Here is a 58,369-nt window from a genome sequence, read left to right on the forward strand (position 1 = left end):
GCAAACGTGCTTTTAATCGATGGAATCTTGAATATAATATCTCCCTTTTAAGTTACGTTTCTTTCGCAAATTATATTTTTACTCTGAACGTTTTAGCGTTGTTTTATATGAGCACAAGGAAAGTTTTTATCCAGATATTATCTCACTAAAAGCAAGTATAGTGGAAGAGGAGTGTATATTTGATTGGCTATTATGCGATAAACCTGAGATGGTTCCTACAATAAAAAACTGACATCAAAATAAAAGTACTAGTTTTTGTAGTTTGAATTTTTCGAAAAGTATATTTGTGAAGTGTACATTGTTATGATTATTTAAATTTTAAACAATAATTTTTAAGCAACGTTTTAATATTTCTTTTGTTGCATTCGAATTAATGAGGAAGTACAAGAAAATAAATATCGTATTTGAATTTAACAGTAAAAGATCTACATGAAACATCCAAAATATTACCGAAAATACAAACTATTTTTCTATCCACAACATTGCTAACAATTAAACTTATTAAATGTCACAGGAATTAGAAGTGTTATATATTTTACATTACTTAGAGCCATAAAAAAGTAAAATATAATGCAAATTATTAAAAAGTGCACAAATAGCTTTTTTAAAAGCTCAGTTATTCAAGCAATGTACAACTTTAATTCCAAAGACTAATTAAAGATCTTAGGCAGTGTCGAATGTCAGTAAAACCTGTAAAAGCTGATTGACTTACTTGCATGGATGATAAATGCAACGGTAGCAAAATGTAATTTAACGTAACGAATGAGACATACCTGGAAAGCTTGAAAGAGAAAATCATGGATTACAAGCTAAACTACAAAAAGATTAAACATGCTAACAAATAAAGTGCTTAATATTCCCAGGAGAGCATCCGAAAAGGAATGCTAAGGAAGAAGACATACGCCACAATTTACTGTGGCAATCAAGTGATACTAGTGGATGTCATGAGTAAAGTTTCAGTTATTGTGCAGAACTGCAAAGCAGTGCGGTATGCAACGTAAAACTGATCATTTATAATGTGCAAGAATGAAACATAATTGCTAATTTTTTCCACTGTTTGCATTTAAATTAATGTTTGCAATTTAGCATACTGAAATATAAATATCCAGTACATGTAAATACGCATCCGTTTGCCCATTGGTAGTATGAGATACATGGCAGTAAACTAACTTGGCAGTAAACATGGCAGTAACTAGTCAGTAAAACTTATCGTCAGTTTGTCCAACGGATAAGACGAAAAGTATTAGTTATGTCTTAGTATTGTTAGTAATATACCTAAACTATAAGAGAGACCAGTGTTTTAAGTTCGGGGAAAATCAGGAGACAAATGATTATATGGGATGGAGTATGCGAAGAATCGCTTTAATAGATGGAATGACTATGCAAATGCAAATTACAGTCATTTATAATACAAAAAGGAGAAGTAGAACCTTCTAACATCGTCCCTTGCAAACAGGGTTGAGATTACGTTTGTCACGAGCGAGACTGTTATTGTAAATATACACTCTTTTGCAAAAACATCGAAGTACCAAGAAGGACTTTTGCGATAGTGACGAAATTTGGTATGCAAAAACATCTTGATCGAACATGCAGATGATCAAAATTTCAAGGCAAATGAACAGGAATCGCGATCATAGCGTGCATTTCTAGAGCGCAATTTGCAAAGTATAAAACCGATGATCTACTCTACGATGATAATTTAAATTTTATTTACTTGGCTTTATATGCTTAAGATTCAATGGCTTTTCATCGCAAATGCTTTGTTCTTATATCAGTGCGAACCCCGAGCAGTAAAATCGCTAAAACTGGTATTTCGGACCTGGGTTCGATTATAGACAAACGGGTTGGCTGCATGGACGTTCCCCATGTATAACGTGTGTACGACTCGGTTTCCCTTAGAAATTCCTCCCCGTCATCCCTCCCCTTATTCAGATAGCCCTAGTGTGCTTTGCTGTTGTTGCTAAAGCTCACTTGTCTGATTTATAGTTAGCCCAAGCCCACGAAAATTCTAAATTTAGACTTCCAAGGAGAAATGGAACAGCACTTTTTAGCACTGGAGGTGCTATTGAACTCAATCCTTATTTTTCTGTTCGCATTACTTTTCAAGTAAAAGGATGTCGTCACCGAATGTTATCGTTATGTATTTATTATTTTTAAAGAAATAATATAATAAATATAACAATTAATGTCCACACTTAATACTTTATCGGGAATTCTAAAGATATGCTGTTTTTAAATATGTTGTTGTTGTTACATATGGCTTTATTGAAAAGATCAATCAAAACATATAAAACAGCTCAAGTATCACACAAGTACAATGCTAAATAATTAAAAAAGGACAAATATACGTAAAGTAAGAATCAGAATAAATGAACATGGGAACAAAACTAAAAAAGTAAAAATTTAAACAACAAGGAAAAGAACATAAGAGATGTAGTCTTTATATGGAGTTCATGAAAGCTCTGGCATTCCAATATAGTGTACTTATCTTGCAAGGATCTTAAGTTTTACTAACGTTTATTTTATTTTAAATCTTTACTATCACTTCTTATTTTCTACTTCCGGCCAGAATTAAAAGCTTTAACTTATTTATGCAAATTTGTCTTGCGAACGCCAAGTACTTAAGTTGTGGCTTTTTGCCAAGCAAGAGAGAGGAAGGAGTGATTAGAAGCAGGCCGCTTGCCATAGCAGTTTTACTCAGTTGCTGGTTGCCTTCAAGGCCAGAGGTTTAATCCTCTTGATAATTTTAAACGTATTGTAGTGTTAGTAGTTCTCTGTACTACATACGGCTTTTTGTTAATATACGGCCAATCTTCAAGTAGGCACTTGTTTATTAATCCAAAGTTAGTTTAGTTAGAGTTTAGTTAATATTTTTATATTCTTACGTTCAGACCACAAGTGGTTGGTCTCTGTATTCCGAAGTCCGGAAATCATTGTAAAGAGAGAAAAATAAAGGGTTTTGTATACCCTTCTTGTGTGTATTGTCTACTTCCCACATTTATTGAACATAGCTTTAGTAAGCTCCCTGTTCCGAGTCAGGTCATTTAATGTTCCCAAAGCAAGTAAGGAGGAACACTGAACCTGATAATCTTACCACGTTTCTGAGACTCTTTATCTAGTTCTGGGGATATAAGAAAATGCTCTGCATTCATGATGCCCTAATTGCAAATTTGCCGTATACTAGATGGAAGAATGCCAATTTTATTAAGATGATGTGCCATGGAATCGTGACCTGTTTGCAAATTAAGTTTGACACAGTCTTTTTACGGGGTTTGTGACAAAACCTTTTACATGTGTCTTGAATGTTAGCCTAAGATTTTCCTGCCGATTTCGATGCCTGGTCAGATTTAAAAATATCCATTAATTTCTCAAAAATATGCTTTTTCTGGAGAAAGTGGTTTCTGTCTTGTGGCGCAGGTCTCTTGGCTAGCGAGTCTGCCTTTTCGTTACCGCCGGTACCTACATGTGAAGGGATCCATTGAAAAACGATTGTTTTGTTGTATTTATAAAGAAAGTTCAAGGTTTGTCTTATTTCTGAGATAATCTGTGTATCTGTGTCGTGATTTATAACTACAGCCTGGATGGCTGCTTCGGAATCGACTAGAATAATTGCTTAGAGAAACAATTGATCTTTGTCTTATGTTTGGCAGAGCCAGTGAGATTGCAAGGATTTCTGCATCAAAATTCGACATGATGTCTTCCAGAAGAGTACATGAAGAGTGCCAGACGAGTAAAACGTTTACTGTATACACCAGCCCCAGTGTTGTCTTGTATTTTAGAGCCACACTACTCCACTATAGTCTCGCGGTTTTCAGCCTTTTGACTAATGCGTACCATCTAAACAAAAACTGAAAACCTTTAGTACCAACAAAGTACTACTACCACTACCACTCTTGAACAAAGCTCAGATCACATAAATTTAAGAAAGAAACTCGATCAGGATGTTTTGGTTTTAATCTTTAAATTTAATAGTTAAAACTATTTTGCTTCTTTGTGTACCACATTTTTCTCTTTAGTACCACCGGTTGAGAACCCCTGCTCGAGTCCATTCAGTTTCAGGGTATAGTTTATATAAGATACATAATGTGTTTGATTTTAATATTGTATCAGGAATGTTTCTCTTTCCAAATTCATATATATCTAGCTGGTGTGTAATATCAGCATATTCCAGGGGATTAACCATGATATTGTTACAATTCATTAATTTGTTCTCATCTATTTCTTTTAATAATTTCTCATACGCCTCCTAGGGGAGACATTTGGGTCTTCATAGTATTCGGTGTGCATTCTTCCTCCAATGCGCTCTGTGCGATACTTTAATTTTAACGAATGCTTATTCATTTTAACTGCTTATTTCTTGATTTCAGTAGCAATTGATAATTTAAAAGTACAGCTTTGCTTACCTGTAATCGGGGTAGTTTTCACCTCTCCTGTCGTAATTTGAAGAGCTTTGTTTTGGGCTCTTTCCAAAGAGTCATTATTTTGTTGTTAAATTTTATATGGTGGAAGTCGAAGAATATGGTGTTAGATAATTTAGAAGAACAAGACGTTAATGTCAAAAAGGAAAATAACTTGCTTAGAATAGTCTGACAATTGTTGAAAAATTGTCTCTGAAAATTCGTCTTACTAATAAAATTGAACATTGATATGATAAACTGAGAAAGGACTTGAAAAAATAGAAAAATATATAACACTTAATACTATATCGCGAATTCTAAAAATACGTTGCTTTTAAAAAATTTTTATTTTAATTCTGATTCTATATAGTATAATTGCAAAGAAAACAATGTTTAATAATAAAGATAAAAAGCTGGAAAAAGTTGTGTTAACAACAGCGACTCCAAGAGTGTTAAAAACTGCGAGCTTAGCGAGAGCATAAAAAACGGTAACAAGCCCTCTTATGCAACGTTAAAACCTGAATTTTCACACAGAGACAACAGTTGTTGCTGTTGTCTCTGTGTGTGTATGTGAAATAACTGCGCTGATACGCGCTATTTTAGAACTTCAATAAATTTTTTCTCCTCGTCACAACAAGCAAAACAAAACGAAACGGAAAGGAATTAAGATACTGAGCTTATTTAAAATGCGGCCCTATGTAAAATGAGAATCAAGCATGAAATTTTAAAAAATAGCATTGAGGGCTACCATCTTTGGATAAAAAATAAAAGCATGATTTCTGATGAAATTGTCGTAAACATCTTGTGTGTGATAGATAATTTTGTATGGGTTATAAATGCACACTTGCTCAGATTTACACTAACTGCCAAATGATGTTTCCTTAACAAACATCATCAAACTTTGTTAATCCGTAGCAAGACATTTTCCATACATAATACTTGTGATTAATAAAATTAAGTAATGTTCTCGTAAGATTTATAACTGTTAAATAAATCTAATTAAAGTTGACTATAAAACATTTTTGAAACATATAACTTAAAATTCTACTTGGCGTTAATTCAATGATTTGTAATAGTCTAATATTTTGGAATTAAATTAATTCGTACATATTCTACTTGTGCTATAAATCACATACACACCAAATTCGATGGCGTTTTGCCCATTGGTTATTTCTATACAAAATGCTGCTTTTAGTGACATTAATTCAAATCTAACGGCATAAACCTTTTCACACATATTCGTATAATATCATGTGATTATTATAAACAAAATATAGTTATATTACCTTTCTTAATTTAAATTCTAACTTTTTAAACTAAACTGTTGAGACCTATAACTTTGTTTCATTGAGTAAGGAATTTTTAAAGAAACTGATTTTTATTTTTTATGCCGAATTTCAGCAATTTCGCCCTCTGTACGTAAATTGATTTTATCGTTAGGGAAATTTTCAGAATTGTAGTACTGTCATTTAATATTAGTGTTCGTAACTTGAGAGCTCTTTAATAAATCTTGTTATTTGCTTTCAAAAATATCCATGTTCTAAAAGACCAGTAAAATACATTCAGAGTGATTAGTTCAGATTATATCTCGAGATGGAACTAAAAGAAAATAGCTTAAGAAATTCTTTTCTTCTGTATAGACATCTTCAAATAGTATTGAATACATAGTCCCATAGTACCTGAAAAAAGCTCCCATTAGAAAAAAATGATTACTCCAGACAAAATTCTCTCAAATTAATAATTATCAAATACACTGATAGCAAAAAATTGAAATTGTTTTCATACTAGCGGGCTGCGGCTAAAACAAAATTTATAAAAATTAAAAAGTTCTATGTACATCTGAAAAGAAAATGCATTAAAACATTTTAATCTGAATGAAATCAGTTCATTCTTTCCAAGAAATAACGAATTCGTAAGTAATTTTTTGTTGTCAAACCAGAAAACAAAAACTTAGTTCAGGTTAATGCGTATGACATCATGATTTCAATTTAATGTAACATAATAACTTTTTCTCAATATCATTAAAAGAATTAACGTGGCAATAACATATCGAACCAATTATGCTAATCTGGAACAAAAATGTTTCTAACAGCAGCTATTTATTTAAAATGCTGACATTAACGAAACCTTTTCGGCATACAGTGACGTCACATGAAATCGTCTGTTATTTTCAGCGGCAGAACATGCCTTTATGTAATAATTGTAATGTATTTAATGTTTTGTAACGCTACTGTATTTTATATAAGTTACAAATTTTTGATTAACAATCTCTACGATTTGAAATTGTGTCCAGTGGCAACACTTTTCGAAATAACGCAGATTTTTATCTCCAGCGTGCGAGACTGTTGCCACTCGAAAAAATGAGAGAGAAAATTAGCGTTGTCAGAGCTTTAAATTAATATCTCGCCTAATTTTGTACAAAGATGAGAATGGTTTTGAAATAAATTCTCTCGAATTTTTGGAATCCGTTGGTAGCTATCACGAAACTCAACTCCCTGCCGTTCCGTAGGAGATGATGCCACAAACAAAGATTTTAATAATAAATATTTAACATTAAATATGTAAATTAATTTATCTAAGAAGATCAAACTTTATTTCCTCGTAACATGTTTCGAAATGAAATAGCCAAGAAAGATATATGTAATAATAATACATTTTAAGTAGTCTTCAGATAAATAAATGCATCCTTTCTACTTTAATTCCATTATTTCTGCAAAAATTAATTTCATTAAGAAAGATTATCCTAAAAATAAATGGACTTTTTTTTACTCTTGCTGCATTGTCTGAAAATACAGAATTTAATATTTAAAGCTGCCCTTAATTAAGAAGAATTTGTTGAGACCTATAACTCTGGGTCGTAAATCCTGAGTTAAGAGCTGTTTGGTGACGTTCTCACAATGCTTTCAACAATTCGTCTTTCACGTCACGTTTTACATCCAGCACCCCACTCGGGCCCACGGTGACAAAAAAGCAGTTACTCTGCATTAAACTACGTTTACAAATCCTATTATGCCGCAAAATGCTATTCAATAAAGTTATTTATGGCTTACCTTGGTTTCCCTCATTAAAGTGTAGGTTTATTAAATTATTAATTACGGATAAGAATATTCATTTGAATTTTGCACAGCAACCATAAGATTCTTAATTTCAAGGTTAGAAAATAATTGGTAATGGCTACTTTCACTTCAATGTGCCGGTTTTAAATGCTCATTAAGAGATATGCATGTATGTTGAGATATATGCATGCATGTGATTTAAATTTAAAAAATACGCTATTTTGCTATCTCATTTCATAAATATGCTTGCTATGTTTTCCTTTCCTAGATTTGTTTTATGATAAATGCTGCTCTCAAAATGCCTCATAAAATCTTCTCCCATCTGGCTAAAATTTTTCTGAGGTGTTCTCTGGTATCTGTTTTTAGTTTCAAAAGTCAAGTCTGTACAAATTTTTCTTTATGCATTTAAGTAGTGTCAGTTATGTTTTTATGTGGTAATCGAGTCCCCCCCCCCAGAAAAAAGTCCGATGTGCGAAGTCCAATGTAGAGAAACGCCATTTAGAATAGAATACAAAGCTAGATCCAGATGTGGAAACAAAAGTATTTTCAAACATCAAAGTCTTTCTACATCAAATACATCATTTCTACATCAAAGTCTTTTATAAAATCTTAATCTGAATTTTTTTTTTTTTTTTTTTTTTTTTTTGTTATTGTTTTATAAAATAACAAAAACATAAACATGTACAAAAAGCATTATTCGTAGAAAATATAATGTCATTAATTGAAAACTTAACAAAAACTGGACCAATATCCAACATTATAAGGTATTTTCTCCCTTCTTTCAGCATGCTTTCGTGGTGTAGTGGTAGCACACTCGGCGCGCGTTCGAGCGGCTTATGTTCGAGTCTCGGTGAGGGCACTGCACAATTTTCTCATCTCCTGTTTTATAATAACTTAATGACTGTACAGTGGCTCCCGAACTAAAAGGTGGTGGACGATGATGCTTCACCATCAGGATTTGGCGGTCGGGATCCCCAATCGCCCTTTAAAAGGGGGAGTATATGAGATATTTTCTCCCTCCTTTTGCATGCCTTTGTAGTGTAATGGTAGTACATTCGGGACGTATTTGAGAGGTCCATGCTCGAATCCCCGCTAGGACATTGCTCATTTTGCATGCCTCCTGCTTCAAAAACTCCTAATAACTCTACAACATGAATGTATACTTATTTATTTTGTTTCATTCGTTTCCTTTTTCTGACTGATTGCTATCACTTTGTTCCAAATAAGATAAGTTTTGTAACATCTTTTAAACACTGCAAAGAGATATTCATTATTTTGAACAAGCACGTTTCCTGGTTTAATTCAAGTCAGTAAGTCCAAATTTGGTCTTACAGAATACGAATTGCTGCGTGCAGGAGATATTTGTTGTATGCTGCTATGCTGTTTGAAGAAAATGCTTGCTGCAAACCTCACCACAAGCAAGTCACACGCTCAGCCACATCTTTTCAAAGCCTTTACGCACTGCTCAAATTTGCAATCGGTGTTAATTTAAGATAAAATAATATCTAGCATTTTTTTGTTCGAAAAACGTCGCCAAAACAGTTGTCAGTTTGGCGATATCTCGCCAAATTACTGAGATACCCATTTACTCGATGTTAAATGCACTTCCCTTGTATTCTTAATTTTCCGGCAGAGCTTTCTCCTAAAATTTGTCTCGTGCTATATTACACAGAAAAATACAACAATTTTACTTATAATTACCTATCTAATTACGAAACTCGTAATAATATTAGCAATGATGCAATAAGAAACGAGAAAGGAGTATCTCTTGTTTTTGCTTAATAAAAATGTGCGGCTCTACGCTACTTTAAAATGGCAAACTTCAAGAACCATAAAGACAATGACGCAACTTATCATCTAATTATAGTAATCATGAACTCAAAAGGAAGGTTCTTAGTTAAATTTATTTATTCGTATGTCAACTTGACTTGCACAAAATCTAAAACCGTAACAAAAATCACCTTCTCAGCTGACGAGAGACGTTGAAATTAAATTGAACACAAAATAAAAAATGGAAAAAATCTGAAAGGTTTCAGATTTTAAATTACGTCCAACGGGGCGTTTTTTTAACGTTTTGTGTTTTACCATTATATATTAAATATCATGTTCTTCGCACTTAAACCATAAATTTCAGTTCAATTCCCACTTACGCCCCCATCTGAACACAAAGACAACATCCGACGACAATTTTTCATTACACCTACAGACGTATACAGTGTGTTCACGACACTGTCATTCGATTACAGCTATTATTGATGAATGACAGCCGACATATTGAACATTTGTTATAAAGAGTATAGTCTTTGCTAAAAATCAATTGTTATGCTAATTATTACTTTTATTATCATATGAAGCACCATCTGTTGGCCGTTTTAAGCACTTTTTTTTTTTACTTTCAATAAAACCCCGTGACGTTTCAAGCATGTACGTCAGTTTTTACCTGTATACCTATATTATTCAACAAATTATTGAATTTTCAAATGTTAAAGGATCATTATAATATATACATAATATACATTTATCGCCCAAAAAATAATAATAATTCTTTTTTTTTTTTTTTTTTTTGAAATTCTCCTAAGCCTCAAACTAACTTCTTTCCACACAATGAATCTCTTATACAAAATCGGTATGTAGGCTCGTGATTAAGAAGTGCCCTTGGACACTGTGATAGATAAGATTACTCTTTGCCTGAGCAGCACTTTCAGACGCGACAAGAATATTTGAATGAGAAGAAACTTCTAATAGCATTTCTCTTGCAATAAAGTTCTTATGATAATTTAAAACTCTCGTTCACTATCTAAAATCTTTTGTTATTAAAAAAATTCTTTTTTTAGAGCTGTACGTTGTTTTATTACGCTCAAGTGAATTTTATACATTTTGCTAGAATAAAGCAAAACTGGAGAAAACAAAGGAAGAACTGCTTATTACGCAATATACATTTCAAACTTGAAATCATTTCTTAAACCTTGGAGTATACTACTGAAAACAATAATCCGCTTAATGCCTGAGAAATAAGCTTGAACATTCAATCATTCGTTTAGTTCTAGATAATCATATGCATGGAAAAAGAATAGAATTTAGGATTGGCAATTTATAGTTTCTGCAATAAAGATGGTTACTTAGAATAAAATTCCTCTTTACAAGCATTTCCTTTATTGAAAAGAATCTTTTTAGTCCCAAGGGGCAATTTTCCCGGAAGGACTATTAATTTTATTTTGGCATTTTGCGTTGAAAACTTTAAATGTCGGTTCACTTTTCAAATTGCTGCCGCCAAATATTACAGCCATGTATTATATTTAAAGAAATTAAATAATGAAGAATCTGCATGTATGTTTCTCATATTGTGATACAACAATGGTACCTAGAGCCATCAAATTTTGCAAAACGTCCGTCTCCACCCGAATATGGGATTCTGGATGTCCAATTTGCAATTTGGGATTTGTTTTATTACCTATTTCATATTTTGTAAAGCATTTATGAGTTTTTGATTAAGAAATTCAACGATTTCAGAGCGAGCAATGGCAATACTGTACGGAAAAAAAAAAGAAAAAAAAAACTTTTTTTATCTCCAGCACGCGAGACTCTGTATCGGAAATTCTAAAGATATGCTCATTTTAAAATTATTTTGCGATATTGCTGTTGAACTGAATTTCGTGGTTTAAGTGCGAAGAACTTGATATTTAATAAACAAAGGTAAAAAATGTTAAGGGCGTTTTCTTAACGTAATAAACCTTAACAAAACGCAAGGTCTTAACGTAATAAACCTTTGAGCGTAATGTAAAATCTGAAAGTTTTCAGATTTTTAAAAACATCCTTTTTAAATCTGTTTTTTTCCTCCAAATGGAGGGCAATTATTTCCTGTAACGGCATTGGCCACTCCTAACGCCAGAATTGGTGGCCATTTTTTTGTGGAGTCCCCTAATAGGCGCTCCTATGGAGAGACAGACAATTTTACATCCAATTTTACATCTATGCCTTCTCCGGGATTCGTACCTGGACTATTTGGCATCGCAGTCAGGCTTCCCTAATCACTGCTCCGTCTGGGCGGGTGAAAAGAAACTTTTTTAACGCCAAAAGAGGTAAAGCGAATGCGCGTTTGTAAACCGTTAGAGTAATCTACCACACTTTGAAATTACTGTTATTACGTAGTTTTGTTAAGTCAGAAGTGTTCGGCTTATTTATTGCAACCCCAATTGGGTCGTTTGTTAATTTGTGTTTGAATAAAAGGATTTTATACTCCCTTTTTCTGATTTCTGTTTTGTTTCACAAAGCTAGAAGATAATTCTTCAATAAAAATCTAATTTGTATGTTTCCAAACAGACATAAAATTTACAAGAAAACAGACATAAACTTTACGGAAGAAATGCCTTAATTCCTTAGAAATACCCATGCGATAATGTTTAGAAATGTGACATATAAATTATTTTCGAGGCATGCGTTAAGCGCCTAGGCCAGCTTTGGCATTCAATGAATTATAATTTTATTTTTTCTATTATTTTTTAGAAGAAGGCATTGAAGCATTTTCGGAAATGAAAACGAATTAATTTTTAATAGTAACAAGTATTTTACTATTTTTAACGGTTAATTTAAATTTAGTCTGAACCTAGTGGAATGCACAATTTCTTAATTCGTTTTAGTACGAGAAATTGGCTTATCTATTTCGAAAGTAACTTCAGAATATTGTTTCAAAATTTTAAAAGGGCATGAAAACAAAGGGTAAAGTTTTCTGATGTTAGAATTTTTAAAATCCTCATATATTACTAAATCACCAGGCTTAAAATTACTTGCTTTAAAAGTGGGTGTCATATCTCCCTTTGTTTTCTTTTCAGCAAGAAGCAAACCTCTGAACAAATTTTCTAGCTTCTTCAGCTGGAACATACATAGCTTAATTTTTGATTAATGGGTAATATGGTAATTTTCCATGCACTAAAAAAGATGGTGCCAGTTTTATTACAAAATTTAATGTATTGTTACAAGTATTCTATTTAGATAGGTAGTTTTACTAGAATTATAATTAAAATTGATGTTTTTCACCGTGGAATACAGCGCGATCAAATTTTAACAAAAAACCTGTGCCGGAAAAGTAAGGATACAGAGTCACGCGCATTTAACATTGGATAAATGGATAGCTCGGTAATTTGTATTGAAACTGAATAAATGTAATTTGCAATTCTGTTAGCTATAACCGTATGTCCACCCTCGTATTACTTTCCAATAATTTCGAGAAGCAGAAATTATTAGAAATATTTCGTGGTCGGTAGAAGACTATTTAGGCCGAAGACAGAGCGCCTGCATTCAGTTGCTTAGTTACTGTTGTTGCGAGTTATTTAGTTTCGAGTGAACTGAGAAATCCGAGTTAGCTTTCTCTTAAGATGCTCTTTACATTGCGTAGTATTTAATGTTTTTTTGTAGTTTGAAGTGTAACGACTGATTGTACTGTGTAATACTGTACGAATATTTGCGAGAAATTCCAGAGTTTTGAAATATTTCTTTCGATAAAAATAAATTTTTATTAACCTATTATCGGACTTGTGCATTCAATCTATTACAAACTCGTAGGCACGCAATAATTTTTGGTATCACAGGTGGGGTTGAATGCCGGTGATAAGAGCTATCTGGCCAGTTGGTTGCAGTCTTTGTTGCTTTTAAAGGAGAAACGAAAGCTGGCCCAGAATTCGTTAAAGCGGAGATGAAAGTTTGTCAATAATCCATTAAAAGAGAGATAAAGGCTGTTAAAGCTGAAATGAAAGCTTGCCAAGATTCTGCTAAAAAAGAGATGAAAGCTGATAAAAGAGAAACGAAAGCAGGTTAAGAAGAAATGAAAAGAGCAATTACCTGCATACTAGGAAAAAATGAGTCTATGGAAGGCAGAATAGACGCTGTTGAAAATAGAGTTGGATACAACAAAGAAAGAGTTTCTTATGTGAAAGAACTAATTGAAGGAAGAGTTTCTTCCGTTCAACAACAAATCGAACAACGAATTGATGCCAGGGTTTCCGCAGTCACCAAAGAAGTTGATATCGTAAAGAAATTAGTAGCGACGGCAGGGAACAGTTCTGATGGTATTAAATTTTTACCCATGCATGCTCGTTCCTCTCTGAAATTATTCACATATGATGGGAAGATCTCTTGGCAAGTATATACGACACAATGTTTTATAGGGTCGGAAGCGAATGGATGGAATTCCCAAGCCATGGCTTGTCATCTCGCCGCTTCTGTCAGAGCAGACGCAAAGGATATCCTTCAGATTCTTTCCGAAAACCAAAGGCTAGATTTTCTAAGCTGTATCCAGCGCGTTGGAGCTGCGCTTTGGGGAGAAATGTTTAAAAGATTACAACAGGCTTCAATTAAAATTCCATCAACAGAAGCACACGGAAACACTCCAGGAACTTGCTACGAATGTTGAAAGGCTATCTCATCTCGCCTTTTCGAAATCCTGCGTTTGCAGTCATCTAAGGCATCCTGGATCCTGAAATGCAGAAAGCTCTGCGAATGGGGGATGTCAAGGATTTAAAACGCGCTGTGGTGTACACCAAGAAATGCGAGGCAGCCCAGCAAGCAACTCGTAGAGACCGCCACCAAAATCAGAACTGCTTAGGTCCACTAGCCAATGGATCAAGTGGTGTCTCAATTAGATAATTTATCCAGACAAGTCAATGCCTTTAGATATAATACTATTAGTGACAAGAAACCAACCGTAAAGTTCTGAACTGCGGTGCTGACGGCCACCTACGAAGGAACTGCAGAACACCCGAGGACATGGAAAATAAGACAGACAATTTAAACAAACAAGTCAGTGCCTTGAGACGGAATATGAGTGAGAAGAAACCATCCTTAAAATGCTGGAACTGCAGTGCTGAAGACCACGACTAAGGAACAGCAGAATACGTCAGGGCACGAAAAACGACCATTTCTCAGCAACGACGCAGGAGACAAATTAGTCTCCATCTCGTGGAGTGGAGTTTGAAAGATAATGAGAAGCTCCATTTTAAAGCGCTTTAGATTTCTGCAGTGAGTGGCAGCAGTAATGGATTATTCATCAATGGGCATATCAATAGAGTTTCTTGTAATATGAACCATCCACACAGGAATCAATGTTAAGATCATTCGGAAAGATTTATCTCAACAATTTAAACTCATTTGGACTCCATCCTGTGTTACCCATCAGACTGTGTTTAGTAATAAAATCAAAAATGATGGGACGTTAAATGTAAACATCACATTTGGAAATGCCGCCTACCATCACACGGCATATGTGGCAAATATTAGAGATCCTTCCATACTCATATTGGATTTTCTAAGGAAATATAATTTTTCCTTAGACTTTAAAAATAACGAACTGCATTCAGCCTCTGAAGACATGACTATCCATTATGAAAAGGGATCTTCAAATGGAAACTTCAGCCGACGCCTCGTGTAGAAGACCCTGTTCTGAAAGCTTATAATATCGTAGCAGGGTCGAAAAGAAACATAAGCTACTGAATCCGGTCGCACGACAAATTACCATTTCAACATCGGCTGATCGAGAGCGATGGAGGGACGAAGTCAGGAAAGATCAGTTGGAAGACGGCGACATTTAACCATAACTGAATGTAGTCTTCATACAGAAAAACCTACCTGGCAGGACATTTCGATCTATCATTCTACGACAGATAATATTGGTCTCTCTGAAACTCACTCCGCATTCGAAACTGCATTTCGTACCAGAAATTCGAATAGGATTATTGAAAGACTAAGCTCTCAGCTGGTACTTCCAAGATCTCGGATTACGAAAATCCTTAAAGAACTACCTAGCAGCCCTGCAGATGGTCATTTCGGAATAATGAAGACTTTGCAGAGAATTCGAGAGCGCTTCTATTGTAGTAATGCAGAAGATTACGTGCAAAAGTGGTGCCGATCTTGCGATGCCTGTGCAGGTCGCAAAGGACAGAAGAAACGCAGCCGAGGGAAGCTACAGCGTTACAGTATTAGGAGCGTCTTTTAAACGTATCGCCTTTGACATCCTGGGACTTCTGCCACGAACTGCCGATGGCAACAAATACATCCTCTTTGTCATTGATTATTTCACCAAGTGGCTTGAAGAGTATCCTATTCCTGATCAAGAGGCTGTCACAGTAGCAGAGGTAATGATACAGCATTGGATTTCCAGGTTCGTAGTGCCTCTTCAATTACATTCCGATCAAGGAAGAAATTTTAATTAAAAAACTGTGAAGCTACTCGGCATTGACAAAACGGAAACGACACCTTTACATCCCCAGTCAGACGTCATGGTAGAGAGGTTTACTCGAACCATCCTTAATAACCTCTCGTTGGTGGTTTCCAGAAACCAACAGAACTGGGACAAAAAGTAACCTCTGCTTTACTGGCCTATCGCAGTGCTGTCCACGAGACTACCGGCTATGTCCCAGCCCAGATGCTCTTCGATCGTGACCTTCGTCTGCCTTGTGATCTATTGTTTGATCGCCCTCCGGATGCGCCTTCATCACCTGAGGAGTACATCCAAGGTCTCCAAGCCCGGTTTGAAACGATGCACAGTTTTGCACTAGAACGATTCAACTTGACAACGGAGAAGATGAATACCCGATATGATACGAGAGCTAAAGGACATCGATTCAACGAAGGAGACAAGGTAAATTGTGGTTGTAAAATCCAGTTCAACGAAAAGGACTCTCTCCTAACTTACAGTCACCTTGGGTGATCCTTATACAGTCCTTAAAAGGCTGAACGACGTCGTAATTCGGATCCGTAAGTTGTCAAAATCTAAGCCTAAAGTCTAGTCAATGTACTATGGTCAAAGAAAGGCTAGCTCCTTACTATGACCATAGTACATAGTGTATATAATGTAAATAGTATAAGAACATGGTCCTATTTGTTTCTAAATTTGTAAATTTGGGAACTCATTTATTGATTTAGTATTTGATTTGTTTTAAGCCACTTATTGCAGTTATTGTTTATCCTGTTTGTTATTATAATGTTTAATATTGCATTGATGCTTTAGTTGTAAGTATGGCTTCCTGTACAAGGATTGCACTATCCGGAACGCGCTTTCCTTCGGAAGGAGGCAATGTTACGAACTTTGTGTTTAGATACATAATTTTAGTAGAAATATGATTAAAATTGTTGCATTTCCCCGTGCGAAACAAATTTTAAGAGAAAGCTATGCCGGAAAATTAAGAACACAATGCATTTAACATTGAGTAAATAGATAGCTCGTTAATTTGTATTGAAAGTGAATAAATGTAATTGACAGTTCTGTTAGGCTATAAGCGTATTTCCACCCTCGTATTGCTTTCCAGTAGTTTTGAGAAACAGAAATTACTAGAAATATCTCGTGGCCGGTTGAAAACTATTTATGGACTAAGACAGAGCATCTGCTCTCAGTTGCTTAGTTACTGTTGTTGCCAGTTGTTTAGCTCCGCGTGAACTGAGAAATCCGAGTTAGCTTTATCTTTAGATGTGCTTTAATTTGCGTTGTACAAGTATTTAACGTTTTTAGTAGAAATGTAACTAAAAATAAATTTTTATTAACCTATTACCGGACATTTGCATTTATTTAATCTATTATAAACCTGTATGCAGGCGACAGTATTATTGTATTCTTCAAGTAACTTGAGGCAACAATTTTGCCCCTACAGGAATGTCCCTATCAAGGTAATATATAGATATTGATAATAATTTAATTTATGTTTTATTCTAGTTATGGAAGCCCCAAAATTTGAATACATTTTTAAAAAAACATGTAAAGTCAACCTGTTCACTTGACAGAGTGGGAGGGATCTGCAACTAAACGCGTAGAACAAAGACGAATTCTTCGAATACGGGATATACATTTTAGTTAAAATTTTCATCAATAGATTGTGTTATACCGTTAATATGACAAGAATGCGCAAATTCAAGTCCTTTAAAATATTCGTAACTTAAGAAAGGAAATGATTAAATTCTATATTATTACAATATTGTAAAACCCTCGCAAATTCAAGAGAAAAATATTGTATAATTTTGATTGTTTTTTTCTTATAATTCTTATAGTTATTCTAGTTGCAGCATCTGTCGGTGAATGTATGTCAAAACAAAAATCCGCTCCTGGTATCGCGTGGGCTTCACTAAGAAGGCAGACATTCACATTGTGATGGATTATTCTATTGTTATTTTAATATTCTCTGCATTTCACAGAGAAAATGTGATAAAATAAATATAATACTTAAATAATTATTCTTTTGACTAGATTATAAGGTATTTTCTCCTTCCTTTCTGTATTTCTTCGTGGTGTAAAGGTAGCATACTCGGCGTGTATTCATTAGTCCTGCTTCAGAAAAAAATCTAATGTCTCTACAATGTCGTCCGAACTAAAAAAGTTGGTGAATGATGATTCTTCATCACCAGGATTTGGCGATTGTCTTCCCAGATCGGCAGTCGCCCTTTAAAAGGGGGGGTATATAAAGTATTTTTTCCTTCTTTCTATATGCCTTCGTGGTATAAGGGTAGCACACTCGGAGCGTATTTCAGAGGTCCGGGTTCGAGTACCGGCGGGAGCATTGCTCATTTTTCACATATCCTGCTTTAAAATTACCTAATGACTCTACAAGGTAATTCATAAAAGGAGTAGGTCAAAAGAAATTTTTAATTTGTTTAATTAATTCACTGTTCACGATTTTATAACTTGGAAGAAAAAGAACGAATGTACTAATTAAAAGAGCTTTTTCAATGAGACACACTTATTACAGGAAAAACAATATAATTCTAATGCCCCCTCTCTCTCACTGTCTTTCTATCAGTTTCATTTCTAATATAACAAGGATTTTAGAGATAAGATTATTAATTGGCAGCATATCGGCAAAAAAGCAATTGTTAAGACAGTTTCTAAAATTATTTTCAGAGTTGTATTAACGAGTCAATTTCACTTCAGATTAATTCAACCAATAAAGATGAAATGACAGTTGCGAAAATAATTTTACAGCAAGAGTAAAGTAAATCAAAAAAATGAAATACTTCCTAAGCATTAGATTTCTGAAAATTTATCAGTGGATGATTACTGTTTTAACTCATTTAAATGCAAAATGTGTAACATTTTACAATCCCAGTTCATAACAGTCTACAGCTGCTGAAATGTTTTATATGCGAAATGTTTGTATGCATGCTTTTCAGGTCAACGTTTTGCAATGATGTAAATAAAAGCAGTCATGTCCTTCATTTTAAGGCGGTACCATGTGCGAGCTCTAGACCCAAGAGATAAAGTTAACGTCATTAGCTTTATCTCTTGGGTCTTGCAACTAGAAAAGGGCTTGAGGCTTGAATTTCGTCTCAGAGATCAGTATTCAAGAGCTTATCCAGAGTTCTACTCTCCGTAATCGCGCCTAATGCCATCACCACCAACGCTTCAACGCTTCTTTTGCCTAAATTAGTAAATTTTGTTCTGAAGACATGTTCCATTAGCGTGGACGTCTCTATTTTTATGAAATTAAGGGGAGGAAAAGAAAATCTCTTATTAGCCCAGAAGGGCGGCTATTAATTTCGCTTTGGCATTTTGCGTTGAAAATGTTAAATGTCGGTTTCACTATGCAAACTGTTCCCACCAAATAGTAGCTCCCTGTTTTATATTTAAAGAAATTAAACAATGAAGAATCTGCATAAATGCATGTATGTTTCTCGTATTGTGATAAAATAACGGCACCTAGAGCCATAAAATTTTGGAAAACGTACATCTCCACCCGAATATGGGATTCTGGAAGTCCAAATTTGCAATTTGGGGTTTGTTTTACTACCTGTTTCATATTTTGTAAAGCATTTATGAGTTTTTGATTAAGAAATTCAACGATTTCAAAGCGTGTAATGGCAACACTACATGGAAACAAAAATTATCTAGAACACGCGAGACTGTGTATCGGAAATTCTAAAGATTATGTTCTTTTAAATATTTTGTGATATTGCTGTTGAATTGAATTTTATGGTTTAAGTGCGAAGAACATGATATTTAGTAAGTAAAGGTAGCACATAAAACGTTAAAAACCTCCCCAATATAAAATCTGAAATGTTTGGGATTTATTTATTTTTTAAATATTTATTTTCTTTTTAAAATATTACAGTACATCCTTGCCAAAGGCGGGGTTTACATTATTTAGATACACTGCGTTTGCGGCAAAACCGAGTTCCGCGAAGTTAACTATCTGTGGAGAAAACGGGTTAAGTATACTTCAAATTAATAAAGTATATATAATTTTAAATAAACTTAAATATTGTTGTAATTAAAAGGGGAAAATGGGTTAAATATTAATTTAAATGATTTCTATTACTACTTACTAAGTGGATTCGTAATACAATATTATTATTATTATTTCAAATACTTGGTGATTTTGCTTGTTATAGTGTCTGCTTCAAATCATTTCAAATTTTAGGTAAGGATTGCGACGTTTTTCAATACCTTTCAGAAAGGGTCTTCTTTTTTATTCATTTGGGTCGATCTCCATTAAAAATTAGACAGTTCTTGTACCTCTTTTAAAAATTAGTTTAACTTCTCGTGCGTTAAAAGCTCTTTTTATTATTCATTATTACGGCTTTCAGCGCCAGCTGGTATTATAAGACCATCCAGTTCTTCGTGTGTCATTTCACGATCGTCATTCTCGATTAATTCTTTTATTTCTTCTTCTAGATCTCAAAAAATCCTTCTCCGTCTATTGCTTTTGCAATTTGTACTACGATATCCTTGGCTTCGTTTTCAGTCGATGGAATTGAAATTGAAATTGTTGACAACTTCTGGCCAGAGATGATGCCAGCATGCATTTATTGCTGATGAATTCACTTGTTCCTACGTGAGTTTAATCATTTCTATCATCAATCTTATGTTGAACTACTTTCAGAATACCATTAATGGGTCATGCTTTCCTTTCTAGTGTTTTATTTACAGAGATAATACAGACTTTCTTTGTTTGTGGCGTATCCCACCCGATCGACAGTAAGGTGTATCCCACCAGATCAGGTACCTGATCAGGTATCTGATCGGCTTACTAACTAGAGCCCCACTCTAAAATTAATTGCACCAATTATCTGTTCAGCATTGTATTAAGTACCTATTGTTAATGTATGTTAAAGTAGCACTTACCTAACGCTTGGGTATCCACTAATTACTGTGTACCTAATACACATGTTTTAATATCTTTGTACATTGGTTAATATACTTAGGAAACAGTACAAATAATTCAGTAGCAAGACACTGTACCACACAGTACTAATCTAGGGTCTAAATTTTAATTCACTGTACTAATTACTTATTCCAGCATAACATTGCGCACCTAATATTTCAGAATGTACATGTCTTCTGTAATCTAATGATAATTTTTCAAAGGATCATAGTACACTCAACATATGAGTACACTCGTTATGTATATATGCTACCGTATCCATGCTTTTGCATACACCTTGTAACATGGCAATGTATTATCCAGTGTCTAACATTAATTAGCTTTAACGCCACTGCATGAAGTACCAAATTTGTATGTATGTTTATATATTAGTATATTAGCACAATGAACACGTATGGTTTTCTAGATAAAGGTGGACGTGGCGCTATACCGATTAACCGTATTGGTAGAGGGGTGGTGCCCACGTCCTCCCTCGCATGTCGCATGTAACTGAATAACTGTAATTGATCCAGTTATGCAACTGTAAGCGTACCCGGCACTTAGACTTAACCGTATATGCTTACAGTAATCTCGAGATCTACTAGAATTTACTAGAGATTATTCGGCGGCTGAATGAAAACCATATAAGAGAGAACCTGCTCTCAGGGTTTGTTTAGCTCAGCGTTAGTTCGGATTACTGGGATATCGCCGTGTGAGCTTCGCTCTTTAGATACTCTTTGCTTTGCGTTTTGATTAACGTTCTCAGTTGCTAAGAGCATGTGCTTAGAAAAAATAACACAAAAATTGTTTCGAATATGTACAGAGAAAAAGATAAGTAGATAAATTCTGTGCATTGCATTTTAGTTGCTACAAGTCTCTATCGCGAATGCCGTTATTATCGAATGCCGTCGAAATAATGTTCGTAATAACCAAATCATATGATTATGATGTAATGCATTTTCGTAGTTAAGCATTAAAAATAATATTTAATGCATTATATTAATAAAAAATTATATTAAACGCTTTTATAACAGATAAATACAAAATTCTCTCTGCGATCTGCTAATCCATATTCAGTAGCGAATACAGTACGCTAAAAAATACACTGTTTGGGAAGTTTCGTATTGTTCTAGATATTTCAAATCACTTCTGTATCTTCTGTTTTAAGCGCAGAAACTGAACCAGTTTTTCTTTTAATTGTTTTTGGTGAAAATAAGAGTCCCTCTTCTTTTTTTTTTTTTTCTTTTTACGCTGACTGGATTGTATTTTAAATTGATTTACTGGTTGTTTTGCTCAACAGGAATACGTGTATAGGTAAATTATACATAATTTTCTCCTTTTGCGGCAGCTTTGAGTTAAAGACCACACAGTCTTAGAAACATAGTTTTGCACTTTATTGATAAGATACTGTTACTGCAACAAGCATTCTAAGATATGGTTATGTCATTTAGGGTATGTAATTGTTTGTACCTTTATTTCATGTTTTGCAGCATTGCGAATTTTTAAGCGTTGGGATTAAGTTTGGCACTGCTATAAATAATACTGCTTACTTAATCATTAATCCCATTCCTCTTGAACAGCTTTCCAGAGTCCAAGTGGAGTTGTAGGTCGGCGTTTGGTCTGCTTTTTAAAAGTAAAAAGTTGCAAAACTCTATGGGTGTTAAATGAGAAGATTTAATAGGGATGTGAATGAAGGGCATGGCCTTGGCATCCGTTTCTTGTTCCATTTATTCCAGGAAATTAACAGTGGATTTTGAAGTGTGGTTGCTTGTTTTATCTCGAGCAGTTCTACTGATTGATGGCATTGTGAGTAAAGATAAGGTACTTCATATTTGAAAACTGGGCATTAAATATGTTCCTGATAATATGTGGAGTTGGTCTTACCATTCTTCTGCGCACTCTTTATTTTTAATTTTCCGTTATATAAAAAACTAGCAACAACCATGAATCGCTTTGAAAAATTCTCTTTAGGTTCTTTGAACCACGTTTTAAGATCTTCTTTTCTCTTTGATAATAATAAACGGAGCTCTTTTTATTTCAATCATTTAAACCTAAAAATCATCTACTGTGACAACATTTTTCTATTTTTTCCGGATAAACGTTTTTCATAAAGAATTCTGCAGCACGTACTTGCGTTCGGCGATATTGTAAGACCTATTTCTATTCTTCCACATAAACAAAATTAGATCTTACAATGAACCTGGAGAATTCTCGCACAGGCGTGAATTAAATACCAGCACAGAAGTAGGGTGCAAAATAACCCTTTATTAAATCAAACTAATTTAACAGAAAGGCACGCACTCCGTGCGTTACAAAACACCGTTCACTTGCGGCGGTAACGAAACGTAGACTATAATATAAATCAAATTCTGAAAAATAAAGAGTGCAAGAACGCACTTCAGTTTACGCCTAAGAGGTGAACTCATACTAGAAATCTAACCGGCGTGATACTAAACTGATAAGGCCAAGAGGCTTACTAGCTTGACCGCGAAATAACAACGAAACATGCGCTTGGCTAGCGAAACACGCTCTTAATAAACTGAGATAATCACACGTTTAAATATCACTTTACTTGACTTTAAATTTACATCTTGGTGAGAGAATGTGAGGGGAAGTTGAGAAGCTTAGGAAAACTTAAAATAAATTTGTTATGCAAAATAAGGAAAGCCCTATATGCCGTAGAGAAGATGTACATTATATTTTTTCGCTTTTTAATATTCAAATCATCATTAATCACTTTGTTTACAGTTGAAACTGAGAATTTTAATGATTTTTCATCTTGCCTTTGGTGAATTTGCTTTTAATACTGGAGATCTTACCTTGAAACATTCGAAACATTAATTTTTTTTTCCCTTGGATATGTATTTGGAACAATTTTTCCAATTGAAGCCAAACTTTGAAGCATTTTTTTCTTTCTTGTTGACAATATTACCTTCAAATATCTAAAAACGATGGCCTTTCATAGCGTTTCTTAATAACTAGACGACGAATAACTTTTTTCATAAAGAGCACAAACATAGCCTACCATCCGTTACTTCTTTAAAATTTAATTTTGCATGGAAACAAAACTGTCAAGGAGCAGATGCTAATTTATATTTTCAAAAATACAGTTGCAGTTAAAAATAAATTCCAATCATATTTTTTATTAAGGCAAAATCCTCTAAAAAATGTGCGAACAGCTTCTGTAGTTGTTTCGATTACCCCTATCTGATAATATTTCTTTTAATTAGTTAATGCGCTATCTTCGATCATTATGTGGGATTTTTTTAACAAATGTTTGTTATTTGATGTGCTTTAGATTACGTTAGTGTTTATAAATAAATAAAAAAATGTTACGGACCTAAGCCTTTTAATCCTTTTAATAAAATTAATTTAATAGATTTGTTCTTTGGTATTTGCTATGGAAATGTAAGTATATCAATCTTAGAAATTATGTAAATAAGCAAGTTAAACAGCAGAAACTATTCACAAAGCAAAGATTTGTTCACCCATGCATTTTTAGAAACATGAAGATAATATTTCATTCTTAAGAAAAGAGCATTTTAATAGCAGTTATAAATAATCTAAATAACACTTTCAGTGCTATTCTATATAAAGCGAACTATTTTTCTGGAATAAAAGTTGAACGTAGGACACAAGGCTATTCTGATTCCTTCGAAAAGTTATACAAAAGGAGTTTTAAAATTTTTTTAATCTGCAAGATGCATAACCAAGCAGTACCTGCCAAATTCCGGTATTATCCTTTCTTCAAAACGAAATCAATTACTAAAACGTAAATCAATTCTTTCTCGAAACATATTTGGATTCTTAAAGATTTTGCTACTATCATGAGTCCAGATATAACGCTTTCAGTAAGTAGATTTCAAGGAAAGTGGAAGCTTCAAGAGACGTTTTGGAAAAGTACAGTTGAATGCTGCGAGATGTATTTTCAAAGCTCATAACTGAAACATATTGATTATGATATCGATATGTTTCAGTTATGAATGAACCTCTCGTTTAATTGGATGTTCTCAAGCTGGTTGTGCAGAAGAAATTACACTGGTTATATGTTCTAGCTCCGCAACAGTGCTGTAACTTAGTTTGGACAAATACAGTCAATTCTTTCCACTTCGAAAATCAAAGTTGAGTTCATTTGCAACATCAAATGCTGTGAAACAAATATTGAGATTACCTCAGGATGTAGATGATGAAATGTCTGCAGATGTTCCTCACTTAATTGATAATCAAATTGCTATCAAGTTCATAAAAAACCAGCATTTTATAAAAGCCAAAGTACATAATGTGTGTTGCCATTTTATTCGCAAAATGCATTACGATAAATCTATATCATAACAAGTATGTTCATTCTAATAAATAGTTGGCTATCTTTTCAAAAGCTCCTTCAAAACAAAATCTGAAAAACTCAGGAAATGACTCAACGTAAGAAAGACATTAAAAGTATTATGAACACTGGATGTTATTGTTATAAATCATATTTATTTTCAGCATATAACTGTTCCAACAATTATTGCATGTTTGTGTTCGTTAGGGGCAAAAGACTTAGAAGAAATACTAAAATTGGTATGGTGGTTCATTTCGTTATGGCAAAGCGCATGAGGACTCTCTGCCTAAGAGGAGGGATGCTTTCGTGGAGGACTTTGTAAGGGAAACTGGCTCGTATTTTAAGTGTGTATCTGATCTAGCAATTATTGCATGTTTGTTGGTCAATGGCAATATAATTGGAAGAAATACTAAGTTTGGTTTGGTTTACTTCATTATGGCAAAACTCACGAGGGCTCTCTGCCTAAGGGAAGCGATGCTTTCGTGGAGGAATTTCTAAGGAAACCTGGCTTGTATCCAACTTACACACAGGAAAAACCATAAAACCGCTCTTGCAGCCGACTCGTTCGCAGGGAGCAATTTCTGATCCAACTATGAGTGTTCAGTGACTTTACTGTTCGGTCAGTAGTAGGCTCTCTTAAAAGCACAGCATAGTTAATACTTGTTGCTATAGCAACAATTGTTTTTGTTTCTCTTGCCTGGCAATAATTTTTTGTTTAGTTAATTAACGTTCTGTTGCCAACCACTGTGTGTGATTGCTTGTAATGTATGCTTCCTATGTGACGTACTTTCGATTAACTTTATGTTTGTGAATAAATTAAGCTTAAAATATTATTCTAAAAGACTTTCACATAGTGATTGTTTAGTTATCTTTGTTTCCGAAAAGCTCGGGTTTAATCATGTGAACATTATTACTTAACTTTCATTTCTTATTTTCTTGTCTTCTCCGTCTTTGTTTTTAGTGATCACGCAAGAACTATGCTATTTTATTGCACTAAAAATTATCAACTTGCACTGCGAATCCAATTTGCACTAAAAATTATCTACAATCAGCTTTTGATTATCATGGTATAAAAATCGGTTTAATAAATATGTCAAGAAAATAAAGCCAATTAAATAAATATAATTTTATTGATAATTGTATTAATACAGCTATGCAAATAAACGTTGATGAATGTGCAGCATAACCGAAAGATTGAATTGAAACAAACATGCAAATAAAAACAGAGATACAATAAAGTATGGAACAGGTACAGATAGTAAAAGCTCCTCCAGACAATTTCCAAAACACTGTGTAATTCATCGCTGCTTCATATTCAGTGTGAAAGAAATAATATAACATTAAAAATATTTTAATAACATGCAAGACATACTTCTAGTTCTTTAAAGCCAGACTTGTTCTTCTGAATAGATTCAAGATAAGTTTTTAATAAAACATAAATTCTATCATAAGTTCATATATACACCATCAATAGATATTAAAATCGGTTCAACTAACATCCTCAATTCTTCTCATTAATGGTGTTATCCTTCCTCGAATTTTATCTATTAATATAAAATTCAGAAAGGTATGGTTTCTATCAGTAAAAATTCTTCAATTAAATAGCACACAATCAGTTTTATCACCATCTCAAAAATGCTTTTTAATCTGAATTTCATAACCGAAGTGTTTAATACAATATTGAAATTATGCAAAAAGTTAAATTTTAAACGAATTTCAAATTTATCGAATAATTTCGAACATAAAATTTCAATGATATCTTTACCTCCTTTTATATTATGCAAAATAAAAATAGCTAGTTAAGGTATTTATAAATGAGAATCAAACAGCCGGACCAATGTATGAGTCTTCACAAATTTAAAACTACAACTTTGCTGTAATTTTTGTGCAACAGTGAAGTGTAATTCCTTCCACAATGAAAATATAGGCAATAAAAATGTAGCAAGCTGGCTAGGAAAAATATGAAGTTGTTAAAGTTGCAGAGTCCTTAGGTTTACTTCGTTTTAGGTCCTTAGGTTTATTTTCATTTATTCGTCCTTAGGTTTCGGCTTAGGAAATATGAAAAATCCGCAAGGTCCTTAATGGGATTCGAACTCTTGACCTCTCCACTGCTAGCTAGACATGCTTACATTACATGCTTACATTAGCCATCACACACGAAGGCACATGGTAAGAATAATTCCTTAGAAAATTTATATTTCAAATGTATGACACAATGCGTTATTCAAATTAGAAGTAAGAGATAGTTATTCAGGTATTTTTAGCATAACCTCAAGTAAAGTTAAACTTACTCGAATATGTTTTGCAAAATTATGGCTAAAGCTATAGCATTGGTGAGAGAATTTTTGAAAAATTCTTTTACTTTCGCAGGTTCAAGCTAAATATGGAATAGTCTTAGAAGATATCGGAATATAGGAATAAAATTCTTAAAAGCAGCAGATAAATCTACTAGAAACCAGAAACTACAGCAGACTTCAAGGACAGAGAGAAACAAAGCTCCTAAGCTGCTTTCATCAACATTAAGGCAATTGCTGTTGCCTTTATTGCAATATGAACTGAGGTTTGAGCTAGTACGGAACTGGTACGCGTACAAGTTGAACTCTTGGTTGAACAGGTACTACAGGTGGGCTTGCAGGAACGAAGTCTGCAATTGGACGAGGAGGTGCTCCTAGAGTTTGGATTCCTGCATAAGAGAAAGTATATGATTAAAACTTTCTATGGTGCACAAACAGACTAATCTTTAATGTATCATGCATCTGATAACGAAAGCTCAGTAAGGATGAAGTATTAATTTCATAGGTCAAATTACAAGCATGTATAAGATTTTTAGTTTTAATTGTAATAAAGATTATTTGATAGATTTCTTTTCCTGTTTGATTTTTACTTCCTTGTACAAAGTAAAGAAAGTATAGTAATCGCGAAAATTTTCGGGTATCATATTTCAACGAAAATATCTATTTTGACCGCTATCAAATGCAACTTAAAGATGTTTTTTCGTGACATCTGTACGTAACGGACAGAATAAAGGACTCTTTTTCCCCAAACGGATGATAAAATTGATTTAAAATAGATTCAGAAGAGATTTTTTGGTGGTGTCTGTACGTTTTATGTATCTCGCATTACTCAAAAACGAGTAGCCTCAGAACTTTGAAATTTTGTATATAAGATTGCTATAACATGTAGTTGTGCATCTCCCATTTTGGTTACAATTGGCAGTACCAAAAGTATATGAATATATGTATATATATACATATAGTAATATATATATATATATATATATATCCCCTCTGTTATTCGGCTCAGTGAGCTCAATTTATATATTGTTATAAGTTTGTAAATTGTGCATTTTTTGCTTTAAAAATTACTGAATTATGATGTTCTAATCTTCTGGTTACCTTTAGTTAACCTACATGCAATTAGTTGTATAATTATCAACACTTTAAAAGTTGTTTCAGTGCGGCTAAGCCTAATTTTTTTACCATAGCAGTCATATTTCTTTACATTTGAAACTTAGCAGAATAGTGGATTTGTTGCCAATCTACAGAAACTAAGCTTCACAACCACAAAGTAACGTTTTCTTTTATTTTTGCGAATAAAATTACGCTTAATCTATTCTGGAATTATCAATTAAGTTATTAAAGTATCCCATATATTGACTCAGTATAGCGTCCACAACAAATTAAGTCAGTTTCTACTCTTTCAGTCTCTTTTTGCTGAATGAAACGAAAGGTAAACTTTCAGTTTTGTGCACCGAAAACTCTACCTTCTTGCTCACTAATCGAATTGCTTGTTTTTGCGAAGAAACTGTAATTTTAACTTTAAATTATTTTTGAATTGTTTTAACTGTATTTGGTGTTTTATATTTTTTTAATATCTTTCAATTTTGAATGAAGATATTTTGAGGTTTTATGTATTTTTGCCTTGCCGCGAAGTGAGAACTGAATTAATTGAACGAGAAATCTATCGATGATGAAATTCGAGGAAATAATATGCAGCAAAAAAATGTGTATAATTTAATATTCCGTACAAGGAAGTCATGTGGTGTACAAATCAGACTTTTCTAGAGAGTAAGATTTTGAATGTTGCTTTGAGAAGTAATTAGCCAAATCCTCACATTGCTTCAAGGCCAAAGCAAATTTTTACGGTTAATAGAACTGGCACAATTATTGCAAATGTAGTATAATAGAATTTTCTGTTATCATTAGAACGGACTAATTCTTATCAGCAATTCGAAATTATCTAGCTTTATCGCTGTGTGTTGGTTAGTGAAACCAGTGAATATTACTAAAGCTTATCTAAATGATAACTTGATAAAGCTTATCTAACTGAGTTGCTTTACAGTGCTGAATATTAAAGCATCTGAGATGGTAACCAGGAATTAAAGACCTGAACTACAGACCCACTTAATACGATTACCAAATATCGATTTATTAAGACTAAAAACTGTTATCCAAAGGAATTCATGTTTGAAGTAACAAAGAATTACCCTTGGAGGCTATGGCAAGGAAATCGAAGACACCTCAGAACAGAAGTATTTCGCAGAAACAGTGGATTAGTTGATTTAAATGCTTATTTAAAAAAAATTAAATAAATAAATTTTTAATAAAATCTGAAAGTTTCAGATTTTATATTACGCCTAAGGGGGCATTTTTGTAGCGTTTCGTGTGTTACCTTTATTTATTAAACATCATATTCTTCGCACTTAAAACCCATACAATTCAATTCAGCAGCAATATCACATAAACAGATTCAAAACTCGGACATCCAGGTGACCCTGTTCGGGTGGAGGATTACGTTCTGATGGCTCAAGGTACCGTAATTTTTTCACATGCGTGACACATACATGCATTCATGCAGATTCTTCATTATTTAATTTCTTTAAATATAATCCAAGGTGATAATATTTGGAGGTAACAATTTGAAAAGTGAAGTGGACATTTATAACGAAACAGCGCCAATGTCGTTTCGAAACTAATAACCTTTTTGGGATACCACTCCTTAGGGCTGATAAAATAAAAAGTAAAATAAAATAAAATCCTCAGATTTTAATAGTCACACAAAAGGGTTTGTTAAAGTTTTTCAACATCCTCGCTGAGCTCGTAGTCTGCTTTTGCACTTACTCCTACTAACCCATTTCTTTTTGTCTTATCATTAAGCATAATTTTCGCCGCCTAACGCCATAAAAAATTCAACAACAAAATTACAAAAAATTTAAAAGCAGCATGCGTTTAGAATTCATAATGAAGTGTTAAGAGTTGAAATATATTTTTAAATTTTTTTCAGTATTTTCCAAGTTTATCATTATCATTTCAATGTACAGTTTTCTAAGTAAGATGGCTTGCAAAAATTTGTTTGTCTATTTATTATTAACGTTTTGTGTGTTAAATTTACTAATTAAATATTATGTTCTTCGCAATTACGTCACATAAAATTCAATTGAATAGTGAATGCATAAAATATTTAAAAGCAGCATATCTATAGAATTTCCTACATACAGTCTCTCGCGCTGGGAATAACAATTTTTTCACCAATTAGTATGCGATCAGCAGTATCAGAAATTTCATAAACAAATTATACGTTAAATTATACGTACCCCCATATCCATCATCGGCACTGGAAGAGACGGTGACATCAGCAGGGCTTAGGTTGCTAGTGCCTGGTTCATTGGTGATGATATTTGGACGGAAACCCAATTCATCAGCAACGTATTCTACGGTTCTTGAACGACCATCTTCGTCTACCACAGAATACGATCCGGATACTCGTCCATTACCGTCTCCAGATTCTTGGTGGGAGCTACCGCCACCGATAGCTTGCGAGCTGTAACTGAATTGGTAGGGGTTGGGAATACCGTTATAATCCTGTGTATAAAATGTGTTAAAATTCAGTTTCACGAGAAAAGTACTCTGGTAAAAAAAAAACCTAATTTTTTTAATTATTTTTATTAATTTTTAGTTTAAATAATCATTTTTAATGTTTAATTGTAAAATATTAATAAGCCACTTCCAAGTAGATAAAACCACTGAAGTAAAACTTTATTAACATATTTTCCTAAAATATAACTTGATGGTTAACTTTGTTGGCGATAAAATGTAGGCGAAGGCTTTATAATTAACGTGTTAATGCTCAAATTCATAACTGATATTTCAAGCAGCATGTAGTACATCAGAGCCGAAACTGAAGATTTTCCTGCCTAATTCCTCTGGTAATAATTAGCTCTAACTTTATGATAGAGCTCTCGCCTGTCCTTTACTGTTATCATCTAAGAAAAGTTCAGACCTTGCTTTTATTAATATATTATTATATGAATTATACAAATCATAGCTCTAATTGAACTGAGAAGGGTATTTCTTTTAACGGAAAGGAACGTTTTTACCATTTATTCTTTTGACACTATTTCTAATTGAAGTGCAGCTTAAGGAGAAAAAAAATTTCCTAAACCTCCATAAGGAACTCTAATAATTATTCCAGAATCATTATCCACTACTTTTTTTTTTAGTTCGAGCACCACTATAGGGACATTAGGCAATTTTTCAAGCAGCAGATGTGAAAAATGAGCAGTGCCCTCGCCGGGACTCGAACCTCGGACCTCTCGAATACACGTCGAGTGTGCTCACCATTACACCACGAAGGCATGCTAAGAAAGCCAGAGAAATACCTTATAGTAGATGTAAAGTATTAAGATCACTGTGCACTGTCAATTAAACTAATATTTACAGGAAGATGTTCTTGGGTCTTTCGTATGAACATCTTCAAGAAATACTTTCTGTAGAGAACTAGCTTATAATTAAATTGCATTAAAAAAAAGTCAAAAAAGAAGACTCCACGAGAAAGAGTATCTCCATTATAAAACAGATATACTAAACACTATCTGTTTTACTATCTGTTTTATACATTATAAAACAGATATTGTTCAAACACTTAAAAAAAATTTAAAATGATGTGTAGAGTCATTGGATTATTTCTGAAGCAAAATTACGTGAGAAATCAATGCCTTAGCAGGGACTCGAACCTGGACTTGCCGATTGCTCTCCGAGTGTGGTAACCGTTACATCACGAAGGCATGCAGAACGGAGGCAGAAAATTCCTTATAAATGAATATTATAAGTCAGCCATTTTATTATTTTTCTATTTTACAATAATAGTGTTACCCCTATTCTTATAGTATTATTGTTATGAACAAATAATGATGCCCACATTATTTCTGTTATTTTCATTATTCTGATCGGAATCAGATAAGCTGTATAAATTCACCATGGCCAAGTGGAAGATTAGAGTAGTACTTGTGGCTAGCCAAGGCCTTGGTAGTAGTGTGACATTTAATCAGTTTCATTGTAGTTTTCATAAGGAACACCCTGGAAGAGACGCACGAGACCCTCGAACAAAACCCGAAAGTCTCGTGACCCCTTCATCTGCTTTCAACCTCTCAAGACACTTACCTTGACAAATTTTAAGCACCGATGTAAACATATGCAAATATTCATGAATTCCCTATAATTAATGGCATTACTTCGCTTCGTAATTGTAGCGAAGCTCAAGCTAGAGGTATTGAAAATCTTATGAATATCCACGTGTCTATTACCTTAGCGTTAGTCATGTAACTTGAGCTTCATGGTGACAGTCACTCGAATTTCTCGATCATATCACAATTTTAATCGGTGATGAAATCTGAAGATATTTTACCCTCCTTTTCTATTACCAACAACCTCTCGATCGGATTTCTGGATCGATGAATTTGAAGTGTCTTTATGACACAAACATACTAATAAATAAATTGCCATGCCATATCCAGGATTTTAATCCAAACGTTTCGGTAAGAAACATGTTGATTCTGTAGTAATTAGCAAGGCAATCGCATTGGCCTGATTTTTGTATTGTTATACTTTAAACAAATATTTACTTTTCTGCTTTTAACTAAAAGTAAATCATAAACAAACGGTAATCTAAGTGTAATATTTTATTCCATTTCCTAATATCTTGGGGTTGATGTTTAACCATTCACAGTCTTAAGATACCTAAACAACTGTTTCTTGTTCGCGATTTGGCAGTATATTTCTACTTAGAGTGGACAGATAATACTAAAATTACCTGAGTGTGAATTAACGCTAACTATTAAAAGTTATCAAATTCTGATTTTGCTCTGAAAATGCTTAAATAGTTTAAAACTCATAATTATCACCTAATTTGTATCTGCCACGGCTGAAAACAAACTCTTGTTTGACGTAAATATTTTAAATACTCACCTGACGGTATTGTGCATGCACCAGGAAAGCAAAGGAAACGAAAATGAGTGCCTAAAAATAAACAAAAGGAATTAAAATTTATGTTAGTTCCTTTGTGGCATCATAAATTCAAATATATGCTAAACTGAGTCCCTCAAAACTTGATAATATAATTAAATTTCAAATTAGTGGTCACTCGAGGGATCAAAGCTCTTTTCGGTTGTAAGAGAGTGGATAGGCATGCTGCATCTGAGCAACCCAATCCAACAATCACGTGCAGGTAATTAAAATTAATTATTATATCTCCATTGGGAATTAATTATCCATGAACGATTCTGAGCTTCAGCATTATCTGGAAGCGAGAAAATATCTGTGTAATGGTGTGTCAAATGCACTCTTAGCTATTATTTCAAGCTAAACTCGTTCCAGTTGTGTTTAGCGTCACTGGATGGGGTTTTCTACCTTCCCAATTATCCTCGTTTAATCACAAGTGCGATTATGAAATTAAGGTACCAAATATGTCTGAAACCAAGGATGGAATATGCTACCGCAGAGCTATCAAACCCCATTTCGTTCCAGTATTTTATTTAACATTAATACTAGTTCAGAATTCTAAACGCTTCTTAAACTGCGCAAAAAAGTGGGACACTTCTATAGCTCCCGTTCTACTCCGCCGATTGGCGAAATTCAAATTGCATTTTTCATGTCTCGAAAGCGCGTCTTAGGTATGTATTAGATTTATATAAAGCAGTGTTCTAAAGTTGGTATTTTGACACAAAATCGGACTTTTTCTGGAATGACATGTCAATTGTTTTCCATATTTCAATTCTACAACTCAGATTATGCTTAAATATTAAATCTTGTAATTTTTGGTGAGAAAATTAACAATTTATCTTGGCGCATTTTTCTCAGTTTGCGCCAAAAATAATTCACTTGACGAATTTATTAATTTATAGCAACCTATTTTCTTTTACTTTTTTTCATTGTACACGAGCGGAATAAAGGTCGTCGTTCACACATTCAAACAATTTTAACAAAGTGCGTAAATCAAATTTGCGGTATTATCGCTTATAACGAATATGGGAAACTTCAAAACGCGCCAAAATGTAAATTCACGTATATCTTAGGAAATTTCGAATAAAAAACTCTAATTTTTTGCAGGTGCTCCTAGAAATATATCTACTTTAAAAAGATGTTAAACATTTAATAGGTTATAATACGAAACTGTTTTTGAAAAAGTTACAAACAATATTTTAAAATACAAATTTTTAAAATAAATTATAAAAAATGTGCGAATTATGTTTGTATTAAGCTAATTTTTGAATTCTGGAAGAAGGAATTAATTAAGTTTAATAAGAAAAGAGATATTAATAAATATATAGCAAATTCAATTAACATGGAGTAGCTAAAATTTTGAGAGCTAATTTTTTTAAAAACTACTCGTGCGATGTTTATAAAACTTGGCAATTTAGCATAACTGGAGTCGTAGAAACGAAATATGGAAAAAAATTGGCATGCCATTTCAGAAAAAGTCCGATTTTGTGTCAAAATACCTATATTAGAAGAATGTTATATATAAAACTATACATATAAAATACAATTGCATTATTTACACATAATATACAATTATATTATATAAGCGAAAATTAATTTATTTTATTTGAAAGAAGTAATTATTTTTAATATAATTATGTTATTCAATTACTCTTCAAAGCTTCCTTTTAATTCAATATAATTATATTTAAAAACTAAAAAATAGACAGTAGACAAAATAAATAAAATGTGTTTATGGAAACTCCAGGTAGTTAAGAAAGATTATTAATTATACAATTAGCTTAGCTTAGCTTGAAAATAATGGATAAATATTTGCATATTCAAACTCTTGACATTTGAAAAGGATTATAAATCTATTGTTATTAGCTTACCTTGAGCATAATGGATAAATATTAATTTCCACTGTAGAAATTTTGGAGAGAACTGACTGCAGAAACAGTTCTGAATTGTACACTTCTCGAAATTTCGGCCGTTTATATATCCACAACGAAGCAACATGTCTTCCTTTTTATTATATTTTTTGTTTACAAATAAGAAGTTACAAAAGGAGAGAAGAAAAATAAATGTGTAACAGTTCCTTTGTTGGTATTGCGAAAGCTCAGATTTTTAAATTTTGGAACAGAAGCCACCTTATCATGAGGTTTAAATGGTTTAAATGGTGTAGGTTAAACACATATGGGACGCAAGGAAACAAGTATAAAAGCTTTCACTCTCATTCTCGTATACGTGATAGCAAATAAAAGTGAAAAATGAGACTGATCCCCTCATTTAACTCGGGGTGATTATAATTCAGGATTCGTGTCAAATTATTTATGCAGATTTAAGCATATGCATACAAAGCGGCAAGACTTCTGGGTGTATTATAATTTAACGTTTATCTTACTTTCGATGCACCTTTAGTTTTCTAATTAGCTCAACGAAGTACGCTTAATTTTCTAGCTGCAAATTAAACTCGATGTTTTTGTTTCATAAACCCTATGAAACTTTGTTTCATAAATCTTAGACATATTTCCTGGGAAAATGCAAGCGTGGAGTTTGTTTTATCGGTTAATCCATATAAGGAAAATCTATTAATTTTATATTTGCAGTATACTTATATTATTATATTTGTGCGAAGTGTTTATAAGATTTTACGCCACGGATGTTTAAGAAGTGAGTGGGGAAAAACATTTATGGTTGTCTGAAGTAAATTCAGCAATCTACAACACCCATAACTTCCTAATTGCAGCTTAGCTAGTTCTCCAAAGAAATATCTAAATGAACAATACAAACATTTATAACAAAATCCAAGAAATCTGTGAAAATACCTTCCCAATATGATCTGCAAAACCCGTCTTTCATATAAATTGACAGGATTAAAACAAATTGTGTTTTCAGAGGCATTAGACGAGAGGATTAAAACGGAAAATGAAACCAATTACTGACCATTAATTTCAAGTAAAAAAATGCAGAATACAAAACAAAAAACAAAAAAAAAATGATTCCCGAAGTTACGTGTTGGCATAAATATCATTCATATAATAAAGACATTTATGACACCTCATCACTAGTAGCAAAATATTTAAATATCCATAAATCCAACTTCCCTGAAATTTGCTTTCAATTTCTGCTGCAATCAGGATGGCACTCTCTCAACCCTAAATGAAATTCTCAGTCTTTCTAAAGGATGACCTAGCCAAAGATTCTCCCACTCAGTCCGTAAATGAAATTCGGTTCTGAAAACTAATGATATGCCATTCTCAAAACAGAAATCAGCCGCCGTATCTTACATATAATATGAAAGACATAAGAAAATACGATAGCTGCTTTAAAAATAATTGGCGAAAATTATTTTTAAAGCAGCTATCGCTCAAATTAACATTCTAGATTTGGTGATCTCTTCCTAAATTCATCTGTTCTCCCAAATTCGAGAATCTTCTATATTTCTCATTCAATTAATTCACTTCTCACTTCGTAGCAAGAAATAAAAACCGAACAGAAAAATATAAAATACCAAATATAGTTGAAACAATTAGAAAAACAGTTTTTATAATTAGAATTTCTATGCAAAAACAAGCAATTTGGCAAGCGTGCAAGAAGACAGATTTTTTGGTGCACAGAACTGAAAGTTGGCTTTTGGTCCTGCTCGGGGAAAAGATACTGAAGGTGCAGAAATTGAATTCACTATTCTGCTAACTTTCAAATGTAAACAAATATGGTTGCTATGATAAAACGATTAGGCTTAGCTGCACTTAAACAACTTTTAAATTGATGATAATTCTACAACTCTTGCCTGCAGATTACCTAAAGGCATAAAAACCGTAACTGGAAGATAAGAATAACATAATTCAATCATTTTTAAACCAAAAAATGCACAATTTACTAACATATAAGAATAAAAAAAAACTGAGCTCACGGAGACGAGTAACAAAGTGGGTACATATATAGTTATTTACATACGTTTAGTGCGACTGATTGTAACCAAAAAGGGAGGTGGACCACTACGTGTTATAGCAGTCAAAATTTCAACGTTCTGAGACTACTAGTTTTTCAGTTAAGCGAGATACATACATATATATGTACGTACAGGCTTCACGAAATGAAATCTCTTCTGAATCCATTTTAAATCCTTTTTACAATCCATTTTGGGAAAACGAGTCCTTTATTCTGTCCTTACCTACAGATGTTATGCAAAAAATTCATTAAATTGCATTCGATTGCAGTCAAAATTGATATTTTCGTTGAAATATGACACCCGAAAATTTTCGGAATTACAATACATCTTTTCTTTCGTACAAGGGAGTAAAAATGCAAACTTTATAAGAATTTATAAAGAAAGGTTGAGAAAATGCGGAACTGGAGCTTTCTAAGTAATCTAGAGTTTACCTATTACGGTACATCGTGCAATCCCACCGTATGCCCCGCATCCAGTATTTATTAAAAATAATGATTTAGGACATAAAGAGATTACAATACAGCCTCAATACAATTTGAAATTTACAAATTAAACATCTGTTTTAGTGTATCAAAAATACCAGATAAACATAATTCATATACGAATAAACATAATGAGATAATTATAATAAGTACTGGGAACACAATGTTATAATGAACTGTAGTAATAATATCAAAGAGGTAGGTGTCCATGGGGTTATTTTAGTTGTAAAAAAAAAAAGTTAATACATTTTTCAAAGCTCAAAACTGTAGTTTAATTTGTACATATTCACAGGATGTAAAGGTTCACTAAATTTATGCAGTATGATAATGGAATTTTGGCAAGAAGAGAATTTATGTCGTAAATCTATAAAGATAAAAGTAAAGGATTTTTAATCTCTAAAATAGCTGCTTGGAAGTCAGATTTTATGGTAAGTGGAGATCGTTGAGATTTTTGAGAATGGATATTTCAATCGCTGCTTTTATGGCTGACAATTCCGCTTGTAAAATACTATTAATATGATTAGGGAGATGACTTTCCCATTTGATGATATTTGAAGGGGCAGTTTGAGAATACACTGCTGAATCAACTTTTCCTTCAATTTTTGGATTCATCGGTATATGCAATTGGAGATGAACTACCTGTCTTCGATCAGACATGGGAAATTTTTAATTTGCTGAAGCGAAGCGCTGGATGAATAAGATTGGGGTAAATTTTCTTTTTATAATTGGATGGCAGAAACGTTTGTTTGTTAAATTCTGCAGTTTGGTCAAGTTGAAGAACTTTCATGTAGGTGCTTTCCATTTTTGGCTGATTGATAGTGGAAGAGTACTTAAGCGCCAGGTACGTTCAGGCTACAACAAACGAAGGCGGTTATTCATCAAGCTTAAATTGAGGCTGTTCACAAAGATCATGTTTAGGACCATTTCTTTGGAACCTCATAGCGGATTCTGCTCTCGAACTCTTCAACTACAACAAAGACATCGAAATACTTGCCTACGCGGACAATTTCTTGCTGATAGTCTGAGGTCACAACAGACGAGAATATGAAACGTGTGCACAATATGCACTGGATAAATTTGTCAACTGAGCAGGAGATCACAAACTCGCAATTTCAGAGGCCAAAATACAGGGACTAGTGATAAACTATGGAAGAAGATATAATCGCATCCCAGGAATTAAAATAGGCGGTATGAACATTAAAATCATTCAATAGCTAAGATACCTAGATGTAATTATAGATGACAGACTCACCTGTCACCAGCACATTTCCTTAGACCGACGCAACAACCAGTTTTACTATGCATCTGTAGGGAATACCGCGCATCCCCCACTAATGCCCTGAATGTGCTAGCTTAGTTACCCACACTTCATCTCGTGATACAAACAGAATGTGCAGTTGTTCGGACACAGAGATTAAAATGCAACACAACACTGTTTAACTGACATTATTTTCACAGAGCTTTTAAATTGAATATCACGTCAACAACCTGGCACCCAGCGGAATTTAACATTCAAGTTGACATGAAACCCTCGGCAGCACTGGAAAATCATGCTTTGTATACAGATGGCTTCAAAGGAGACCAAGGTACTGGCTGCGGTTTTTGTGAAATGCTAGGGAGCAATGCAATCCAAATCCGGTCAAGAAGACTAAGTCCCGACAATTCAGTCTTTCAAGCCGAGCTAGTTGCTCTTAGAGTAGCTGTACAATTCATCAAACAGAAAAGCCCATAATAATATATAGTGCCTCAGCCTCCAGTCTCCAGGCTATCCAGGGTCAACGATGCAAATTCCAGATAGTGAAAGAAATTCAGAGACTACTGCTTTCCTTGCCGGAGAACAAGAGACAGAAACTCAAATGAGTTCGTGCACATGGGCTTTTTGGTAATGAAAGAGCTGATGAAATAGCAAAACAAGTAACCATGAACCCAAAAACTAGAATCCTCTTCATGCAAGCCCCATGTTCACATATGAAGGCTGCAACAAATTGTCAACTCATGGTACAGTGGTAGACTATCTGGAATGAGGACCTGACGGGAAGAAAAGTGTACAAATACATACCTAGAATCATCAAGGAACTCAAGAACGAAACAGCGAAGTTAACGCAATTTCTCACTGGTCAAAGCCCTTGTTTGAAATAGTTAAACTGCTTCGGACTTCGGGGCAGTGATGCATGCGTCTGCGGAGCAGCTCATTATATCGTAGATTTCAGATCTTACATTATGCCTCAGATCATTACATCTTCGATTGCCAGGAAACAGCCAGATTTCAGTTTCGGAAGACAGCTAATGAACATTGCTACGCTTGAGCTAAAAACACTTTTAATAACCTATATGCCATTAAGCGTATTAAGAACTGCACTAACATTTCACTTCTGATTTCCAATAATTCGGAGCCATGATACAATTCGCGTAGTGCCGTGGCTGCATGCCGTGTTGCCTTCCAAATTTTCGGCATTTACATAGAACTATATTCACTTATCTTCTCATCTCGTGCATGTTTTCCTGTGTATTCAAGTTCGTTCCTCAGCCGCCCTTCACTTTCTATTTTATTTTTCTTAATTCCATCACTTGTTTCCCTTGCAAAGACAGATTTTGCAGAATTTATTCTAAGGCACTAAGAAATGTTTCGTCAACGGGACTTAATCAGGCTGAAAAGCACCTTTCCTAAACGTACTGTGCCGCCGGCGGAGAAAAGGAAAGAAAGAAAAAGTAAAGTAGAAGAGTAAAACTTGGTTAAAGTATCAAGAGCTATATTTTGTGCGATAGGCTCGAGTAGTGCAAAGAGCAAAAGACCTTTGAATTGAATTTAAATATTTAATCTTTCTCACTGTCATTTGTTTTGTCCAAATTCCGGCTCAGTAATTTACCATTTTTGATGTGACTGTTTTTTAAAAGATCCGTGTTATATGGGGATTTAAGCTCCAGTTATATCCATGTATATGTCGTAGTCACTTAGCTATTTATGATCTACGAAGTTTAATATTTTGAAAATGAGAAATCCAGGAGAAGTTCTTGTCGATTGTTAACCCAAGGTACTTGATTCAAAGACTTGATCTTTTGATTATCAATTTTTAGACCTAAGTACTTAGTAGTGCTTTGACCTGGTTTGTGGATTACTAAGCCTAAGAACTAAGGACTCAGTATGTGAGATTTGCAGTTTTCGAATTTTGCAAAGTTGGCTAAATATCTAAAGTGTTTCGTTACAATTATTCTGTAAACTATCTCTGATAAAACCGCTTAGAGTCTCCACTTTTCGCGCCAATTTAGGTTTGTTAATTTATGCTAATTAGTAAAGCACGCGACATTAATAAATTTAACTGCGTGGCATTAGTAAAACGCCCCATGTAGCAAATCACCATTTCTCTCAAATAATGCCATTTCGCTTGGTATAAACTCTCTAAATCTCGCAGAGTGGGATTTGGAGGGTGACAGCAGTTTTCGCTCCGTTTCGTGTCAAACAACGCAAATTTACTGTCTTGGTAGCAGGACATGTTTTCCACTTGCAATAATAACCTTGGGGAAGGGAGTGAATTGAAGGAGCAGGATGACCCCCTGTCTTGCCATTGTCCACCCCGACTGACCAAACAAGTTTGCTAAGCCAAAGAACGCCATTTCAAGCGAGGACAGTCGTAACAATGGATACAGCTCCTTTGCCAAAAGTAAGTTCGCTTTTAAAATATATATACAATTATTTCTTAATATAAATATCTTAATTATTATAAATTATAGTTAGATTTATGTGTCAAAATTGAAGTATGTAATAAAAAGTAGTTTTAGTTTGCTCTTTTTTTTTTTAGATGTCTGTAAATTTGCTTTAAGAGTGTAATGCTGTAACGTAGTTTTATTTATTACGTACTGCTAACACAATGAAAGCTGTACGTATGGATGGTACTTTTTGTAAATAATTCTTAACATTATTTTTATTTTTGAACAATTTACACAAAGCTATCGAATTTAATTATTTAAATTTAGTTTTGCATGCATTCCTATTTCAAATAGGAAGAACAGCGGTGGAAAAAAAAAATGCATACTAAAGTTTTGATTTTTTTTATAACATAAAGTGTGTAAATTATTTGGTAGTATTGGAAGAAATAAAAACCGTATACTTTACTGAATTTCCTATTGAAGTCATATCGTTTTCAGCTTCTAGTAGTTTTTAATAGATTTTTAACTTTCATTTTTTATAAATTCTGCTTATAGTTTGTGACAATAAAATTCACTTACTGTTGCAAAGCTGAATTTTTCCAAAATATAAACACTAGCACTACCTGGGTCATATCAGCACTCTAAAACTTATATTTTTGCAAATATGTTGTTATTCTCGAGAGTGTAGGTGTAGCTAAGGCCTCTTGAACATTCAAAAGTCCGGGAGGCCAATAAAGCTGCTAAGACGGCTTTCCGTTTACGATTTAAAAAAAAATCTTGCATTCTTTAAAAAAGACTTAAAGCTTCAGATTTTAAATTATGTCCAAAGGGGCGTTTTTTTAACATTTTGTGTGTTACCTTTATTTATTAAATATCATGTTCTTCGCACTTAAACCATAAAAACATTCAACAGCAATATCGCAAAATAATTTTAAAATGAACATATCTTTAGAATTTCCAATACAGAGTCTCGCGAGCTGAAGATATATATATATATATATATATATATATATATATATATATATATATTTTTTTTTTTTTTTTTTTTTTTACTCGTACAGTCTTGCCATTGCTCGCTTTGAAATCGTTTACTTTGTTAATCAAAAATTCGTTGAAGTATTACAAAATATTAAATAATAAAGCAAATAATAAAACCAAATTCAAATTAGGGCTTCCACATGCCCATATTCTATGGAAGATTACGTTATTCAAAATTTGATGGCTCTAGGTACCGTTGTTTTATTACAATGCGAGAAACATACATACATTTATGCAGATTCTTCATTATTTAATTTCTTTAAATATAATGTTTGGTGGCAGCAATTTGAAATGAAACATATCGGGAATCGGTGCAAAATGCCAAAACGAAATTAACAGTCCTTCTGGGAGAAATTGTCAAATTTATCTGCCCGTTGTCTTTCTTTTAAACTGTAGCACAATAAAATACTTTTTTTTTTCAGGAGGCATTACATGATAGTTCAAAATTATCAGATTTTTATAACTGCAGGAAGTTCCCGAAGATGCTGTTAATGTCCTAAAAGGTAATTTTATTTTCTACTCTGTTTTAAATTAAAAACTATACCTAGTCCGGATTTTTGAAAATGTCAGATATTCAGTTGACTTTATATGCTATATACATGTATTTTTTTATGCTAAATATGTATTTACTGACAAATATACGTATATGCCAATATATAATATGTACACCAAATGTTTATTTCTTTTAATGCAAATAAGAAAATTAAAAAAACAGTATTTATTTTTAAAAAATGTAAGGCATGTTTTTTTCAGACTTAATTAAATAGTAAAATTCGTACATGTCTAAACATTTTTATTTCAACTGAAACAAAACGACTTTTTTATATGTAAGCCATAAAACCTAAATGTTTGATGCATTTTTATTTTATAATATGAAAATTAAGCAATATTGCCTTATATTTGTGGCAGCGCCTATCATATTTAAAAAATTAACTTATTTTATTAACAGATAATAGAATGGACAATTAAAAAACAGCTTCCCCTCCCTTCTATTGCGGGAGAAAACCTAATTCGACGGGTTATTTTTATTTATTTATTTCCCCCTTCTAAGAAAACTTGTCAGGCATACTTTCAAAATTGTCGAAATATATACTAATTTAAACATGATAATTCTAAAATGATTCATAGATTAATTCATATACATCAATTCAATAGTTAGAAAGTTAAACTAATGACATTTACTTATTACTTTTCAAGATTATTGCCTTTTCATTTCAATTAGTTATTATATCTTCTCCAGGTGATATTAAAATGAGTGAGAGGATCTGATGAAGTTAATGTTCAAAATAATATAATTGTTTACATTAGCAAAAGCTATTGTTGTATCAAACAAGTCTTGTAAACCTTTTCTTATCCACAGTCCTTTAAAGTAGGAAAAAAAAATGTAAGTAACCTGATCTTAATAAACTCATATGAATTCATTTTCTGGTTTAGATAGGATTTAAAGACCCAGGTAACACAGCTTGTTTACATTTTCAATAACTAAGTTATGCGAACACTGTTAGAGGTGTAGCCAGAGTTCTTGCTGCTTCGCTCAGTGCACAATAAAAAGTCTATAAAATGTCAAAATGATATATATAAAAACAAAATATCTGGGTTTATTTTTGAAATAAAACATTAATTCTAATACCGTAAAGTACTATTTTGTTTGTTTTCCTATACACAAAATCATTTTAGCATCAGGCTGTTTTTTGGAAAAAAAAAAAAAAAAAATTCCAAATTCTGCACTTCTAATATTTGCTAAATGTAAGTATTGAGGAATTTTGATATGCTTTGCACTAACTTTCATTTTAAGAGGGCAGATTATATTAAAATAGCCATTTTACAACAGTGAATGTATTTGGCCTCATGTGGCTAAAATTCATCTTCTCAGGCTGCTTTCGACTATTGTACCCACAGATGATGCATGGTCATTTAGCTAATTTCTGTAGAATTAGAATTGCATTGATTTGAATGTCACCAACATACTAGCAAATATTTCGAGAGAATAAGATGGTTTGTAATATGTGTGTTGTCTTTATATGATCTAAATCTAAAGCATGACACTAATCATATATATGCATGTATATACAGTGAACATAGATTTTTTTTTTTTAAACTTGTAACGTGATGGAAAAATTGCTTCAAGGTGAAATTCAAAAGATACACTTCCAGCCAGACTATAGCGATCATGAAATCAAGAAAAAATATCTTTACAATAACAATAGTTTATTATGAAGGGATAATACTTGTTTTCATAAGGAAAAGACAGACTAATTCTCCATATAGTTTGTTCGTTTTACATTTTTATGTACATTATTTATTACATTTTTCATTAAGAAGGAACGCACAAATAGCAGTATGCATTACTATCCTATTCTATATTTGCATCAATATAATATTTACATATTCCTATATGTATTTATACTGCATTTTTTACAGAAACTAAAAGCAAAAGACCTCTATGTGAATGGAATTACTTATTTTCAAAAGAAGAAAAAATTTTCTGGCAATATTTTTTAATTGGAAAGATAAGCTTTCTAGTATGGCTCATTGGTATTTGACTTGTCCTAATAGACAGGTAATGGATGTATTCTTAATAAAGAAATTTATTTTCAGGGAATAGAAGACATGGAATCTCTTGGACCAGCTCAGAATAAACAGCCCATGATAGTGTGTATTACAAGTTCATTCTATATTAAAGCAGTAAATCACTTAATAGCATGCCCAAATCATGCCATGAAGGCATTTGACATTCTATTTAAAGCTAATTTGTATTTAGCATTCAATATGCACATACATCAACAAATTTTTATAATTTTGTGGCAAGCCTTTTGTATAATGTCAGCACTCCTAGAGCTTGTGTGGACTCTTTAAATACACGTTTTAGTATGAATTTATTGCATTCTGTACATCCATTACATTTCATATTTTTAATGTCATTTTATTGTCATATTTTCCATTTTTATATATGTATATATATGTACATAAATTTCCTAATAAAGAGTTTTTCCATGCATTTGCTTGCTTTCACTTATATTTAAAATACTTCGTTCATTGAAATTGTTATAATTCTGCAGTTATGGTAATGATTCCTATTCGGATTTAATCAATAAATGAAATACATAATAATTTTCAGCAGAATTATGAAAAATGAATTTTTAGCTTACACATGTGAGCTATAATCCATATTATTTCACTTTAAAATTTACTTTATTTTTCTCAAATGAGACTTGGAATTAGCATATATAAAAATAAGTTATAGTCTAAAAGTATATGTAAGCATTTATTAACCTGTAATGATTAATGTATAGAAATTTGTATGCATATAACTTCTCAAAAATAGAAAGCGTAACAAGCTAACTGAAGATTTTAGACTTTATTCATAATTTGGGGTAATAATTAATTTTAAGCTCTTCATAATTATGTAATAAGAAATAGAAACATTTCTTTTGCAATATTTTGTGCAATATATGAAGCTAAAAACAATAGCATGAAAGTAGTATTTTATGGTTACTTATTTTCTGAATCTCATTTATTAAAAATAAAGCTGAATAGTTTTTCATGTAAGGGAAATTAAATTCGCATTTGTTTCTTACTTCAATGTATATTAAAATTTATTATTCGATTTTTTATGCATATTATGCTCAAGTAGACAAACTACTAGTAACATCAATTCACAAATTGTATTAATATATTCACTTATAAGTAGCATTTTAAGAAGTTAAATCTATCAGATTATGATACAGGTTTACTGACACATATATATATGATCAGCTGTTCTAACACATTCAAATTTTCATTATAAAATTTGTCAAAAACTATTTTTAATAAATTACTTTTCCAACTAGTATGATTATTTAATAGAAAATTTAGCTTACAATTTACATGATTACGTGCCCAAATCTTGTGAATAAGCATAATTTGCTTTTTTAAATTAAAATATGTATACAAAATTTAGAATGTATATCACTATATATATATATATATATATATGATTCATCTAAAATGATTTTTTTAAATTTCTTTTATGAAACTAAGCATTTTTTTATTTCTCAAATCAAATTTTGAAAATATCTGAAATATTTATTCAAAGCTTTAAGTACCTGAAAAACCTTATTTTTTATTCAAAAACTAAGTTTTTCATTGCGAATATCTTGCTATTCCAGTTTTTATATATAAGTTGCATTGACGTTCTTATTTTTATTCCTTACTACACATAGAGGTAAAAGGCATGTTTCTGTAAAATAAAATATATTCTGTGAGTGCAAAGTAATTTCACATCAGAAGTACTGTGAGAAAGTGATAGTGTTAAGTATTTCAGAATGTTAACTACACCGAATTTCCAATATTTTAATATGGATGTAATTTTTTTATATGTATATTTCGTTAGATTTGGAAAGAAAAACTGTGTCTAAACAATGAAGATATGATTGTCTGTAAACTGTGTTTTTTTATTTCAGTGATGGTCTACTTTGATTCATAATCCAGTTCTTATATATAAGTTGCATTGACGTTCTTATTTTTATTGCTTACTACACATAAAGGCAAAAGCCATGTTTCTGTAAAATAAAATATATTCTGTGAGAAAGTGATAGTGTTAAGTATTTCAGAATGTTAACTACACCGAATTTCCAATATTTTAATATGGATGTAATTTTTTATATGTATATTTCGTTAGATCTGGAAAGAAATCTCATCACCAATAAATGTTTAAGTAAGTACATAGGTAGCAAATCTGAAACAGATGTATATATCAGATAATTAAAATCACAATAGCATATTAAAAAGTAGTGTAAAATATTTTTTTCAAGAGATAATATTAACCAGATATCTAAAACAATACATCAGCTATAAAGTTTACATAGCAAATACCAATTTTTAGTTTGCCTATAAAATAATTATATAAAAATCGCATCATCAAGGAGTGAGCAGACTATTATTATAACTCCTTGTAATGTGTGTGGTTTCACCCGAATATCGGGCGATATTTGACAATCGAAGAAGAGCGAACGAAGGAAGAGTCACTCCTGTTTTTGTGTGAAAAGGGACCGCTTTTTACTAGAGTGAAATATCGCTCCTTCGAGGTTGGTGCCATTTTGGCATTAGAGGGAGGTGGGATATCACTCCTTTAGAGTCGGATAGGACTCTTTCGAATTTAGAGTGAAGATATTCCTAACATCATCCATTAATTATCTCATTGGAAAATAATTACTTGCACGTCACTCTAATGGTAAGCTTTATATCGTTTTCTTACTGCTTTTTGGAAAATGCAATTTGTAGCTAAAGTTTGTATTGGCAACCTTGATCCTTAAAGTGAGGACCAGTTTTATTTCATTTACACTATTAAAACGCAAGTTCTACAAACATTTAATGGAGATTCATTTTTTAATTATGTTTTCTTTTCTTGATTCCTTGAGAGGAATATGAAACATGAGTTTTCAAAAAAAGGTTAACAGATTTAGAACGAAGAGTACAGTAGAAGCTACTTTTCTCTGCTTAATGATCATTTCCTTATACTCTTGTCATACAATTTGACGCTAAGGAATCGTGTCCTACATTTTATAGAATTACAGTCGAAAGTAGATTACGGTGAAGGTATTTAAATTTCGTGTCTTCTTTGTCGTAGTTACTGATGTCATAATTTAATTCCACGAAGTTAGATTAAATATTAAGAGTTGTTACTTTATAAGTCTATCCTGACATTTAAAATAGTATATTTGTTTGGTTCAAGAGAAGCTTTTTCAGTGTAACTGATATAAAATTCTGAAAAGAAGTCTTGCATATTTTTCATGTGAAGTAAATAATATTGCATTCAAACCTTTTTATTATTGAAAAAACGTCTACAAGCTATTACTCCGATATTTTTAAGAATTTTGTTTACTTTATTTGATGTACTATCCTTCCTATTTTTACTTCCTTGTACGAAGTAAAGGAAGTATTGTAAATTTCGGGTATTATATTCTGACGAAAATATCCATTTCGACCCCTCTCGAAACCATTTGAACGATATTTTTGCGTGACGTCTGCACGTACAGACAGAATAAAGGACTATTTTTGCCAAAAAGGATTGTAAATTGGATTTAAATTGGATTATAAATTGAATTAATTGGATTTTCAGAAGAGGGTTTTTTTTTTTTTTTTCCCTTGACATTGTATGTATGTATCTTGCATAACTCAAAAACGAGTAGCCGTAGAACGTTGAAATTTTGTATATGGGACTGCTATGTACATCTCCCTTTTTTGTTATAATCGACTGCAGCAATCGTATATATAAATATACATATATATATATATATATATAATTTATTTCCTAAACAGTATTGATTAATTGATTATATTATCTCCTAAGTTTAATTAAAGTAGAATTATTTTAAAAGTGTGCATCCATACTGGTAAGTTATATTTTGAAAGATGTTTTGAAGTAATTTGAAAGCAAAATGTTAATAATGTTTTAACGGGGACTGGAGTTAAATCATCACGAGGAATAATATTACAGTTGTAAAAGTAAAAATTAAAACATGTAATTATTGTCATTGATCGGAAATTAGTTGACTTTTCAAGGGGAACAAACCAACTCCCGTTCAATGATCAATAATTGATAAAAATACGTAAATATGAAAGTGTTTCGTCTTTACTCGAGTTATAAGTTAAAGCCAAACCGGCAATTCTAGTCAGGCCAAATATTTCCGCGAATAGTTGTTACTCAAAGAACTGATTCTCATGAAGCATTTTAGTCAATTCAATTTGGAGTAAAAATCAATTACTGTAGAGAAATCTTGTAAAACTCGAGTAATCGTCCCCGACACTATCATCTTTATGTATTTGAGTACTATATTATTTGTAGAAATTAAACATTGGGAATTGTCATTATGAAATCGAAATCAAAGTAAAGTTGAAATAAACATAGAAGATTATAAAAAAGATAAATAATGCAAACTTTGCAAAAACAAATCAAAGAGAACATAAAAATAATATAAAAATAATATAAAAATAAAATAGAAAATAATATAAATAAGATCAGTGAATGTACATGAAGATATAAAGGCCAGAAAGGTATTAAGTAACTTACATTCTTTCTAGTGGGGGAGTTGGCAGTGTGTTCTCTTCGTGTCTGACTCAGAAGTGTAGGGTGTCCGAAAATTCTTAGCGGCAGTAGGGGCTTTGAATTATATCAGTCGGTAAGACTTGGTTGAAGAAATTTATGGTAGTGGGTGGGACTTTGAATTCTTGAGGGATGTATTTTGTGGAGTTCTTATCTGAGAGAGACCGTCTGTTAAGATTTTTTTAAAAATACAAGTGAATGGAAATTAATTAATTTCTGGCTAATTGTCGTGTCGCAATGATTAAGAATTTAAGAAAGGAAAAAGGCATTTTCGCTATCCAAGAGCTAGTAGACAGTCTAAAGGCAGGAAATAGGCCCATTTTTTTAGTAACAGTATAGTAACAGTATATGTCTGAAGACAATTAGCTTTTTACAATATATACAATTGAGTAATTACACTATATACAAATCTTTCAACTGACAGTCATCCAACTTATACCGCCTTCTCAGGTTTAGGAATAAATTATCATATCCCTATCAGTTAAATGATTTAGAGTGAGTATTTAACGCCTGCTCTTTTAAGGCAATGGTTGATAAATTGAAAGGGAATTAGATTATTTTTGAGAATTTTGATAAGGATCAAAATTTCGCGTTGAAAATCTATTGTATCTGTGCATATAGTTTTAATTCGTTGTATTTGATTAATTATAGTATTGTTAATTACTTTTTTGGATATGTTGGAGTTCCAATTTATTAATTTGTTAGTATTGAAATTGAAGTTTCTTGTTTTGTCAAAAAGTAAAATTTTTTTGTAGTTAATGATTTGAAGATCTAGAAAGTCTATGCTATTTTGTGAATTATTAGTTTTATTAAGTTTAAGACAATTCGGATAAATGTCGGAGTTTTCAATTTTACCAAAATTATTAATTGTAATAAGGTCATCAATAAATCTGTAGGTGTGTTTGTAGTAATTTAACTCTTGTGGTTGTAGATTTTTTTGGAAGTTAAATTCTTTGACAAATAAAAAGATATTACAGATCGAGGTGCTGGAATGTAAGCCCATTGGCAATCCTCTGACTTGTTTAAAAAGTTGATTTTGAAACTTGATGTAGTTATGAAAAAGTGTGCATTTTAGGTAGGTTTTCCATTTGTCAAGAGTCATGATATTGAGTATATTAGGGAAAAGTTTTGGTAGATCAAGTAGACTGGTATAGATTTCTTCTAGAGGAAGTGAGGTATATAAGTTTTCAAAATCATAGCAGTTAATGTTTTGGATGTTAATGGTATGAATGGTATTAATGACAGGAGTGTTATTATGAATGATCCAGCAATAGTTATGATTAGTGTTACAATCATTGAAAATAAATTTACAGATTTTATTAAGTTGAATTGAAAAATAAGAGTCTATATTTTTCTTGTAATTATTAGTTCCATTAGCTATAAATCTAAATTTTAATGGTGTTTTATGGAATTTGGGAATCGCATAAAGATTAGTAAATCTGTTGTAGTTTGCATTGAAAGTAATATTGAGTTTCTTATGAAAAGTTTTAATCCTGTTTATTATAGATGTTTCTGTAAGGTTGGCTGATTGATAAGTAGTTGCGTTGAGAAGTTCTTTATGAATAATCTCAGTGTAGAATTGTTTTCATATAATACTAAAGTTATTAGTTGCTTTATCTATTTTTGTAATAGTAAAAAGCTGTTTTAATTTACTAATATCAGATGTAAGTTGCGACCAGTTCAGTGTACTTTTAAATTTGAGGTGACTGATTTCTGTGGATATGCGTTGAAGAATTTTAGCTTTCCATTTTAAGAAGGTATCTATGGGAAAATTCAGTTGATAGCTTGCTTTAACTATAAATTCGTTGATGTTGTTTTCGAAAGTCTTGTAACAGTAATTTGTAGTCATGTTTCTGACTGGTCTAAATTTTGTACCATAACTCATTAGTGTTTTTAGTTGATGGTTTTGTATGATATTCAGGTTGCCAGTAATTATGTGCTGGTGATGAGAATCTACGTAATTGCTGTAAATTGGTGTCTTACAATGTCATTCTGCAGTTTCATCTATTTCATGGTGGTTAGTAAGCAAGTTGCTTAAGGTCCTTTGATATTTAAATGCAATCATTGGTATAGTGTCAACTGCGGGGAAGTAATCTTTACAATCTCTGATGATTCTTGAGAAATGAATATTGTCAAACTGCGGATGCAGAAAATTGACTTTAAAATAAATTTTGCGTTGAGTGAGACTATTAGAGAGTCTGAAAAGACTAAAATCAAGAATCATGTCTTTAATGATTTGTATGTCGTCGTAGCTTTCTTGAATGAATTTTTTTAGTTTGATAAGGAATTTATTAGTACAGGAGTGTAACCAGTTGAGAAGTTTCTTGGGAAAACAGTCTGAGTCAAAAAAACATTTCAATTGTTTTTTCAATGCAAGTGTATCCAAAGTGGGTAAAAATCTCGCATTATTTTTTATTTTGCTTCCTCTTTTTCCTCTCTGCGTTTTGATGCTGTAGAGTTTAAATTGGCTGAAAATAGACTTCTTAGAAGTATCTCTATGACTATGTATATAAGTGTTAAGTCCATATGGATAAAGTGAACGTTGTTTTAGTATATAGAGAGATTCCTGAAAAATTCGTGTTTTGTGATTGGGTATTATATCTAGTATTTGAAGTTGAATAGAGTTGAAGTCATGGTGTTTAAAGTGTTCTAATTCTGCTGTATTAAGTTGTGATGGTGTACTTATTTCAATGTTATTTTTTTGTGCGTTGAATTTTTTGATTTGAGCTCTATGGTAATTGATTCGAAAGTTAAGATTGTTTTTAGTCTGTCCTATATATTTAATATGTCAAGTACCGCATGTAATCATGTAAATACAGTTAAATGTTTTTCATAGAAATTGTTTTTTGGGTTTACCTGTAGCAGGCATGGCGTTAAATTTTCAAGTTTGTCATCTAGTGGAATGACATTTAGTGATTTCAATATGAGTTAAACTAGCAAGATATAAAAGTAAGGAGGCTGCTAACCTTCAATACAGTAAAGTTTTTGTATAAGAACTTTAAAACTTAAAAAGGTTGGAGATAATTTATAAAGTGGGTACATTAGGTAAGAGATAAATAGCGCTAATAGCTGCTATTTAGCATATCAAATGTTGTATGAACTTAAATCCATTTAGTGCGAATACAAGTTATTATTACTTGCGCAATTGCTGCAAAGTTAGTTAATAATAATTTATTTCCTAAACAGTATTGATTAATTGATTATATTATCTCCTAAGTTTAATTAAAGTAGAATTATTTTAAAAGTGTGCATCCATACTGGTAAGTTATATTTTGAAAGATGTTATGAAGTAATTTGAAAGCAAAATGTTAATAATGTTTTAACGGGGACTGGAGTTAAATCATCACGAGGAATAATATTACAGTTGTAAAAGTAAAAATTAAAACATGTAATTATTGTCATTGATCGGAAATTAGTTGACTTTTCAAGGGGAACAAACCAACTCCCGTTCAATGATCAATAATTGATAAAAATACGTAAATATGAAAGTGTTTCGTCTTTACTCGAGTTATAAGTTAAAGCCAAACCGGCGATTCTAGTCAGGCCAAATATTTCCGCGAATAGTTGTTACTCAAAGAACTGATTCTCATGAAGCATTTTAGTCAATTCAATTTGGAGTAAAAATCAATTACTGTAGAGAAATCTTGTAAAACTCGAGTAATCGTCCCCGACACTATCATCTTTATGTATTTGAGTACTATATTATTTGTAGAAATTAAACATTGGGAATTGTCATTATGAAATCGAAATCAAAGTAAAGTTGAAATAAACATAGAAGATTATAAAAAAGATAAATAATGCAAACTTTGCAAAAACAAATCAAAGAGAACATAAAAATAATATAAAAATAATATAAAAATAAAATAGAAAATAATATAAATAAGATCAGTGAATGTACATGAAGATATAGGTCTCTCTCAGATAAGAACTCCACAAAATACATCCCTCAAGAATTCAAAGTCCCACCCACTACCATAAATTTCTTCAACCAAGTCTTACCGACTGATATAATTCAAAGCCCCTACTGCCGCTAAGAATTTTCGGACACCCTACACTTCTGAGTCAGACACGAAGAGAACACACTGCCAACTCCCCCACTAGAAAGAATGTAAGTTACTTAATACCTTTCTGGCCTTTATATCTTCATGTACATTCACTGATCTTATTTATATTATTTTCTATTTTATTTTTATATTATTTTTATATTATTTTTATGTTCTCTTTGATTTGTTTTTGCAAAGTTTGCATTATTTATCTTTTTTATAATCTTCTATGTTTATTTCAACTTTACTTTGATTTCGATTTCATAATGACAATTCCCAATGTTTAATTTCTACAAATAATATAGTACTCAAATACATAAAGATGATAGTGTCGGGGACGATTACTCGAGTTTTACAAGATTTCTCTACAGTAATTGATTTTTACTCCAAATTGAATTGACTAAAATGCTTCATGAGAATCAGTTCTTTGAGTAACAACTATTCGCGGAAATATTTGGCCTGACTAGAATTGCCGGTTTGGCTTTAACTTATAACTCGAGTAAAGACGAAACACTTTCATATTTACGTATTTTTATCAATTATTGATCATTGAACGGGAGTTGGTTTGTTCCCCTTGAAAAGTCAACTAATTTCCGATCAATGACAATAATTACATGTTTTAATTTTTACTTTTACAACTGTAATATTATTCCTCGTGATGATTTAACTCCAGTCCCCGTTAAAACACCTTTCAAAATATAACTTACCAGTATGGATGCACACTTTTAAAATAATTCTACTTTAATTAAACTTAGGAGATAATATAATCAATTAATCAATACTGTTTAGGAAATAAATTATTATTAACTAACTTTGCAGCAATTGCGCAAGTAATAATAACTTGTATTCGCACTAAATGGATTTAAGTTCATACAACATTATATATATATATATATATATGTATATATACATATATATATTTCCACTTTGTTACCTGGCTCTGTGAGCTCAGTTTTTATTACTTCTTATATGTTGGTAAATTGTGCATTTTTTGCTTTAAAAGTGATTGAATTATGTGTTTTTATGTTAGTTTTCTATGCATTTAGTTAATCTGCATGCAATAATTGTAGAATTATCATCAATTTAAAAGTTTGTAGAGACATTAGATATTTTTTGGAAGCAGGCAAGATGAAAAATTAGCAACCGCATTCGCCGTGAATCGAACCACGGACCACAGCGGGCAGAATCACTTCACCACGAAGGCACGCTAGGAAGGCGGGAGAGATAGATACCTTATATACTCTTCTAAAGGGCGACTGGGGTTTTTAGGGGACCCGATCGCCAAATCCTGAGGGAAGAGAATCATCATCCAACACCCTTTAGTTCGGGCGCCATTGTAGAGACATTAGGTATTTTTTTTAGACTGGCAAGATGAAAAATTAGCAACCGCCTTCCCCGGGAATCGAGCAACGGATCTCTGAAATACCGTGCAGAATCACTACACTACGAAGACACGCTAGGAAGGCGGGAGAAATACCTTATAAGGTAAGGCCACTTTAACTATGTATGTAAATAAAATGTAAACAAACGGCTAACGAACAGCCATTTGTTTACATTTAAAACTCTTAATAGAAAGTGAATTAAGTCTCTTTCTACAACTTCAGTGTCTTTTTGCCGAGTGGGATCAAAAGTAAACTTTCAGTTCTGTGCACCGAAAAATCTGTCTTCTTGCGCGCTGACTAAATTGCTCGTTTTTGCCTAGAAATTCTAATTTTAATTGTAAAAATTGTTTTTTTAAACTCTTTTTAACTGTATTTGGTGTTTTATGTTCTTCTGTATTTTGTAGTTTTTAATGAAGCTGTTTTGAAATTTTTATGTATTTTTGTTTTGCCGCGAAGTGAGAACTGAATTAATTGAATAAGAAATATATATCTAATGAAATTCTAGGAAATATCTTTAAATGAAGTGCAATAAAAAATGCGTGGAATTTAATAGGTCATAAAAGGAAGTCGAGTAGTGTCCACGTCAGATTTTTTAAAGTTGTTTTGATAATTCACATAAAACTTTACACAGTTATTTACTACAACTGGATTTTGAAGTTTATCTGTTTCTGGGGCAACTGCGCTTGCGTCGTATTACCTCTTCTAATGTTCATAACATAAGCACATCACAGTATTAGATCAACCAAGAACGAGTTTACTTCAGAACTTTATCATCAGATCAACAAAATTATCAAGTACTTTTCGGAACAAGGGCAAGATATTTATGAGCATTAATAGTTACGAAATAAATATTTATCTCTGTGTGCTTGTTCTTCAAAATACTAACTGTATCAGAATGTTTCGAAAAGACAGCACGAAACCTTCTAGGAGCTTAATTGGATCAATAACATCTGTATCACCATAAAGTCCTGTAGTTTCATTTGCTTGTTCCTGTCCTGTACTTCCAGCACACTCAGAGAAAATTCACGAGCGCGTGTTTTAGTATAAAAACGTCTTCTTTTGTATGCCTGGTCTTAAAACTTTTCGAATTTCTTTAAGCATTCCTATTACAATGACGCTTGATGTATCGTAGTTTCAGATACTATGCCGACTTTGCTTAAAACGTTATTAAATGAAATACTTCCAAAACAAAGAGGAGAGAAAAATATCATTTATTGGAATTGTGAGTTTTCAACGTGTCCACCTTCGTAGACGGTAACGCATTGCGAGCAAGAGATTGTTGACAGTAATGACGAAAGTAACATCGTAGAAGAAATCTGTATAACTTCTTGTCTCATGACATCTTTCAGTTCTGACAAATCACGTGGATTTGAATTGTACACCTTAGATTTCAGATAACTTCAAAACCAGAAACCTATCGGAATGACATCGGGCGATTGCGGTGGCGACGTAAACTGCCAAGATACGGGACATGACTCTGTCTTAAAACAATATACACGTTGAAAATTTATGATTCCAATAAAAGTTTGTTTTTTCTCCTCTCCTCTCTTATGTTATCACTGGCCCTTTAGAACGTTTTCCTGTGCAAATGTTTTCTACATGCAGTTTTTGTTATACGTGTATCGTTCCAACTCCGTTTACGGTTTTCTATTGCGCTGATCAATTTGTGCGGGAAAAAGTGGGTGTTGCCTTTCAATATTTCGATATTTTTTCACTCTAACCCTACCGTGAGAGCTCTATTGTTTTAAATCATCACACTCTCGAGCGAATACCTTCAAATAACAATTTCTGAAATTACATTTCGATTGGCTAAGCGGATAGGCCGCTAGGGGTTTATATATGGGAGAAGTTTTTTATGACCACTCTATTATAGTTCGACCGTGTCAAGTGCAACCCTGTTTGGCATTCGGCCAAAACACATAGACTCGTCCAAAAGGGGCGGTATTACTTGCCGCATCGTGAAAGGTCTCCTCTTCTCCGGAAAGAACTATGCTGGAGGGAAAGAAAGTCCCCATCCTTCCACCCTATTTTGAGAATAATTCGGTCCGAATGGCGCATGGTGACAGATGAGGCGGTTGAATTATATACGTATATATATGTAATAAGACTGTGCCATTATTGTAATAAGATGGCTTGTTGTAAAAGTTGCAACGGATTGACAATGGTTCTGTGCATTGTAATAGCTTGGAGAGACATTTACTGCGTAGTTAGAGAGATGATACAAGACAAAGCTTGGCGGTAAATTTCACACATTTTATTCCTTGATAATGATTCTCCACAATTTTATGCAGCTTACAACTTCTTAAACAATGGACGAAAATTGGAAAAGTGAACTCTGCGTGGCTAACGGCAAAGCGATGCAGCAAAATGAAGCAGAAGAAAGAAGATCGAAGAGAACTGAGAGTTGCGCCGTAATTACCTTCTATACCATTTCAGATCACATGACAGATTAATGTCCAGGTGTTGGGTTCAGATTTCATCGAAAAGTGAGCATCAGAACTGCAGGGAGTTAAGTTAGAATAATTATTGCTCTGTTATTTTTAGAATGAAGACGGAAGTTAAAGGGCTATTATTAATTTACTATTTGAAAAACAGATATTTTTTTTATTTTACATATCCTTCCCCTTCAAGAAGAAAATGGCTGGATGAGAATAACGCTTTTTAGAGAGAAAGTGCAAAGCATTAGCAAATGAAGAGAAATAGTTTGAAAAAATACAAATGCTAAAATTTTGAATTGGAAGTAAAAATGAAATTAAAACCACCTCGACTGCCAAGTTTCTCAGATATTACGAACTCATCATATTAGCATACTACGCAATCGGATTTTTCCTCTTTAATATGGATCAAGTATCTACGCTAAATAACATTGCTATGTTTCTATATCTCAGTGTTCATACATCAATACTTCTCTGAAATTTGTTTTTTTTAATACATATATGTGTGTGTGTGTTTTAGATTTCATTTTGCCACTTTTACTATCAACTTTCAAAATGCATCTAAACCCAGAAAAGAAATTTTTATCTCAAAAAGCGTTTTTTCAGCATCAACTTCAAAAGAACAAAAAATATCTTGAACTAGAAGAGAATATACCAGTTTCAAATTCACTTATGAATGCTTATCCATGCTTAAATGAAACATGGAAAAGAATTAGATCACGTTGAGTGTATCTTGAGAAATATGCAAATACAAACCGTGAGGCGTATATTAAAGTAACGATACAGGCGTATTTTATATAAAAAGAAAGCTTTTGACACCATTATTAAACTAGTTAATATCATTTCATCAAATTGTATTTTAAAATATTTTAGAAAAATCTTTTATAGTTTTACTCTTTGTTGATTACATATTTTTAAATGTAATAATTTCTAGAAATTGAAGTTATCTAGAGTAGCATGAAAATTCTAGCAAAATTTTAAAATTTTATTAATTAATAATTATTATTATTAAAAATAATAATAAATATTAATTTATTATCAATAAATAAATAAATATTAAAAAATAAATAATGCTCAAATATTAATTTTAAAATATTAATTTTTAAATTCCGCAAATATTAAAATACTCAAAGATATAAAAATGTATACAAAGTTGTGTTT

At 32.4% G+C, this 58,369-nt stretch overlaps 1 protein-coding gene and 1 non-coding gene across 2 annotated transcripts; both read right to left on the minus strand.

Moving 5' to 3' along the window:
- Positions 1-26,000: 26,000 nt before the first annotated feature.
- On the minus strand, positions 26,001-35,135 carry LOC118193274 (cuticle protein 10.9-like). The gene is made up of 4 exons (XM_035364327.2): positions 35,037-35,135; positions 33,133-33,183; positions 30,483-30,750; positions 26,001-27,572 (listed from the first exon to the last, which is right to left on the minus strand). The coding sequence occupies exons 1-4, from the start codon at positions 35,043-35,045 to the stop codon at positions 27,457-27,459; spliced, it is 444 nt and encodes a 147-aa protein (XP_035220218.1). The 5' UTR covers positions 35,046-35,135; the 3' UTR covers positions 26,001-27,456.
- TRNAT-UGU (transfer RNA threonine (anticodon UGU)) lies at positions 31,451-31,523 on the minus strand. Its single transcript has one exon. It is a non-coding gene; the product is annotated as a tRNA-Thr (tRNA).
- Positions 35,136-58,369: the final 23,234 nt, after the last annotated feature.

Source organism: Stegodyphus dumicola, chromosome 6 (genome assembly GCF_044657685.1).
Source record: "Stegodyphus dumicola isolate Sdum_Otavi_A_Nest chromosome 6, ASM4465768v1".
Classification (NCBI taxonomy): Eukaryota; Metazoa; Arthropoda; class Arachnida; order Araneae; family Eresidae; genus Stegodyphus; species Stegodyphus dumicola.

Coding starts and splice junctions, on each gene's coding strand:
- LOC118193274 (XM_035364327.2), bottom strand. Junction 30,751..33,132: donor TGCATGCACAATACCGTCAG/GTGAGTATTTAA, acceptor TTTTATACACAG/GATTATAACGGTATTCCCAA. Junction 27,573..30,482: donor TGCCGATGATGGATATGGGG/GTACGTATAATT, acceptor TCTCTTATGCAG/GAATCCAAACTCTAGGAGCA.